Genomic DNA, 72,089 nt, shown 5'->3' on the forward strand with positions numbered 1-72,089 from the left:
TGGAGGAAGATCCTGCTTGTATTTTGCCTCCTGGTATAATCATTTCTTCTATTGATTCTGATTTAGTCTCGGAAATTGCGGCTGATCAAGGTTCAGCTCCCGGGAACCTTCCTGAGGACAAGCTGTTTGTTCCCCTGCAATTCCGGCTAAGGGTACTTAGGGAAAGTCATGACTCCGCACTATCTGGTCATCCAGGCGTCCTGGGTACCAAACACCTCATTGCCAGAAACTATTGGTGGCCTGGGTTGCCTAAAGACGTTAAGGCCTATGTTGCCGCTTGTGAGGTTTGTGCTAGGTCCAAGACTCCCAGGTCCCGACCAGCGGGCTTACTACGTTCTTTGCCCATTCCCCAGAGACCTTGGACCCATATCTCCATGGGTTTTATCACCGATTTGCCTCCATCTCAAGGCAAGTCGGTGGTGTGGGTTGTAGTAGACCGCTTCAGTAAGATGTGCCACTTTGTGCCCCTCAAGAAACTTCCTAATGCCAAGACGTTAGCTACCTTGTTCGTCAAACACATCCTGCGTCTCCATGGGGTCCCTGTCAATATTGTTTCGGACAGAGGGGTACAATTTGTTTCATTGTTTTGGAGAGCCTTCTGTAAAAAGTTGGAGATTGATCTGTCCTTCTCCCCTGCCTTCCATCCTGAAACTAATGGCCAAACGGAGAGGACTAATCAGTCTCTAGAACAATATTTAAGGTGTTTTATCTCTGACTGTCAATATGATTGGGTCTCATTCATTCCCCTCACCGAATTTTCCCTTAATAACCGGGTCAGTAATTCGTCAAGGGTCTCCCCCTTTTTCTGTAATTTTGGGTTTAATCCACGGTTCTCCTCCGCTTCACCTGATAGTTCCAACAATCCCGAGGTAGAGGTCGTTCATCGGGAACTGTGCACAGTCTGGGCCCAGGTTCAGAAGAACCTAGAGGCGTCCCAGAGCGTACAAAAAACTCAGGCTGATAGAAGACGTTCTGCTAACCCCTTGTTTATGGTCGGGGATCTGGTGTGGTTATCGTCTAGGAACTTGCGCCTTAAGGTCCCGTCCAAGAAGTTTGCTCCCCGGTTTATTGTGCCGTATAAGGTCATTGAAGTCCTCAATCCTGTCTCCTTCCGACTGGAGTTGCCCCCATCGTTTCGGATACACGACGTGTTTCATGCCTCCCTCCTTAAACGCTGCTCCCCGTCCTTGGCTCCCTCGAGGAAACCTCCTGTTCCCGTTCTCACCCCTGAGGGGATGGAATTCGAGGTGGCCAAGATTGTGGACAGCAAGATGGTCCAAGGCTCCCTCCAGTACCTGGTCCATTGGAGAGGATACGGGCCTGAGGAGAGGACTTGGGTACCCGCCCGGGATGTTCACGCTGGGGTATTGGTCAGGAGGTTCCACCTTCGTTTCCCCAATAAACCAGGTCCACTTAGAAAGGGTCCGGTGGCCCCTCATAAAGGGGGGGTACTGTAAAGGATCTGCCAGGCACAACTTCTGTGTATACGCCCATAGGTAATCAGTCTGCACCTGAGTCTATGTCTCTGAGACTGACTCCAGCTCCCACCACTCAGGATGGCAGGCTTAGGAGTGGGAGAGCCTATCGCAGCCTGGCCAGACGGAGCTAGCTCCCGCCCTCTGTCTATTTATACCTGCCTTTCCTGTTCCTCCTTTGCTTGTGATTCTGCTCGTGTGGTTTCCTGGCCCAGCTACAGCTTCTACTATTTGATCCTGCTCCTACTGACCCTGGCCTACTGACTACTCTCCTGCTCTGCGTTTGGTACCTCGTTCTCTCCTGGTTTGACTCGGCTCGTTCACCACTCTTGTTGCTCACGGTGTTGCCGTGGGCAACTGCCCCTTTTCCCTTAGCTTTGTGTACCCTTGTCTGTTTGTCTCGTGCACTTACTGAGCGTAGGGACCGCCGCCCAGTCGTACCCCGTCGCCTAGGGCGGGTCGTTGCAAGTAGGCAGGGACAGAGTGGTGGGCAGATTAGGGCTCACTTGTCCGTTTCCCTACCCCCATCATTACACCTACACTGTGTGTCGCCATTTTTTGAGCTAACACACAGTGTAGTAGGTTTTCATACAGTAGTAATCACACACTAAAACACGTACATACACAGACCTAACTTACCTGTTCCTGCCGCCGCCTCACCCTCAGGTCCGTCCGCTCCGTCTGCTCCCTCCGCTCCAAGTGCTTGCTTCAGAACACAAGTCCGGAAGCCGCGACCGGAAGTAGTAATCTTACTGTCCGACCGCGGCTTCCGGCCGAAGACCTTCAATTTGGACTGTGTGGGAGCGGCGCATGCGCTGTTCCCACACAGACGGCGTACAGCTTAATGGATGGAACGGGTCCCGTTCGCATTCACTATGGGGCTGTATGTGCCGTATTCCATGTCTGTATGTGTCGTTAATCGACACATACAGAGATGGAAAAAAAATGGCAGCCCCCATAGACAAGAAAAAGTAAAAAAATAAAAAAAAGTAAAACACAAACACACAAATAAATAAACATTTTTTTTAATAAAACACTAAAAGCAAATTGATATTAAAAATTTTTTTTTGCGAAACTCGTCCTTTGAGGACCAATGATGGGCAGATAAAATAAAGCAGCTGCAGCCTAGCATCACCAGGGTGGGAAGGGCCACGATTTTTGTCCCTTCCCAGCCTCATAATACCAGCCTGCGGCCTAACCGTCGTTTCAGATGGTCAGGCACTGAATCGTACTCGACTCTTTCCGGTATCCCTGGCGGCAGTGGGAATTGGGTTAATAATAGGGGTTAGTGATAGCCTTGTTACTGGCTAATGCGAAGCCCCAGCCTTAGTAATTGAATGCTGTCAATCAGACAGCAGCCATTACTAAGGCCATAATAAAGTATTAAAAAAAACAGCCATAAGAAATTTTTTTTATTGAAATGAAAACTCCCCCATGCAACCCTCTTTCACAATTTTTTTATTTTTTTTTAAAAGTAGATCATTGAAGTAGTCCAATGAATCTACGATGTAGTCCAAACGGTCCAGTGGAACCTACCAAAAAAAAAGTTAGCAGTATAAAATTTAAGAGAACTTACATTTGCCACAATTTGCCCTGATCCTCCTTTTACTGCGTTGTTGATCTATGATACTAAAGTAACACAGTAAGTAGAATTCTTAAAATCTTTTCTATACCTCAAACAGCACTTTAGCAAATAAACAACAAATGTTTTCCTATTTAACCCCTTAATGACCGGGCCATTTTGCACGTTAATGACCAAGGATTATTTTTTGCTTTTTCATGGTTGCATTCCAAGAGTCGTAACTGTTTTTGTATTCCGTCTATATAGCCGTATATGGGCTTGTTTTTTGCGGGACGAGTTGTATTTTGTAATTGTACAATTTTTAGATGCTTATAATATATCGATTAACTTTTATTAACTTTATTTTAGGAGAGAATTGAAAGTAAGCAGCTATTCCAGCATTGATTTTCACGTTACAAATTTACGCCGTTTACTATGCAGCGTAAATAACATGTTCACTTTATTCTATGGGTCGGCACGATTACGGGGATATCAAATATGTAAGGGTTTTATATGTTTTCCTACGTTTGCACAATAAAAAGCCTTTTAGAAATAAATTACTTGTTTTTGCATCGCCGCATTCCAAGAGCTGTAACGTTTTTATTTTTCCGTCAATGTGGCCGTATGATTTTTGCGGGCCAATGTGTAGTTTTCATTAGTACTATTTTGGGGTACATAGGACTTATAGATTAATTTTTATTTATTTTTTTACGGGGGAATGGGAGAAAAGAGAGAATTTTGTCGTTGTTATTTGCGTTTTTTTGGACGCCGTTCATCCGGCGGTTTAATTAATGTGTTCATTTTATTGCTCAAGTCGTTACGATCGCGGGGATACCATATATGTGTATGTGTGATTTGTTTTGACACTTTTACTAAATAAAACCACTTTTTATTTGAGTCGTTTTATTTGATTTTCACTGTAATTATTATTTATTTTTTTTCACCAACTTTATTTAACTGATTGACATTTTTTTTTTGTAGTCCCACCAGGGGACTTCCCTATGCGATCTGCTAATCGCATATATAATGCTTTGGGATACTTAGTATACCAAAGCATTATTGCCTGTCAGTGTAAAACTGACAGGCAATCTGTTAGGTCATGCCTCCGGCATCGCCTAACAGGCAGATGCTGAAGGCAGACCTGGGGGTCTTTGTTAGACCCCCCGCTGCCAAGGAAACCTGACAGCGACCCGCGATTTGTTTGCGGGGGCGCCGATGGGATGACAGAGGGAGCTCCCTCCCTCTGTCAAACACATTAGATGCCGCTGTCACTATTGACAGCAGCATTTAATGGGTTAAACTGCCGGAATCGGAGCACGCTTTGATTTCGGCAGATGCAGCAGGAGCCAGGCTGTGTATAACAGCCGTGCTCCTGCCGCTGATCGCGTGGCTACAGTCTCAGTACCCGCGCCATCACAGGACGGATATATCCGTCCTCTTGCGCGAACTAGCAGCTGCAGAGGACGGATATATCCATCCTTCGGCGTTAAGAGGTTAAAAAAATGTAAATGCTGCGTGTTTGTTGTGTAAAGCTAGTAATGAGAAAACTCTGATGAATGGGGGGGCGTCTTTTTATATTTCGCCTCAGGCAGCAGAGGGGCTTGGTTCGCCCCTGCTCATAGTTCTGGGTGGTCATGCACCAGGCTGATCAATTTCTTCACATCCATCTTGTCTCTTGAATGCTGGGAACTTTGGCACGCCCTGCCGTTGCTTGGCAACGGATCCGTCAAAAACGTACCCATAGGCTTCAATGGCCGTCTAAAGAGTTATTCCCAACTGGTGAGGTGCCCATTGGCCACAGATTCCAGATGGAAACTAGTAGACAGGGGGCAACGGCCTCCTGTTCACTAGTTCCAGCCTGGAATCTGCAGCCAGTGGCAGCCCCACTTCAGTGTGTGAACTACGGCATTAGGAATTTTCTCATTAGAAAGGAAAATAATTTCTTGTTTTGAATCATTTTCATTCAAGCATTGACTTCTCACTTCTGTTCAGAAACAGAACCATTATCAAGTCATTTAAGTTGTATTATAGTCAGTTCCATCATTAATTCTGGCCTATTAGGCATCACGCGGCAGTAACAGGATCCCAGCATCATTATTCTTCATTGTTGTTCATACTTAGATGGCCAGTGGAATTATTAGACCTGACATTCCCCAATATAAAGATAAATGATATTAAGGTGTACCTTTTGTACCATTTGTGACCCGCTTAAAAACCTTTTAGGATATGAATCTCAGTGTAAAAAATTCAAGTATCTAGTCTACAATAAAAAAACAATGAGTGCATTATACTTTTTATTAGCTTCAGTCACTTGCAGGCTGCACACCCATTCATTTCAATATAAAACAGAGTAGACTTTTATTTTTTGCCGTGTCATTACATCTGTATATTATATGTGGAGTTGTCATTATACACCGTCTCTATGATCTGATGACGGGCATATTCCCCAAACTGCCCCACCATGCTGCCCATACACTGACTGTATAGTCTGTCTCGCCAGCTAAGTCCTTGGTCTCCGTCATCTAATGTTGATGGATAACTGGCATCGCTGGACTCCACCGGCCAGTGAGTCCGCGCCTTGTTCACACTCCTCGATGTAGGCCTGAGGCTCGTTCGCAAGTCAGACTGCTAGCTCTGCCCCCTAGATGTTAATATTGATGTTCAGGTCTTGACAGCTGATATTGATGTCCACAACCATTGGATAGTACATGGGGAAGTGATCTACAACCTTGATGTCTCTGTCCTCAGCGGTTCATCCCTGATAAATGCATTTTATTTGTTGGCACTGCCGATGTAAAACCACTTGGTGGCCAGGATGGAGATGGCCCTTTCAGTGGCTTTTCTGATATTACATGAGAAGCCTTCGCAGTGCAGTGTGGCCAGAGCTAGGCTGAGACTATATAAGTCCAGGTCTTACATGATCATGGTTGATGGCATCTTTAAGAAATTCAACATGTCTGACTACAGCCTCCTTGTCCTCTGAGTTGACCAGATAGCTTGGGATCTGGAGGTGCACGGTCTTCATCAATTTTGGGTGGTTATGAGCCAGACAGCTGTAGATGGATTTGAGGTCATTGATGTTTGGAGAGATTTCCGTCCGGAAAAATCCCCGAATGTTGGCTCCTTTGATGTAGGAGAGGCAGCTCTGCAGAGATGAAGTACTGGCTGCTACTATCTCCTGGTTGTCACTATGTAATTTCAGGAGTAAAGTTGGTATACAGCTCCTGACTTTGTCTGTAAAATATCCAAATAGCGGAAGGCGGCAGCTCTCTGTCAGATCCCTTAACAGGTTTATGGCCGCAATCTGGATTTCTCCATCCGGATAGTCTATATGCTCCCGGGATATTTTAATGAATTGTCTACTGAGGACAGAAAGCTTCAGGCGTCTGATAATGGAGGACAGCGCCCTCAGTGCCGCCATGATGATCTTGATGCTGCTGGTTTTTGATAGTCTAAACTCCATGTGGGCAATGATCTTATTCTTGTAGCTCTCCACCAGTCTTGTAGCTCCGGTGGTGGCATTCCCCAGTGCCTCCATGGCGATGCTGCACAAGATGTTATCGTCCTCTTCTATGATCTTCAGCAGATGTTGTATTGCGCACTCTTGGTATTTCTGCTTTATAAGTCTTGGATGCTTCAAAGCCTCATTGAAGAACATAGCTGCTGTCATTTTGGCCTTTGGGTCCGAATTCTTCAGGGCATTGAGCAGAAACTGAAGGAAATCTTTTGTTATTTTCCTGCCAGATACCAGAGATGTCACAAGCATGTTCATCCCAATACGCTTCTTCTCTGTATCTTCCAGTTCCTTATTCTCTGCCGCAACTTGCTCCCTGTACTTTTCTAGGAGCTCGGCGTGAGGAAGGGTCTGTAACTCGTCATTGACTGGCTCGGTCGGCTGGTTCTCCGATGATTCGGGTACAGTAAAGAATTCCAGGGCAACTTTGGTGGAGTCTTGAAGCTCAGCATGGACATCAGGCAACCAGGTGGAAATGTTGGCCTTCATGTTGCTTATGGCCTTCATAAGTTGCACTTTGCAGCTGCCACCCTTCACAATATATTCTTGGATGCTGCGGCATAAACGTCTTATAGCATAGCACAACGTCTCCTTAGATAGTTGGTCAGGAGCATTTTTGACCACTTGGGCCAGCACTGGCAGCATGTCCAAGATGTGTGGCATGATGACTGTAGCACACAGAGATGTCACTTCTGTCAAAGTGTCGACAATGGCAGCATTGAAATCCTCATAAACGATGTTGTATCTCAGTTCCCCGACCACCGCATCAAGATGGAGGATGCTCAGCCAGACAATAACCTTCTTAGTCATGGCGTAGGAATAGTATTGTCCCTTCATGTACTCCACCTTCAAGTGCTCACATAGCACATTGATTATATATTCCTTCAGGTAGTGTGCCGCGTCTCTTCTGTACTGAATGACTCTGATGAAGAAGCGGCACATGGCAGCGTTGTATTGAGATGGTAACAGGCTACTCAGAATGGCTTTCTGAAAAACATCCGTATAAGTGAAGAGATCTTCAGCCACCTTCTCCTGGATGAAATAAGGGACACAGGCTCCTAAGACGTCTTCTTCCACCAAATTCCAGGTGTCCAAAGCATTTCTGAGCTCTTGATTTGTGTCCACACAGAATGTCTGATGTTTTCTATTCATGATCTTCATATCCACAAATCTGCTGAGGCGAGAAATCATTGTGTGGTTACTTGTTTCTAAATCATCTTCCAAAAAGAAAATAGATTCTAGACTTCTCTGTCCTCAATTATCAGCCCCCTCCCCAATAAACATGTGATAACTGCATGAAGAGCGCCCTCCCAAGGCAGAGACAGGACAGTGCGCCCTCTGGTGGTGTAAGAATTTAAAGGTTTCAGAAAATGAAAGCCACATATAAGGTTATATGTAATATTATATAGGATATTTTATTTGGGTAACTCAAAGATGGGTATAGTTGCATTTCTTAATGAAATGCGTCTCATCAGTTTGCAAGATTTATATTGTTTACCCTGATTCTCACACTAAATGACCCCGACGTTCACAGGTATCTCTTACAGGTGCTAACCAGTAGTGTGAACCCAGTCTTACCCATGGACAAACTCAGGATGTCATAAATGCTAAAGGTGGTTGATAAGTGGCACCAGTATTCTATATCCGCATGTTACATGAGGGGGGAAGTTCTTTTTATCAGGAAGGTCACACTATTTGTCTCTAAGAGGGGCAGACAAGGGGGCATAAAAGACCCAAGCATGACATGAGGGCAGCCACTTGGGAGGCCACTTGAGGAGGGACATACTGGAAAGGAGACTTCCTGGAGTGTGGGGAGACCATGGATGGTAACTATAACCTGTCATGTAATTGTTGATGATAAGGAAAAAGTGTCTCTGTAAAGTTTCACTCTTTATACAATATACATTTTCATACACTCAATCTTGTATTTCATTTATTGCGCCTGACCTTAGAATCTAACCCAGTAAGAGGGTGAAAGAGAAACATTCTTACAGTGGCAGCACATGGAACTCGCTGCAATACTTCACAAGAAACATTCTACATGTTCTCCTCTTACCTCTGAATCGTGGATCTGAAGCTTCTGGATAAAGCAAGATTTCTAGAAGTCACAGGACTCAAGAAAAAGTCAAGTGAGAGCGACGTACCAAAAAGCAAGAAACTATTGGTCTATAGCGGCTCAACGGAATGTGACTGATCTGCAGCTTTTATAGAGAAGGTGAATTATGACATCACTGATGACCTCACACTTACCTTACATTCTAACACACATCAAATGTTTTTTGTTTTTTTTCACATATCTTTATTGAATATCAGTAATAAAAACATTACAACATTTCAATATCCAGTGATTATAAATATCATAATGCTCAACAATTTATCTGCACAATTTACATCAGACAACATATATCTCCCCAATCCCATCCCCCTCCCACCCCAAAGATCATTAAGTACCATAAATTTATTACCTTTTTATGATAAAATAATAATTATACCTTCCTATAGAACACCAATCAGTTCCATATCCCCAATATTTCCTCCCACTTTTTTATACAATTTTTCTTGTCTGCTCTTATTTTCTCATATTCTTTAATTGTCTTAACCAACTTCAACCAATCCATAACAATTGGGGATTTACCAGCCATCCAATTTCTTGCAATTATTACTTTTGTGTAAAAGAGAACATTAACCCCTTTGTGCACCGTGACGTGCTATTACATCCGGGTGCGGGTGGTGATGTTTAGAGTGCGCTCCATATGCTGCGTGTGTCGGCTGTGTTTTACAGTGGACACCCGGGACTAACAGTCGGGAGCAGTGATCGTGCTGTTCCTAGCTGTTTAACCCCTCAAATGCTGCTGTCAATCGCGAGCATCTGAGGCATTGAAAAAAGGGGGGCGGCCCCCTCTGACAGTTCATCACCCCCCCAGTTAGATCAGGGGGTGACAATGATTGTAATGGCAGCTCATGGGCCTAATGATGGCGCCCAGAGCTGCCTTCACTTAACTTAAGCCTGTAAAAATGACAATATACTGCAATACGTTAGTATGATCGCTGGTTCAAATCCCCTAGGGAGGCTAATAAAGTGTGTAAAAAAAGTGAAAAAAAGTTTTTAGTAGTGAAAAAAATAAAAGACAAATAGTTAAAAAAAACCTTTTCCCATTTTCCCCCTAAAGTAATGTAAAAAATAAAAGAAGTAAACAAAATTGGTATTGCTGCATGCGTAAAAGTCTGAACTATTACAATATAGCGTTATTTAATGTGCAAGGTGAATACTGTAAAAAATAGAAAACGCCAAAATCGCTGTTTCTTGGTCAACCTAGCTCTAAAAAATTTTGAATGAAAAGTGATCAGAAATTTCTACGTACCAAAAACTGCTACCAATAAAAACTACAGCTCATCCCGCAAAAAATAATCCCTCACACTGCTCAATCAGTCAAAAAAGAAAAAGTTATGACTCTTAGAATGTGGCGACACAAAACATTTTTATTTGAACTAAACGCTTATTATCAATAAAAGTAGTAAAATATTTAAAAAAACGTATATAAAATTGGTATCACCGTAATCGTATTGAGTCACAGAATAAAGATAAGTTGTCGTTTGTACCGCACGGTGAAAGCCGTAAAAACGAAACCCAAAAAACAATTGTGGAAAAAGTTTGTTTTTTATGTCATTTGGCTGCTCTGAATTTTTTACCTCAGATTGTGTTGGTCATCAAGGCTTTTCTTAGAAGGATGGGTTTTGCTGTCGCATTACCACTGTCATGTTGGTATCTCCACACGTTTGATGGCTTCTGCTTTCGGATTATTAAGTATGGTACTGTGCTTTTCCTCAATTAACGTCAGAGGACTTAAAAGCCCCTTTAAAAGAAGCTTGTTATGGCGTGAGGCCAAGGCTTTAAAATGTGACGTTCTATTGGTGTAGGAAACACATTTTCATGTGGAGAAAATTCCTAAATTCTCGAATAAATTTTTCCCACATATTTTCACCTCTTCGTGCCCGGCTAAACGTAAGGGGGTTATGATCGCTATTAAAAACTCGGTAGTTTGCACTTTTAAATCTCTTATTAAAGATCCCCAAGGAAGATTCTTGGGATTGGTGTGTGAAATCAATAACATACTGTATACTATCTTTAATGTGTATTTCCCCAATAAACGCCAACATCATTACTTGAATTCCCTACTCCCGAAAATCAAGGCGTTAACACAAGGTATGCTAGTTGTAGGTGGAGACTTTAATATGACTATTGACCCAGATATAGACTCCACTGCTAGAACTAGACAGTCTTCTCCTTTTGCATGGTCTTTGTTAGAGGGAGGCCTGTATGACGTGTGGAGATGCCAACATGGGGGTGAGAGGGATTATACTTTCTTTCATGTTTCTAGGATCGATTTGTTTCTGGGTAATAATAGGGCACTCCTACAGTCACAATCTTCTGTAATTGGACAGATAACCTGGTCTGATCACGCTCCAATCTCGCTTTCCATAAATGAGAAAATGTCGTATTTTCTTCCTTCACAATGGCGTTTGAATGATTACATACTCCATCACTCTGATCATGCCCCAACCTTGCTAAAAGAATTGAAGCATTATTTTTCAGACAATGTGGGTTCTGTTTCATGTCCTTACATTTTGTGGAATGCGTATAAAGCATTTATGAGAGGGTTATTGATTAAAGCTTGTTCTCAGGCTAAGGCCGGGTTTACACGAGCACACAAAAAAAGTGCAGTTTTGCGTGCGCAAAAGGCACTTAACAGCTCCGTGTGGCATCAGAATATGATGCACGGCTGCGTTAATTTCGCGCAGCCGCCATCATTATGACACTCCGTTTGGATGTTTGTAAACGTGCTTTTCTGTTTTCATTCATCCTTTTCAGTGCTGTTGCGCGTATCACGCTTGTCCCACGGAAGTGCTTCCGTGTGACATGCGTGGTTTTCACGCACCCATTGACTTCAATGGGTGCGTGATGCGCGAACAGCGCACAAATATAGAACAGGTCGTGAGTTTTTCACAGCGGACTCACGCTGCGTAAAAATCACGCACCTATCTGCACGGCACCATAGACTATTATAGGTCTGTGCGACGTGCGTGAAAATCACGAGCGCTGCACGGACGTATAACACGCTCGTGTAAATGAGCCCTTAGAGAAAGAGGGAAAAGGAGATTTTTAATATCACTAATCAGATAGCAGTTATAGATTTAAAAAATAAAGCTACGCCCACACCTGCTTACCCTTCAGAATTGAGGACCTTGCGTTTGACATTACAGTCATTGCTTGCGTCTCAGTACGACATTTATCTCAAACGCATGCAAATGACTACCTATGCACATAATAATAGAGCCGGTGCTTTTTTGGCTAAAAAAATAAAAAACAGTCCTCGCCACGCTCCCGCATTGTGTATCTCTTGGATAAAAAGGGTAATAAAGTTATAGATCCTAGGCCGACAGCCGAACAGTTCCAATCTTATTATAGTGCCCTTTACAATACGGTAGTCACCCCTCCTAAACCAGATAAGGATCCCACGTCCCCAGCTAATATTCGTCCTATTTCTCTGTTAAACTCAGCTATTAAAATATATGCAAAAATCCTCTCGACTAGGTTGTATCATATTATTCCTCAACTGGTTAAATCAGATCAAGTTGGGTTTGTGGCGGGACGTCAGGCCCCTGATGGAACTCGGCAGTTTATGGACTTGGTTCAGTGTGCAGAGACCTCTCGGACGCCTTCTCTGCTTCTTGCTTTGGACGCAGAGAAGGCGTTCGATAGAGTACATTGGGGCTATCTGTCTCAGCTTCTTGAATATTTTGGATTTAAGGGTCGTATAAAATCCTCCATTCTTGCATTATACCCATTTCCCTCTGCTAGAGTTCTCTCTTCGGGGTTTTTGTCTGACCCTTTTATAATAAAGAACGGTACGCGTCAGGGTTGCCCACTCTCTCCCATTGTGTTTGCCTTAGCGATGGAACCCCTCGCAGATCGAATACGACTTAATCCAAAAGTTCAGGGCATTAAAGTACGATCTAAGGCTCATAAAATTGGTCTTTAGGCTGATGATGTGCTCCTGGCAGTCTGTGACCCCTTTAATTCTCTATCCGCCATCCAAGATAACCTTTCTCATAGTTACATAGTTACATAGTTAGTACGGCTAAAAAAAGACACATGTCCATCAAGTTCAACCAAGGGACGGGAAAAGGGTCAGAAAAAAATTTCAACACATAGGAGCTAATACTTTTTTGTTCTAGGAAATTATCTAACCCTTTTTTAAAGCCATCTACTGTCCCTGCTGTGACCAGCTCCTGCGGTAGGCTATTCCATAGATTCACAGTTCTCACGGTAAAGAAGGCTTGTCGTCTCTGCAGGTTTAACCTTTTTTTCTCCAGACGGAGGGAGTGCCCCCTTGTTTTTTGAGGGGGTTTTACATGGAACAGGATTTCACCATATTTTTTGCATGTGCCATTAATATATTTATATAAATTAATCATGTCCCCCCTTAGTCGTCTTTTTTCAAGGCTAAATAGGTTTAATTCTTTCAATCTTTCCTCATAACTTAGATTCTCCATGCCCCTAATTAGCTTCGTTGCTCTTCTTTGTATTTTTTCCAACTCCAGGGCATCCTTTCTATGAACTGGAGCCCAGAACTGAACTGCATATTCTAGATGAGGCCTCACTAATGCTTTGTAAAGTGGCAATATTACATCCCTGTCCCGCGAGTCTATGCCTCTTTTAATACATGACAATATCCTGCTGGCCTTTGAAGCAGCTGATTGACACTGCATGCTGTTATTTAGTTTATGATTTACAAGTACACCCAGATCCTTCTCAACAAGTGAATCCGCCAGTGTAGCTCCCCCTAGGACATATGATGCATGCAGGTTGTTGGTACCCAGATGCATAACTTTACATTTATGTACATTAAACTTCATCTGCCAACTGGATGCCCAAACACTTAGTTTGTTTAAATCCGCTTGCAATTCACGAACATCTTCCATAGACTGAACTATATTACATAGCTTGGTGTCATCTGCAAAAATAGAAATAGTGCTATTAATCCCATCCTCTATATCATTAATAAATAAGTTGAATAATAGTGGTCCCAGCACTGAACCCTGGGGTACACCACTTATAACCGAGGACCATTCAGAGTAGGAATCATTGACCACAACTCTCTGGATACGGTCCTTGAGCCAATTATCAATCCAATTACAAACTATATTTTCTAAACCTATAGTCCTTAATTTACCCATTAGTCGTCTATGGGGGACAGTGTCAAATGCCTTTGCAAAGTCCAAAAACACTAAATCCACAGCGGCCCCTCTGTCTAGGCTTCTGCTCACCTCATAAAAACAGATTAGGTTAGTTTGACAACTTCTGTCCTTAGTAAAACTGTGCTGGCTGTCACTTATAATACTATTTTTTTCACATAATCCTCTATATAGTCCCTCAATAGCCCCTCAAACATTATCCCCACGATAGATGTTAAGCTTACTGGTCTATAATTACCCAGGGAAGACCTAGAGCCCTTTTTGAAAACAGGCACCACATTTGCCCTGCGCCAGTCCCTTGGCACTATTCCAGTCACTAGAGATTCTCTGAATATTATGAAAAGGGGGACAGAAATAACTGAACTAAGCTCCTTAAGAACTCTAGGGTGTATTTCATCTGGTCCCGGGGCCTTGTGCACATTTATTTTGTTTAATTTAGCTTGGACCATATCTACATTCATCCAATTCAGTATATCAACTGATATATTAACAGCACTGGCACCGGCTACATCAGCTGCTCTTTCTTCTGTTGTATATACAGAGCTAAAGAACCCATTTAGTAACTCTGCCTTCTCTTGATCCCCTGTGACCAACTCCCCATTACCATTATCTAGGGGTCCTACATGTTCAGACCTTGGCTTTTTAGCATTTATATACTTGAAGAATTTTTTACTATGTTTTACTATCCTTGGCCACCTGCCTTTCATTTTGTATTTTTGCTAATTTTATTACATTTTTACAGATTTTATTAAGCTCTTTATATTTTACAAAGGCTGCAGATGTACCCTCAGATTTGTATTTTTTAAATGCCCTTTTTTTGTCATGTATTGCCCCTTACACAGAAGGTGTAAGCCATGTGGGATTTAGTTTTAGTCGTTTATACTTGTTACCTATAGGAATACATTTTGCACTATAATTACCCAAAGTAGATTTGAAAATCTCCCATTTATCATTTGTCCCATTATTTGACATTAGTTCTTCCCAGTCTATATCCTGAATTGCAGCCCTCATCCTGGGGAAATTGGCTTTCTTAAAAGTAAATGTTTTTGCCCTCCCAGCCTGCGTTTGTTTTTTACAGTATAGGTAAAATGTAACTATATTGTGATCACTGTTACCAAGGTTTTCACGAACATTGACATTCCCAACAAGATCTGCATTATTAGAAATGACCAGATCCAACAGAGCTTCACCTCTAGTCGGGTCTTCCACAAACTGGCCCATAAAATTTTCCTGCAACAGGTTGAGGAAATGTCTCCCCTTTGCAGTTGAAGCCGAACCATGACACCAATGAATATCCCGGAAATTAAAATCTCCCATTATCACTACAGTACCCGCCTGTGCAGCCCGCTCCATCTGTTTATATAGTTGACCTTCCATCTCCTCAGTTATATTGGGGGGTCTATAGATTACACCAAAAGTAATTTTTTCAGTGTTTACCTCCCTTTCTAGTTCCACCCACAAGGTTTCAACCTCCTCACAGTATTCACCCACTATTGTCTCTTTCACGCTCGCCTTCATATCACTTCTCACATACAGACATACACCACCGCCTTTCCTATTTATCCTGTCTTTCTGAAAAAGTGTAAAACCCTGTAGATTTACAGCCCACTCATGTGAAGAGTCCAGCCATGTTTCAGCAACACCAACTATATCTATATTTTCTTCCAGTACCAAGGCCTCCAGCTCCCACAGAGAAAAAAAAAAAAAATGTCTAACCAACCTGAGTCCATATTTGGACCATCCACTCCAATCAGTTATTTTATTAACCTCTAATATATTAAAGGGGTTGTCCGAGATACCAACATTTTTTCAAAAACTGTGTCATACATTACCCCTTATACAGACAACCTAAATAAAGCATTATTTTTAAAAAAAATTCTACTTCGCACATTTCTGCTTTGAGTTTAGCACAGCTTGTTTACATGCAGTTCAGCTCTGGTTTGTTGATCTTTCCTTGTTATGAAACTTTTTTCCCGTGCACGCTCATTGCAGGCTGCAATGAGCGTGCACGTACCTTCCAAGAGTTCACTTGAGCTGTCCTTGCTCCTCCCGCTGACATCCTTCACTGGACTTGTCTCCTTGCTGACATTCTTGAAGGATGATGAGCAAATGTTCTCCTCCCCCCCCATTATGTTTTTCACATTTATGTTTTCTTTCTCTTTTCAGGTCTATAAACCTCTCCCCTCACCCTCGTCCACCCTCCTCTATCTCATGTCTCTCTCCACTAAGGCCATGTTCACACAGAGTTTCTTTGCAAGAGGAATATCTGCCTCAAAATTCCGTCTTGAAGTTTGCGGCAGATTTACCTCTCCCTGCACGTTGATTTTTGCGTCGTTTTTCCCGGAGTTTTTTGTGCGTGGTTTGCGGCTTTGTTTGCGTATTTGTTTGCCGCTTTGTTCGGGGCGTTTTTCGCTTCGTTTATCTTGGCGTTTTTTGCTTGTTTGTTTGCGTCTTTTTTTGCAATGTTTTTTGCTGTGTTTTCCATTGCGTTTATCGTAGCCTTTTTCACGTCGTTTGTCATTTCTTTTTTTGCGTCGTTGTTTGCGCCTATTTTTGCTGCGTTTTTCGTTGCGTCTTTCGTGGCGTTTTCCCAGTTGATTTTTGCTGCGTTCTTTGCCTCTGTTTGCGGTGTTTCTCGCGTCTTTTTCCGCTATGTTTTTCGCAGCTTTTTTCGTGGCGTTTATCGTAGCCTTTTTTGTGTCGTTTTTCGCGTCTTTTTTTTGCGTTTTTTTTCTGCGTTTTTCATTGCGTCTTTCGTGTAGTTTTCCCTGTCCTTTTTCGTGGCGTTCTTTGCCTCTTTGTTCGCGGCTTTATTTGTGATGTTTTTCGCGGCATTTATCGTAGCCTTTTCGGCGTTTTTTTTTTGCATCTGTTTTTTGCGGCATTGTTTGTGGCTTTTTTTGCTGCATTTTTTGCGTCGTTTTCCGTGGCGTTTTTCGCCCGCGGCAATTGAGCGCCGCAGGCATAAAACAACGCAAAATACGCTTTCTCTGTCTCCCATTGAAGTCAATGGGAGGTCAGAGGCGTAAACGCCCGAAGATGGAGCATGTCGCTTATTTTTCCCGCAAGGCAGTTTTAATGCTCGATTTTAATGCTTGTTACAACAAATTGCAGCATAAATCACGCACCAAACACGCTTGTTTGGTGCATGGTTTTCACGCATGCATCTACTTGAGTGTAGGTGCATGATAACGCGCCAATAGAGGACATGCAGTATGTTTCACGCAGCGGACTCTCGCTGCGTGAAAACGGCCCCATTTAAATAAATGGGTCGCGTGTGCTGTGCGTGGTTTCGACGTGGTGTGAATGGGGCCTTATGCGCGTGTGTCAAGTCTGTGTGCTGTGCTTTGAAAAAACGCACAACACACGCAACCCATTTATTTCAATGGGGCCGTTGACACATGTGTGACTTTTCACGCAGCGAGAGTCCGCTGCGTGAAACATACTGCATGTCCTCTATTGGTGCGTTATCATGCACCTACACTCACATTGAAGTCAATGCATGCGTGAAAACCACGCACCACACACGTGTTTGGTGCGTGATTTACACAGCAATTTCTTGTAAAAAAGAAGAAAAAAATGGGCTGGCTTTGTGAGTGCGTGAATAACACATGACAATCGAAAAGCACACTGATGCATAAGGGCGGATTTACACGAGCGTGTGCGTTTTGCGCACACAAATACGGTGGCGTTTTGCGTGCGCAAAATGCACTTGACCGCTTCGTGTCATGTTCATACGGATGCGCGGCTGTGATTTTCGCGCAGCCGTCATCATTATGACACTCCGTTTGGATGTTTGTAGCACGTGGTGCTTTTCTGTTTACATTCATTATTTTACTGCTGTTGCGCGAATTACGCGCGTCACACGGAAGTGCTTCCATGGGATGCGCCTGATTTTCACGCACCTATTGACTTCAATGGGTGCGTGATGCTCGAAAAACGCAGAAATATAGAACATGTCGCGAGTTTTACGCAGCGGACTCACGATGCGTAAAATTCACAGACTGTCTGCACTGCCCCATAGACTTGCATAGGTCCGTGCGACCCGCGTGAATACCACGCGGGTTGCACGGACGTATAGCACGTTCGTGTTAATCCGCCCTAACGCAAACACACGGATGGGATTGACGCAAGTTTTTCACGCGCGGAAAATACACACGCTAGTGTGCATGAAGCCTTACTAATGGACGCTGTTAGACAGTGGCCATTAATAATGCACTAGTAATACATTTTTAAATAAATGTGAAGGACATAGAAAAAATATTGTAATAAAATAACACACACAACACTGGTTAACGATTTTATTACAAATAAAAAAGGTGTCATTGAAGTCGTCCTTGAACTTGATGTAGTACCAAGGACCCAAACTGTAGAGGGATGCTTAGATACACTGCTCATGTGTGATACTGTTAGACCATGTATCTAAGCCTACCACAAGGTAGCCTTAGTAACATTACCCAAGCAGACAGTGTCACACATGGGCCATGTATCTAAGAATACCACATGTTAGGCTTAGATACAGGACCCCAAAACACTAATCTTAGGGTATGTTCACACGGCAGCGTCCGTAACGGACGAAATTACGGGGCTGTTTTCAGGAGAAAACAGCCCTGTCGTTTCAGCCGTAACGGCATGTGCAGGCACTTGAACGCCGCGTCCATTATGGACGTAACTGTAGCTGGTTTTCCATGTAGTCCATGGAAAACGGCTCCATTTACGTCTGAAGAAGTGACATGACACTTCTTTGGCGCGGGCGTCTATTTACGCGCCGTCTTTTGACAGCGACGCGTAAATATACGCCTCGTGTGAACAGACAAACGTCTGCCCATTGCTTTCAATGGGCAGATGTTTGCCAACGATTTCAAGCCGTAATTTCGGACGTAATTCGGGGGTTAATACGCCCGAATTACATCCGTAAATAGGCCGTGTGAACATACCCTTATACAGGAATAAAAAGAATGTCATCTGGGGTCCTGTATCTAAGTCTACATTGTGTTAGGCTTAGATACAAGCTCCATGTGTGACACTGTTTGTTAGACCCTGTATCTAAGCCTAACAATATAGGCTTAGATACAGGACCCCAGAAGATCTTATCTAGTTCAGGACGGGGCACCGTTTAGCCATTTTTAGCACGTTAGTTAAATGGCTATAACTTTTTTATTTGTTGGGCTAACGACGTTATTTTTGCGACGTTTTTTCCGTAGACAATGGAGGTTTATTTTTTTATCGTTTTTATACACACCTTTTTTGCCATTTTAGAATTTTCATTCATAAAGTTTGAAAATAGTAAAAAAATAAGCTTTTTTACGTTTCAGCTATTTTTTTTGGTAATAACATAGTTTTACCCTAAAATAGACCTTTTATTTGTGATCGTCATTGTCTACCGTAAATTTCTATATATTACATGTCTATATTAGGGTAATTGGGTCAGCGCTAGCGTTACAACAATGATTGACAGGGGGAACGGTATTTTTTGGGGTGGGTATTTTATGTGTATTTATTATTTCATTTTTTTTTGTACTTTACTATTTTTTTATTATTATTGTCTGTCCCTCAAAGGTCAAAAAAGACCTTTGGGGAACATTATATTTTCTTTTACACCATCTTTTCCACTGTAACTGGAGCTGCACAGCAGCCCCAGTTACAGGGGAAATCAGCCCTCTCATAGTGACGATTGTCACTAATAGGGCTGTGCTGGGTCTGATTAGACCCAGCAGCAGTCTGTCACTAACGGTACCCGGTGATCATGTGACCAGTCACATGATCACCGGGAGGAATAGAGACAGCGCCGCTGCTGCTGCTGTCTCTATTCCTATACACAGCGTTCATTGAACGCTGTGTAAGAAGACATCGTAGAAGACAGAAGCAGCGAAAGCTGCTTCTATCTTCTCCTCCGGGTCCCCGGCAGTCACTGACAGCCGGAGACCCGACATTCCCGCAGGTGCCGTCCCTCTTCACTTTTTTCACTGTGAACACGCATAGGCGCGCTCACAGTGAAAAAAAGCTGCAAAGGCTGGGCGGGCACACGCAGAAACGACACGTCTCCAGTGACGTGTCGTGTCCCATCCGAGGTCTCGCTGGGGCGAGACCATGTGATCGGGACACGACACGACAGTGGAGGAGGAAGAAAACGTGACGTCAGAAGACCGGTGATCGGAAGAAAAGAGCTGCCAGAACGGAGAACAGAAGCAAGATTGCACAGGTAAGTATATTAGGGAATATTTAATGTGTGTATTGTGTGTTTAACTTTTAAATAAAAATTTATCTCGGACAACCCCTTTAAACTTGCCAATTAATGTTGTGAAACTCAATGCTCCAATTAAATAAAAAAAAAATCTTAATTTAACCCCAATTTCATGCATCATATATATTGTTGGATACTCCTTACAATTTCTCAATTGCCCGGACTCCATTACCTGAAGTATATTCTGAAGATGGCCCCTACTAGACTTACTAATATTTTGTATAAACGGAGATTGTTTCCCACTCAAAATATTTCTCCACTGTCCTGACAAAAAATATATTCTCAAGTCAGGTACTGCCAGTCCACCCTCTTCTCCTCTATCCATCAAGTATTTTAACTTTACCCTGGGTTCCCTTCCTCTCCAAATTAGCTCCTTCATTAAACTTTTTATGTCTTTTCTCCTATCCATATGGGACTGTTAATCAGTGGATACAACAACTGGGGTAATACTATCATTTTAATTACGGCTATTCGATCTGCCATAGAAGGGGGTAACCTATTCCATATCTTACTTTTTGGGTGAGAATTTTGTAGCGGGTGTCGATCCACGTAGGGTAGTCTCTTCAATCAACCCATCGGGTTGACCATCAGATCATGGGCGCAGGGGATTTAACAGGAGAGTAATGGCTGTTTTTTCATTTCAAAACATTCCATGCAACTAGTTTAATTTCTCGGACAATCCTTTTAAGGAAATATTTATCGGGGCACAATGCACCATTTCTGGGCGCTGTATCCAATGTTTATCTGGACTTCGCTCTGGAAATATAGGACAGTCCACGAGGCAGCACATCATGTCTGGTCAATTCCCCTACTACTCTGTACACTAACATCTTCAAAAGAGAAGAGGAAGGTGCTGATGTGATGTTCAGGTTAGGTATTTGCCGCATTGAAGTTGTATTGTGCTACCCTGTGCAAAGGCAAAACTCCTTTATTGGCATGATGTGTAGATGGTTGGTACTCTATTTGGGTGCGCAGGCTTACTTTGTTGTGTGCTCACTTGGCAAGGTCGGCATTAATGAGTGAAATGTATACAGTACCTTAGGAAAATACAGTGTGAGAAAAAGATGTTAACAGGAGCGCTCCCTAGGGTAATACCTTGAAAAAAAATGTAAACTAGTCTTCTCACCTTGTGAACCTCTTGGTTGATAAGAACATCGACTGGATGCAGTTGTCTCTCTTTTTGTAGATTCTTGTCCTTCTGACACGGAGTACAGTATGTCTCAGGCTGGGGGATTTCTTTGCTGGACTTTGTTGTATGGTGGTGTACGTTCGTCCTGATTATGACCTCTGTTTTTGTAGCAGGAAGATGTCTTTCTTGTTTGGATGTTACTCCATGGGTTACCCAGCCTACTCATTCTTCAATGAATCAGTGACCATGTCCACAATTGATTACACAGGTATAATATAGATTTCATGATAGTTCTTTGGAATTAAAACAAGTTCTTTTTATGTATTTGTCTATCCATTTTTATTAGAAATACAATAAATACATTGAGGTATGTTTTTATTGACATGTGTTGCTATCAGCCACACAGGAAAAAAAATATAAAAGGCCTTGGGAATCTGTAGAGGCAGCTGTTCTACAGGAAAGGGAGTGCAGAGACCCTACCAAACAGGACGAGGGGAGGAAGTCCATTGCCGGGCATCTGAAGAGACTTGCCATTAAACACCCAAAACCATTGTACTTCACCGCAGCCCTGCGAATCATGGACAAGGCTTCATTTTCAAAGACTTCTGGACAGTTGTCTTTTAATTGGATGGATCTTAAAAACCCCTTCTGGACAGTGGGGGATGGGAAGGAGGAGGTGTGGACGGATGACGTTCCGGCATTCTTAGATGGACATTAGTGGTTCATATCTGCTGCCTCTTTAGCTTTCAGGCCTTGATCTGGCACATCCCTTTCCATGGCTGACGTTCTCGACACCAGGGCTTCCTCCTGCTGATGTTGTACGGTACATTCCCTTCAGTTCTGAAACAAGAATAAATAAAATGTCCTAGTGAAGAGTTGCTCTCTTGAAGATATTCCCCGTGACCCACACCAAGACCCTTTGTCTGCCAGGTAGGTAGATAGTGCGTTCTATGTTCAACTAAGATACAAAATTCACAAGTAAATCTGCTCAACTTTAAGATGCGGTTAACAGAAATGTTTAAAAACGGGGACAAATAGGGCGCCAAGCGATGGTAGAATTTTATTTAAATACACGTTTCTGGCACGACTTGTCCCTTTATCTGGTGTTAAACTGACGAAGGGATCAGTCAAGTTTAGTCCTGGACCAGTCCAGTCCAGAAATACAGTCAAAATAAAATGGGCTTTACTTTACTGTCCCCGTGTGAAGTATTTGTGTTACCTTACGCTTACCTATTTTTGAAGGGGAACTCCAAGAAAAATTTGTCATGCAATCAAAGGCGCAGTGCCCACCCAAACTACATCGCAAGATTTAATTTAAAAAATTAGCTTTTATCTATTGGATTACTCCAATATGTAAAGGCCAATATCACTAACAGCTCCTGGCTCAGCCAGCAGAGGTGGGGTCCGGAGCCGAATGGGACCCAGAGCTGCTGAAGGAGGGGGAAGTACATAAAGGGGATTTGTCCGGGGTCTGAATACATTTTAGGGTTTGTTATTAAAGGGGTTTTCCAGGCTTTATAAAAATTGTAATTCAAACTGAAAATTGCACCATTTAGCAAATACCCACCTTCTAATTCTCTGCGGCTCCAGTGCCGGCGGTTCACAATCCCCTGCCGGCCTGTTTACATAGGCTGGACCAGTGATGTCCCGTATCGGCACATGATCGCACTAGTCAATCACTGGCCACAGTGGTCACGTGCCATACTTACTTAGATCACTTCTGCAGGCGATACCCTCCCTCTATACTGTCCTTACTGCAAGGTTTTTATAGTGAGGACAGAATACAGGGAATATCTGGTACACAAAGTGTATTCTCACTAACCCTGCCCCATGACAAGCCATGCCCAATGAACCACGTTCTGTCAAAGGTACGCCCTGTCAAGTCCTGTCTCAATCCATCTGAAACCGAAGTGTCCCTAGAAAGAAATTCCAAATATTGTCAACTATGCTCTATTAGGGTATAGTATGAAGAATCAGTGCAGTAGGGTCTATATACTACTATATACACAAAGCTGCCATGTGCCGAACATTGCAAAACACCCTTTTCATAAAAGAGCGTTAATTCCAGTCCTGCAGTCACCCTGATGACCTTATACTGTGCCAGTACTTGAGGTAGGTGTGCCCCTTTATATATTACTTGCAGCCAGAATTGGCACCGGGATTATCAGCTCATTGACGAATTCTTGAGGTCACATTTGTGTCTTGATGTCACCAGTCTGAACCAATCCTACGCCACTTGATCTTTATAGAATTTTCAGAAAAAAAAATACCCCTAGCAATAAATACTGCATGTAAATAATATTCTCATTACAGTACAACAACAAATAAATGGAAAAAGAGCCATATCCCTATTAGGTCCCGCGGACATCATAGAGGTGGTCCTTGACTTCCAGTCCTGCAGTCACCATGAAGACTTTGTGCTGTCAGTGCAGGCAGAATAAAGCTGACATGGTGACAATGTAATGTTTTATATGTACTACTACTCCCTGTACTGACTGATAGTAGAGAGAATGGACTAAGCTGAAGGATTCCCGACTCTTATCAATTCTTTAAATAGGGAATATGCCCTGAATACTAACCCCAAATTTATATTACATTTATAGTAGGGCAGATTTACTATTCAAATTGAGCCAGAATTATGGCGTACACGTTGTGGGCCATATTTATTAATTGTTTTAGACACATTTTGCGGCGTGCTTTACAAGGGGCGTGGCCTAGAATAAAGGGGCGTGTCTTAAACTAAGCCAACCAAGAGGTGGTATAAGGAAGAGAAAAGTGTCTAACATGTCTAGCAAAATCTATCATACATCGTGCACCACTGTGATAAATTTGGCGCAATTTCTGACTTCCTTGTATCAGTTTACACTGTGTAAAACTCAGATAGTTTTAGGCCCCATGCACACTAACTTATTTTTGCGGCCGCAATTCACCCGCAAATCTGCAGGTGAATTGCGGCCCCATTCATTTCAATGGGCCCATGCACACGACCTTGGTTTCCACGGTCCGTGCATTGCCCAGGAACCTGGACCGCAAAAACAACGGACATGACTTATTACGGTCGTGTTTTGCGGTACAGGCTCATAGAAAACAATGCACGCGGTCATATGCACGGCCTGCGATTTGAGGGTGGCTGTGGGTGACACTCCGCGGACGTACGAGCCGTAAGTCACGGTCAATGCACCTCACTATGGTCGTGTGCATGAGGCCTTAGTAAATCTGCCCCATGGTAATACCAGTGACAGCCCGCTCTTTCCCGGTGGGGTACAGTCCTCCGCACATCTTCATCCACGTCTCATCTTGTCTGTGCCGGATACTTTTCTCCTTATACCTGAGAAGTAACAAAAACAACATCAGAAACTAAAAAAACACAATTCCAAGTATTTCTCCCCATTTCTAAAAATAACATTTCCTGCAGGTGAATAATGGAAAATATAAAGATATAAATATATTCAGGCCTATGTGTCTGTCCAGGGGGTCAGTGAGGGTCCTGCCTGTTATATGTGGGGAGGTCGTGCTGCACAATAACGGAGGGGAAAATGTCTGTACATCAATATATATTTGTCTCTAGGAGCCCCTACAAAGTCTCAGTGAGGGCCCTGTCTGTTATACGTGGGGAGCTTGTATACAGCGTTAGTAACACGCATGTCACTCCAGTATAGATATTTTGGGTGCCGGTTCTTCGACCTCACTGTCCATAGTTTAATTAAACACCTTAAGAAAATGGATCATCACCAAGAAGTTTTATTTAAAGGGGTACTCCCATCTTACAATTTATCTGGGACTCACACCTATGTGGAAAACGGAGGTCTCTCCCTGACCCTGTCCTGCTTTGTTCCCAGATCCCTGTCCCGTCTAATGGCTGCTGATTCCAGGTGGAGAATGACTTGGGAAAGGCCTCGCACGTCCCTCTCTCTATTCTGTTCTATGGAAGTTTCGGAAACAGCTGAGCGCTGTTGAACTATTTGTGTAACTCCCATAGTACAGAACGGAGAGATCTGCGTGCATGCGCATAGGTGGATATCACATAAACGTCTGAGATGGAGAAAACCCTCTAAAGAGATTATTTCATTAAAGGGGTTGTACATAATTAGAAAAATAGAGCTGACGTCTTCCAAAAACAGTGCCACACCTGTCCACAGGTGATGTGCGATGTGTGGACAGCTTAGCCCTATACATTTCAATACAGAAAAGCTGCAATACCACACACAGCCTCTGAACAGAGGTGGCGCAGAGCTTCCATTTGGGTCATAGAGAGGGTCTCCAGCGTGATACCCCCCTCTATGATATCTAAATATCCTTATAGGGCATTTCAGGTGTAACCAGAAATTAAGGTGATACAAAAAAATATTCCATACATGAGATTTCCTTAATGGAGATATTGTAACAATAATTACTGAAAATATGTAATTGACTTTTTCCTCCATTGTAGGAAAAGAACCCGAGAAGCGACGTTTTGGACTACGGAACAGTCGATCCTCCGGATGAAATGCTGTGTGGTTGGAGCGCAGTCCCAGGAGCGCTGGTGTTGATGTGCTGATCCATGTTCTTCTTATCTGGAGCTTGTATACAGAACACGCGATCCTTCTGGTCCGACCTACTAACATATATAAGCACAGCCTAAACACACACGTAATGATATATAATAACATAACATTAACATAACATTACTATGTATCAGCCCTGATACGTCAGTCTCATCATATTTCTGGGGTCCCCGCACACAGGATATACGTTACCTCCTGTGATGATGTCACTTCCCGGTATTTCCTGTATGACATGGCTGCTCTTCCTCTTCCCGTTTCCCTTTCTGATGTATTTCCTCTTCCTGTGTGATAAGACGTGTGCTGTTGCCTCCTGCTGTGTATAACACGAGATGCAACATGTCTTATAAAACATGTAAATAATAATCGCAGAAAGCAAAAAAGATTTTGTTCATTTCCATTCACATCAATGGTTATTTGTTTGCAGCCGTTTTTCTGAGCCATACTTGTCTGTTTTTAGAATCAACTACAGGGAGATTTGAGATGTGGTTTGAGAATTTCTTTCCTATGTAAACCCCACCGATAAGGACAGCTAAGAAGCCTCAGTTATCAGCGAGCGACCCCATCATTAGACTAAGCAGAGTGCCCCCATACAGTGCCAGCAGAGTATTGTCCCTTACACAGTGCCAGTATACTGCCCCCTCATAAACAACACTACCAGCAGAGACCCCTCAATAAACCATATTGCCAGCAAAGTGCCTCCAATAATTAGTGCCAGCAGACTGCCCCCAATAACCACTACAAGCAGAGTTCCCCCTCACAAATAGTCCCAGCAGAGTGCCTTCCTTTATGCAGCTACATCATGTAAGATCTTCCCTAGTTTGGAAGTCTCCAGGACAATCTGGGAGAGAAGACAAGTGTGATGTAACCTGGTTGCAGTGTGTAAATGTAGCCTGAAACATCACGTGTAGCCCCTAAGTCTATGTTCACATGTTACATATTTATTGCAGATTTCCATGGTCAAATTGACACATAAAGTATGAATGTGAATAGGGTTCTAGAAAACGGCATAAACTTGCAGCAGTAACAATCTGCAGTAGATTGTAATGCAAAGGATGCACAGCCAAATATGCTGCAAAAGCCACATGTAATATATGGAGAAATATTAGGCCTAGTTCACACAGAGTTTTTTTGGAGCGTTTTTTTAAGTGGAAAACGCATCGAAAACCGCACCAAAAAACGTCCGAAAACTAATCTTATTGATTTCAATGGGATGCAGAGGCGCTTTTCCCACGAGAAAAAAACACTCACAGGAAAAAGCAGCGTCAAGCCCTTTCTTCAAGCGTTTCCGTCTCTGACCTCCCATTGCCATCAATGGGAGGCAAAGAAAATGGTTTTCGCAGCATTTTTGCCTGCGGTGCTCAATGGCCGTGGTCGAAAAATGCGTAAAAAAAGCGGCAGAAGGAATTTTGAGGCAGATTTTTCCACCTGCAAAAAACTTGGTGTGTAAACAGGGACTTCGTGTCCACATGTGACCTACTCTATCCAATCACAGCTGTAATTCCAGCCAAGGCTGCCTAAGATTATGTTCACACCCCCCACTTCTCCTGCGGTTTGGCCGCTGCAGCCCGATGAGGAGGGATTATAACTAGAAATTGTGGATATAAAGAACATGCAGAGGTTTCTGTGTGACAGTCTAAGGACATGACCAGACGTGGCGGAGTTCTGCATACACTGTCCGCATCAATGCCACACATAATCTGCGTTGCAGATTCTGTCGCGGCTTTGCCTAAAATGGGCATTAAATTGATGCGGACTGGCCGTTGCGTATTGAGGGGGAAAGGGCTTCCCTTCTCTCTATCAGTGCAGGATAGAGAGAAGGGACAGCCCTTTCCCTAGTAAAAGAAAAATAAATTCATACTTACCCGGCCGTTGTCTTGGTGACGCGTCCCTCTTTCGACATCCAGCCCGACCTCCCTGTATGACGCGGCAGTTCATGTGACCGCTGCAGCCTGTGATTGGCCTGTGATTGGCTGCAGCCGTCACTTGGACTGAAACGTAATCCCGGGAGGCCGGACTGGAGGAAGAAGCAGGGAGTTATGGGTAAGTATGAACTTCTATTTTTTTTACAGGCTGATGTATATTGTGATCGGATGTCACTGTCCAGGGTGCTGAAACAGTTACTGCCAATCGTTTAACTCTTTCAGCACCCTGGACAGTGACTATTTACTGACATCGCCTATTAACGCTCCTGTAATTACGGGTGCACACACGTAATCACCCGTAATTACGGGAGCCCCATTGACTTCCTCAGTCTGGCTGTAGACCTAGAGATACATAGGTCCAGCCAGAATGAAGAACTATCATGTTAGTAAAACCAGTACGCTCCGCAGCACACATAACATCTGCGGACTTCATTGCGGAATTTTCACTCTCCATTGAAGTCAATGGAGAAATTCCGCAATGAGTCCGCAACAAGTCCGCTACAAGTCCGCAACAGCCAGTGTATGCTGCGGACACCAAATTCCGCACCACAGCCTATGCTCCGCAGAATTGTCCGCAACGTGTAAACGAACCCAACTAAAAAGCTGTGGAAAGCAATGGAGAAACGTGTACGCTGCGGATATTGCAGAGCAATTCCGCCACGTCTGGTCATGCCCTAAGGCTCTGTTCACATCTGCATTGGGGTCCCGTTCTGACGTTCCCGTCAGAGGTTTCCGTCAGAACAGGACCCTGAGCAGACACAAACTGACACCGACGGAAACCAGGGGTTTCCGTTTCCATCACCATTGATTTCAGTAGTCGACTAAGCTATTGCTTCCGGCAAAACGAAGGGTCCGGAGCACAAAAGAGACAAACGGAAACCACGGGCACCGGCTCCGTCACCATTGAAATCAATGGTGATGGAAACGGAAACCCCTGGTTTTCGTCGGTGTCTGCTCAGGGTCCCGTTCTAACGGAAACCTCCGACGGAACGTCAGAACGGGACCCCAACGCAGATGTGAACAGAGCCTAATATGGATGAGAAAGGGGAGGTGGGACTACTCATTTATTATGCCCTGATACTGAACTGGTATTACTAGTATTATACCCTGTTCTATGAACTCTACCCGCTGGAGTACCCCAAAGATGCTTGTACCACTGATCGAGGTGCTATGTGTTTTGTAGTAAAATTAAATTGGTATTTGATTATTTTTTTTACAGTTAATATTTATTAAAAATTCTGTTTTAAAGTTTTTTGCCTGGCAGTGATAGTTTGATATTTGTCCAAAACCTATTTATTTCCATATTTCATGGATATTATGAGGTGGGACTACTCACCTAACCAGTATGTTCCTGACGGGAGCTGCATGCGTCCATCTCATCAAGTCTCCGATCTCCTGGCAGCTCCACTTTGTACAGATCCTACAATGAAAATCTATGCAAAAAGTTTACACCAAAAAAACAGAAAATTCTACTGCGGAACCAGGATTGTTGTTGTGTGGCAGGGCTGCACCTCGCCCTTCTGCTGCCGGAGGTAAACAGTGAAATAGCGCCCCCACCTGCATCACCATAGAGTGGCCATGTGGGGTAGAGAAAAGATAGCAAAGAAAATATAGAAAACCTTTATGTTTACATGTAGTAGAAATCTATTTAATACAAGTGAATAATATTTATAAAAATCGTAATCACATGCTGCGTTAGGCCTCATTCCCACGACAGGGTTTCCCGGCCGGGTGCCGGCCGTTCATAAATTGGCCGGCACCCGGCTGCATTAGGAATAATAGACCCCTAATGGGGCTATTCACACGACCGATTTTTTGACGGCCGGGGAAACCGGACGTCAAAAAATAGGACATGCTCTATCTTCGGCCGGGTGCCCGGCCGCCCGGCTCCTATAGAAGTCTATGGGGCCGGGTAATACCCGGCCATCACCGGGATGTGTCCCGAGTGATGGCCGGGTTTTCCGGCGCTTGCGCTCTATCTCCTCCTCCTCACAGCGCAGAGTGCATGTGAGGAGGAGGAGTTGATGCCATTCTGACGAATGGCATCGCTGTACACTGTGTTGCAGGGCCGGGGTGTACAGCAGGTGGAAGGGAGCGCTGCGCTGGCTCCCTTCCCCTGCTTGTTTTAAAAGCACCCTGGCCCGGCGACACCTTCGATGGCGCCGCTAGCAGCTGCTGCGGCTGCTACTACTGCAGCGACGCCACTATCGCAGAGCAGGGAGGTATCTCCCCGCTCTGCTATGTGCTAGCCGCACTTTAGCTCCTTGAAGGAGCGGAATCCCCGGGTTTTCGGGGATTCCGCTCCTGGACAGAGTGCTTGATGTCTCTGTCCATATCTGAGCAGTGACATCAGGGGAAACTCCTGAAGCGGAATCCCCGAACACATGGGGATTCCCCTTCAGGAGTTGCCGCTGATGTCACTGTCCAGATCTGCCCGGCCCGGATGCAAAACTTTATGCAAACCGGCCGGGCAGAATGGCCGATTTTACCGGCCGGCACTCAGGCTCGGGCGCGACCCGGTCGTGTGAATCCCGCCTTAGGCCTCATTCACACGACAGGGTCCGAGTGTCGGCCGGGAAAATCGGCCGATTTGGACCCGATTTGCATCCGGTTTTTTCCCTGACCGTTTTTTAATCGGATTAATTTTTTGCACTTTACTTATTTTTTTATTATTATGTTCTGTCCCTCAAAGGTCAAAAAAGACCTTTTTGGAACTTTTAATATTTTTTTTCTTTCTTTTACACCATGTTTTTCCCTGTAACTGGAGCTGCACAGCAGCCCCAGTTACAGGGGAAATCAGCCCTCTCACAGTGACGATTGTCACTAATAGGATTGTGCTAGGTCTAGTAAGACCCAGCAGCAGTCTGTCACTAACGGCACCCGGCGATCATGTGACCAGTCACATGATCACCGGGAGGAATAGAGACAGCACCGCTGCTGTCTCTATTTCTATACACAGCGTTCATTGAGCGTTGTGTAAAAAGACATCGTAGAAGACAGAAGCAGTGAAAGCTGCTTCTATCCTCTCCTCAGGGTCCCCGGCAGTCACGGACAGCCGGAGACCCGACATTCAGCTGCCCGATCGCGCGGGCAGCAAGTTAAAACCCGAGCCGTAAAAAGTCTATGGCTCGGGTTTTAAGGACCCTGACCGCTGGCCGTAAAAACACAGCCAGCGGTCGGGAACCGTAACAAGCAGCGCTCCCTTCCACCTGCTGTACACCCCGACCCTGCCACACAGTATCACCAGCGTAGCCATTCGTCCGAATGGCATCAACTCCTCCTCCTCACATGCACTCTGCACTGTGAGGAGGAGAGAGTGCGCGAGTGACGGTTGACCCGGCCATCACTCGGGACACATTCCGGTGCTGGCCGTGTATTACCCGGCCCCATAGACTTCTATGGGAGCCGGGCGGCCGGGTACCCGGCCGAATATAGGGCATGTCCCATTTTTTGACGGCCGGTTTTCCTGGCCCGTCAAAAAATCGGTCGTGTGAATAGCCCCATTAGGGGTCTATTATTCCTAATGCAGCCGGGTGCCGGCCGATTTATGAACGGCCGGCACCCGGCCGGGAAACCCTGTCGTGTGAATCCCGCCTTAATTCTGCAGTGTATTACTGACATACCTACCTACCTGCACTCATTATATTACACTCATCCATTATATACCTACCTGCACTCATTATATTACACTCATCCATTATATACCTACCTGCACTCACTACATTACACTCATACATTATATACCTACCTGCACTCATTATATTACACTCATACATTATATACCTACCTGCACTCATTATATTACACTCATCCATTATATACCTACCTGCACTCACTATATTACACTCATCCATTATATACCTACCTGCACTCATTATATTACACTCATCCATTGTATACCTACCTGCACTCATTATATTACACTCATATATTATATACCTACCTGCACTCATTATATTACACTCATCCATTATATACCTACCTGCACTCATTATATTACACTCATCCATTATATACTTACCTGCACTCACTATATTACACTCATCCATTATATACCTACCTGCACTCTTTATATTACACTCATCCATTATATACATACCTGCACTCACTATATTACACTCATCCATTATATACCTACCTGCACTCTTTATATTACACTCATCCATTATATACATACCTGCACTCACTATATTACACTCATCCATTATATACCTACCTGAACTCACTATATTACACTCATCCATTATATACTTACATGCTGGCCCTTTAAGAAACGGCCTGGGCCAGCGCGCACTTGGGATCCGGCTGCCGTGAGCAGGAGACATCAGTGGACGTTAGCGACCTCGTGGTGGAGGAGGCTGTCAAGCAAGGTACAGGATCCAGCGACGGAGACCACTGGCAGGAGAGGGACCTGCCGCCAGCGTTACAATAACTTTACCCCAGTCCTCTGCAGTCCAATCAATATACTTAAAACAGGATGTCAGTCTGTCCTTGATGTTTTTCTTGGAGAGAAGTGGCTTCTTTGCAGCTCTTCTTGACACCAGTCCAGCCTCCAAAAGCCTTCACCTCACTGTGCGTGCAGATGCACTGACAGATGTCTGAGGAAGCTCTGCACTGCTGTTGAACCGATCCCATAGCTGAATCCTCTTTAGGAGAAGGTCCTGGTACTTGCTGGAATTTCATGGACACCCTGAAGCCTTCTTCATAGCAAATGAACCTCTCTCCTTGAAGTACTGGATGATCCGATAAATGGTTCATTTTGGGGTAATCTTACAAGCAGCAATGTCTTTGCCTGTAAGGCTCTTTTGATGCAAAGCAATGATAAGCAAGTTAACGACATCTACCGGGATCCGTTATATGTCAATGTGGTGATGTATCTAGACGACATCAAGATTTTCTCACCCGCTTTGACTACACATTGGAAACGTGTTCGACAGGTCTTTCAACGGTTGCTGGAGAATAAGCTCTGTGCAAAGTTGGAGAAGTGGGTCTTCCAGAAATCCTCCCTTCCCTTTCTAGATGATATAGTCTCTGACCAGGGATTGAAGATGGACACCAACAAAACATCTGCTGTGTTGAACTGGCTTTGTTCTCAGGGTCTCCGTGCAATTCAACGCTTTCTGGGATTTGCACATTTCTACCGGCTGTTTATTCCCCACTACTCTTCATTACTGGCGCCTATTTCAGCTCTTACAAAGAAAGGAGTGAATGCCAAAAATGAGACCCAAGAGACCAAATTGGCATTTCTTCAACTCAGTCTGTCTCTGCCGCCCCTATATTGCAGCATCCGGACATCTCCAAGCAATTCTTCTTTGAGGTGGATGCCTTTACTATCGATGCAGGTGCAGACCTGACGCAAAAAGGTCTTACCGGCAAGACTGTCACCTGCGGCTTCTTCTCCTAGTTATTTTCTCCTGCCGAGAAGAATTACTCTTAGAGATCAGGAGCTTCTGGCCATTGAATTGGCATTGGAAGAGTGGAAACATCTGCTAGAAGGGGTCATGCATCCTGTAATTATTTTCAGACCACGAATATTTGGTCTATCTACAGACCGCTCAGCGGTTAAATCCGCGCCAGGCCAGGTGGGCGCTCTTCTTTGCCTGATTTGAAATTCTGTTACATTTCCGTCCTGCCGAAAGGAATACTAAGGCTGACGCTCTGTCTCGGTGAATTGAAATTAACTTGGTTTTTATTTTTCCAAAGTACAATACAAAAGTATACAACATCCCAATGATACAGTCTCACAGTGTTGTATACAGAACACAGAAAAAGCTTGCACCTTTAGATATCAGAAACGTGCCTCGGACGTTGACATACTGACATATTAACAGACAAACAAACATAAAAACAGACATACAAAGAGTGGTGGTGATAAATACAAGCAATTATACATATGAGATGTCAAAAAGGAACAGGATGATGCAGGATACGAAAACCATGTATAAGTTAGCACAGATACATTCACAGAGTGACAGAGTTCTTGCGGAGCAGAAGTTGAACATGGGGTAACTCTGTCCAAGGGGCCCATTGAGACAAACACTTCTGCCTATAACCTTTAGATGTAGCAAAGTGCAATACGTAATAGAAGTGAAGATAAACCCTGTTTAGCACCTCCGAGAGATTCAGAGCCTCAGCTGTTTTCCATCTCTTGGCTATATGGAATCTGGAAGCGATAAGAATATGGCTTATTGGCCACCTATATTCTAAAGGGATCTCATCCATCTGCATATCAGTTAAAGCCAATGCAGGGGAAGGTAAAAGTTCTGCTCCCATTAATTCTGATATGTAGCGGAAGATAAGCTTCCAGAATGGGTAGACTGATTTACATGTCCACCATAGATGAAATAATGTGCCCCTTGCTCCACATTCCCTCCAACACAAAGGAGAAGCCCTGGCTTGCATATGTTGTAACAGGTGTGAGGTACCAACGAAACTGAATTTTCCTAACGGCTTCTATATGATTGACACATTTGGATATCCTATGTGAGTGATGTAAAGCAGCCCTCCAGTCCTCCTCCGAGAACTCCCGACCCATATCCGTCTCCCACTGAGACATGTATTTCAATTTGAGAAATGAGCTGTGGGTGTTTAAGGACAAGTAAGCTGAGGCCAAACCTTTCAGCGATGTAATATCAGAATCTGTCTCGGTGATTTGATGACTCTGATCAAGTGAAACATATTATATCGATCCTTCTCGCATCATTCTGGTGGCTCCGGTCCTACTGAAGGATATCCATCATCGTAAAACCTTTGTTCCCTCAGCCAGAAGAAGGACAGTGCTTTCCTGGGGACATAACCCTAAACTGGCCGGTCACGCAGGAGTGCGTAAAACCAGAGAGCTCATTTCTCATCAATTTTGGTAGCCAGCCATGGTCCAGGATGTTCAGGACTATGTGGCTTCCTGTTCCTTCTGCTCCCAGAACAAAACCTCCAAGTCCAGACCATCTGGTCTTCTTCTACCTCTTCCAGTCCCTGATTCTCTGTGGCAACATATTGCGATGGACATTGTGAGGGATCTACTCCTTTCATCCAAATGCAATACCATCTGGCCGGTGGTAGATCGCTTATTTAAAATGGCACATTTTGGTCTTTTGTCTTGTTTGCCTTCTGCTCCTCATCTTGCCGGTCTCTTTATACAGCATATATTTCGCCTGCATGTTCTTTCCCATCATATTGTTTCAGGCCACGGTGTACAGTTCACCTAAAGATTTTGGAGAGCTCTGTGTGGCCTGCTGGAAGTCAAGTCAGATCTTTCTTCTGAATACCATCCACAGTTCAATGGCCAAGTGGAGAGGGTCAACCAGATCCTAGAGAACTTTCGACACCATTTCAGGCAACGTGTCCGCTAGTATCAATTGTATCAGTTATTACAAAATGTTTCTTCACATTTAAGTGTTTTATCTGCTGCTGGGGCGCAATCGCCACCTCCTCAATTTGCTGCCTTCAGTCCTGGATTGCATCTACAACTCCTCCATCTTACAAAGGCGACTCCAAGCCTTGTAGAGGATTAAATCAATGCACAATCCGTTTTGAGCTAGTAGCGCAGCAATTAGCTTCCGACCACGCTAAGGTAGCCAACATCTTGTCTCTACTGTCTGGTGAGGCGCAGGCCTGGGCTTCACCTCTATGGAAAAGGAAAAACCCATCATCTTTGTTATCCAAGAATTTTTCACGACTTTTAAAAAAGTCATCATCTGCTTCTTCGTCACTACTCCAGTAGGACAATATGCCATCCAGTTTTGCACATTATCCACAGAGTTACAGTGGAACATTGATTCTCTTGTCGCTATGTTTTGGAAAGGTCTGGCAGACCGCATCAAGGATGAACAGGCCCTGTATTAACTACCGAGGTCTTAATGAAATCACGATAAAAAAAAAAACACGTTCATTTCCAAGCTCTTTGACTGACTGCAAGGTGCTAAGATTTTCACCAAGCTAGACTTACGTGGTACTTACAATTTGATTCACATCTGTGAAGGGAATGAGGGAAAAATCATGTTTAACACTAGAGATGGAAACCATGAATATCTAATTGTGCCTTTTGGTCTCAGAAATCCCCCGGCTGTCTTTCAAGAACAAGTTAACGACATTTTGCAAGATCTATTATACGGCTGTGTTTTGTTATATTTGGATGCCATTTTTGTTTTCTCCCTAGACCACTATACTCATCGCAAGCAATAGAGTCTTGTTCTGCACCGACTTACAGAGAATCATCTATATGCCAAGCTTAAAAAATTGCTTTTTGAGTGATCCAGACTGTCTTTTGTAGGATATATCTCTGATCAAGGAATTCAAATAGATCCAGCAGTACTTAAATTGTCTAGTCCCCATGGACTCAAAGCCATACAACGACTTCCTGAAGTTACTAATTATGATCGACAATTAATTCCTAAATTTTCTTACCTGGTGGCACCCATCTCTGCTATCACCAAAATGGGTTTCATTGCCAAAATTCGGACTTCTAAAGCTGTTTCTGCTTTCCTCAGCCTTAAACAGGCATTCTCCTCTGCCTTAGTTCTCCATGGACCGGACTACAGTAAAACCTCCATCTTGGAGAAGCAGGTCTCATCGGTAAGGAGTGCGTGCTGTTCTTTTTCAAAAAAATTATAAAGCAAAAACGCTTTCCTGTGGATTCTTCTCCAATGCCTTGTCCCCTACCCAGAAAAATGATGGCATTGGAGATCAGGAACTCTTGGCCATAAAATTAGCTCTCGAAGAATGGAGACGTTTGCTAGAAGGTGCTCATTATGCCATCACTGTCTACACCGACCACAAAAATGTATTGTATCTGCAAACGGCATATAAACTAAACCCTCATCAAGCAGGTTGGACTTGGCTTACCAAGTTGCTCTGGTTGTACTGTAATCTGGTTCGTAGTTGACTGTTTTTTGAAGATGGCACACTTTATTCCTCTGACCGGCCTTTCTTCTGCTAAACGTCTGTCTAATCTCTTCAGTAAACACATTTTTCGTCTGCGATGACTCCCTAAGCATATCGTGTTCGATAGAGGAGTGAAATTTACTTCAAAGTTCTAAAGGCCACTCTGCAAGTTGTTTGAAGTTAAGTTGGATTTTCTTTCCGCCTACCACCATTAATCTAATGGAGAATTGGAATGGTTCAACCAGGTTTTGGAAAACTTTTTCAGCAATTTTGTGTCCGCACTTCAAGATGACTGGACTAGTCTCCTTCCGTGGGCAGAGTTTGCTTATAATAACTACACCTGGGAATTCACACCTTTTTTCTTGATTTATGGACAGCATCCAAGAATCCCTCTGCCAGTTCCAACACTGTCCAAAGTTCCAGCAGCCAGTTTCACTCAATTCTTGCATAGAGGGCAGGAGGCCAAGGAGTCTATAAGTAAAGGAGTAGGCCGATTGAAGGGAAATGCATACAAGAAGTATAGAGTTCCTCCACAATTCCACCCAGGAGACAAGGTCTAGTTATCCACCAAGTACATTTGTTTGAGGACCCACTGTTTTAAATTGGATCCTTGGTTTTCTACAAGCTCCGACTCCCACAGTCTTTGAAAACTCCCAAATGTTTTCATGTGCCTCTTCCCAAGTCTCTGTTCCGGAATCACTTATCCAAGAAGTTTCCTCGTTCTCCTGCTTCCTCCACTCCTGATAGAGAGTATGAAGTCAACGGGATTCTGGGCACCAAGAGGTCCAGAGGGAAGCTCCGGTACCTGGTCAATTAGAAAATCTTTGGTCTGAGGAGAAATGTTGGGAACCTGAGGAAAATGATCATGCTTCATCTCTCCTCTGGAAATGTTGTCTTCACTTTCCCCACAAGGCTAAAAAGAGGGGGCATAAGGCTCTCTGCGGCTGCCATATACTTACCTCTACATGACGTCCTCTGGCTCCTGGCCACCACCACATACCTCCATCACTACGTGACATACACCTACTAACCCACACTTACTATATTGCACACATCCATTACATACCTACCTTCCTACCTGCACTCACTATATAACACTCATCCATTATATACCTACCGATCTGCACTCACTATATTACACTCATCCAATATATACCTACCTATCTGCACTCACTATATTACACTCATCGATTATATACCTACCTACCCAAACTCACTAATTTACACTCATCTATTATATACTTCTTTGCACTCACTAAATAACACACTTCCATTTTACACAAACCTACCCACACTCACTATATTATACTCATCCATTACCATTTATTTTAGCCTCTTTAGGGCTCTATGTGCTCTGACCCTTTTCTAGGGCATCTGTTTTTAGCCCCACGCAGGCACCATTTCAGTGGTCCTCGGGCACTATTTATATAGTCCTTACTCGGGAACCATTTCTATGGTCTTCATCTAGGTACCATTTATTTTGCCTCTTTAGGGCTCTCTTTGTTTTGGCCCTTTTCTAGGGCATCATCTGTTTTTGGCCACAGGCAGGCACCATTTCAGTGGTCCTCGGGCACTATTTATATGGTCCTTTCTCGGGCACCATTTCTATGGTCCTCATTTGGGTACCATTTATTTTGGCCTCTTTAGGGCTCTATTTGTTTTGACCCTTTTCTAGGGCATCTGTTTTTGGCCACACGCAGGCACCATTTCAGTGGTCCTCGGGCACTATTTATATAGTCCTTTCTCAGGAACCATTTCTATGGTCTTCATCTAGGTACCATTTATTTGGCCTCTTTAGGGCTCTCTTTGTTTTGGCCCTTTTCTAGGGCATCATCTGTTTTTGGCCACACGCAGGCACCATTTCAGTGGTCCTCGGGCACTATTTATATAGTCCTTTCTCGGGCACCATTTCTATGGTCCTCATTTGGGTACCATTTATTTTGGCCTCTTTAGGGCTCTATTTGTTTTGACCCTTTTCTAGGGCATCTGTTTTTGGCCACACGCAGGCACGATTTCAGTGGTTCTCGGGCACTATTTATATGGTCCTTTCTCGGGCACCATTTCTATGGTCCTCATTTGGGTACCATTTATTTTGGCCTCTTTAGGGCTCTATTTGTTTTGACCCTTTTCTAGGGCATCTGTTTTTGGCCACACGCAGGCACCATTTCAGTGGTCCTCGGGCACTATTTATATAGTCCTTACTCAGGAACCATTTCTATGGTCTTCATCTAGGTACCATTTATTTGGCCTCTTTAGGGCTCTCTTTGTTTTGGCCCTTTTCTAGGGCATCATCTGTTTTTGGCCACACGCAGGCACCATTTCAGTGGTCCTCGGGCACTATTTATATGGTCCTTTCTCGGGCACCATTTCTATGGTCCTCATTTGGGTACCATTTATTTTGGCCTCTTTAGGGCTCTATTTGTTTTGACCCTTTTCTAGGGCATCTGTTTTTGGCCACACGCAGGCACCATTTCAGTGGTCCTCGGGCACTATTTATATAGTCCTTACTCGGGAACCATTTCTATGGTCTCCATCTAGGTACCATTTATTTGGCCTCTCTAGGGCTCTCTTTGTTTTGGCCCTTTTCTAGGGCATCATCTGTTTTTGGCCACACGCAGGCACCATTTCAGTGGTCCTCGGCCACTATTTATATAGTTCTTACTCAGGAACCATTTCTATGGTCCTCATTTGGGTACCATTTATTTGGCCTCTTTAGGGCTCTCTTTGTTTTGGCCCTTTTCTAGGGCAACATCTCGTTGTAACCTTTCATCTACAGCGTAATCTCGCGAGATTACGCTGTGCTCTACTGTAACTACCATAGACACATTAACGAAGTGCAGGGATTGTGAATAGACATCCCGTGGAATGTCTATTCACTGTCAAAACTGTCTTCGGTATTGTTAATGTGTTAGTATAAGACAGCACATAGCGATCTAAAAGGATCCCTATGCGCTGCCTAAATGAATGGAGAGGAGTGCATGACGCTGATTGGTCAGCGTCATACACTCCTCTGTACAACGCCCACTTGGTCTGAAGTAAAAACACGCCCACTTGGGCATTAAGACACTCATTAGCATAAATCTAAAATCGCTAATAAAGTGGTGAAAATAGATCGTTTTTTTAAAAATAGAAAGCATTACTGTCACCTACATTACAGCGCCGATCTCCTAATGTATGAGATTGGGCACTTATAATGTGGTGACAGAGCCTCTTTAACCCCCTCCCGCTGTGGCCACTTTTGACCTTCCTGACAGAGCCTCATTTTTCAAAGCTGACATGTTTCAATTATGTGGTAATAACTCCAGAATGCTTTTACCTATCCAAGCGATTCTGAGGTTGTTTTCTCGTGACACATTGGACTTTATGTTACTGGCAAAATTTCCCCGATACATTCAGTATTTAATTGTGAAAAACACCAAAATGTGCATTTTTCTCAATTTGAATGTATCTGCTTGTAAGACAGGCAGTTATAACACACAAAAATGTTGCTAATTAACATCCCCCATATGTCTACTTTAGATTGGCCTCTGTTTTTGAAAATCCTTTTATTTTTCTAGGACGTTACAAGGCTTAGAAACTTAGCAGCAATTTCTCACATTTTCAAGAAAATTTCAAAAGGCTATTTTTACAGGGGCCAGTTCAGCTGTGAAGTGGCTTTGAGGTCCTTATATATTAGAAACCCCCAATAAGTCACCCCATTTTAAAAACTGCACCCCTCAAAGTATTCAAAACAGCATTTAGAAAGTTTCTTAACCCTTTAGACATTTCGCAGGAATTAAGGCAAACTAGAGGTGAAATTTACAAAGTTCATTATTTTTTTCCAGAAATTCAATTTGAATCCATTTTTTTTGTACCACAGAAGGTTTTACCAGAGAAATACAACTTAATATTTATTTCCCAGGTTCTGCAGTTTTAGGAAATATCCCACATGTAGCTCTAGTGTGATAAAGGACTGAAGCACCGGCCTCAGAAGCAAATTAGCACCTAGTGGATTTTGGGCCTCCTTTTTATTAGAATATATTTTAGGCACCATGTCAGCTTTGAAGAGGTCTTGTGGAACTAAAACAGTGGAAACTCCCCAAAAGTGACCCCATTTGGGAAACTACACCCCTCAAGGAATTTATTTAGGGGTTTAGCAAGCATTTTGAGCCGCCAGTTTTTTTGCAAACATTTTTGGAACTAAGCCATGAAAATTAAAATCTACATTTTTTACCACAACATTTGTGGAGCAATTTCTCCCGAGTAAAACAATACCCCACATGTGGTAATAAACGGTTGTTTGGACACACGGCAGGGCTGAGAAGGGAAAGAGCGCCATTTGGCTCTTGGAGCTCAAATTTAGCAGGAATGGTTTGCGGAGGCCATGTCTCAATTGCAAAGCCCCTGAGGGGACAAAACAGTGGAAACCCCCAACAAGTGACCCCATTTTGGAAACTACACCCCATGAGGAAATTATCTAGGGGTATAGTGAGCATTTTGACCCCACAGGTTTTTTGCAGACATTTTTGGAAGTAGGCTGTGTAAATGAAAATCGAATTTTTTTTAAATAAAATGTAGGCTTAGCTATTTTTTTTTCATTTCCACAAGGACAAAGGAGAAAAAGCACCATAAAATTTGTAAAGAAATTTCTCCCGAGTAAAACAGTACCCCACATGTGGTAATAAATGGCTGTTTGGACACACGGCGAGGCTGAGAAGGGAAAGAGCGCCATTTGGCTTTTGGAACTCAAATTTAACAGGAATGGTTTGCGGAGGCCATGTTGCATTTGCAAAGCCCCTGAGGGGACAAAACAGTGGAAACCCCCAACAAGTGACCCCATTTTGGAAACTACACCCCATGAGGAAATTATCTAGGGGTACAGTGAGCAGTTTGACCCTACAGGCGTTTTACAGAACTTATTGGAAGTAGGCCGTAAAAATGAAAATCTACATTTTTTCAAAGAAAATGTAGGTTTAGCTAATTTTTTTTCATTTCCACAAGGACTTAAGGAGAAAAAGCATTTGTAAAGCAATTTCTCCCGAGTAAAACAATACCCCACATGTGGTCATAAACATCTGTTTGGACACACGGTAGGGATCAGAATGGAAGGAGCACCATTTGGATTTTGGAATGGTTTCTGGGCGCCATGTCACATTTGCTGAGCCCCTGTAGTACTAGTAGTCATTTGTGTTGCACATGATTAGAAATTCCCATGTAGCCCCAACCTAAAGCATAAAGTTCCTTCATGGGCAAAGCTGCCAACAAAAATAGGTATTTCCCATGATGCAGTAAAGTGATTTGGAAGGATATGGGGGCTGTAGATGGGATCTGCTCCCAATCGTACACGCATTCTCATATGTCTCACTATAGAGACTCTCTTCATGTAAGGGGCAGACATTACAAGATATCTGCAACCCCGGCATTATTCCCCATGTAGAAGATCATTCCCACAAAAATCCTTCATGTGTCTACAACTGTCCATAAAAGAGAGTCATTCATTCCTAAATATGTCACCAATCTTTCCTGATTACGCCATTTTATGGGTGCAACACGTCCGGCCATGTGTAGCAGTATACATATATACTCTATGTGAATAACGCAGACAATACATTCATATTAAATAGTCACCTACCTCTTGTAACTTACCTGTTCACCACATAGGAGTAGGACTGATGACATCATATGAAGACACGTCATCTCTAAAAAGGGAAGAAAAAACAGTAAATAGATTGTAAATAAAAATAATAATTCTCAGTTAGACCCCGTTTACACAGAGTTTTTTTGCAGGCAGAAAAATCTGCCTCAAAATTCATTCAGGAATGGAAAATCTGCCTGCAAATTCTTGCCGCTATTTTCGTGGCCTTTTTCGCTGCATTTTTCGGGTAAAAAACGGCGGAAAGAAAGAGTATGCCGCTTTTTTGTAACACAAGCGGCTGAAAGCCGCCGCGGAAAAAAACGCCTCCGCCTCCCATTGAAATCAATGGGAGGTGGTTTGGGACTTTTTTTTACACTAAATCTGATACGGTTTCCGCATAAAAAAACTTTGTGTGAACTGGGCCTTACAGATGTGTTAACCCTTAACTTGCATCAAGTTATACAATGTATCATAATACCAATTCAATACAATCTCGTGCCATCTAGCAAAAAAAAGCAACATACACTTGTTTTTAACATGGGAGTCTATGGGCGACATATGGCATCCGTCGGAGTAAATACTTTCTTTTACATCTTCGTTTAACATCTCGCGCCATATATCTCGGCTTAGGCCCCATGCACATGACCGTATTTTCATCTATCCGTAAATACTGTCGGTAAATACGAATCCGTAGTCATCCGTATATATATGGAACGATATCCGCAAATACGGTCTATAGTGCATCCGTATTTGATCCGTATATACGTATACGTAAAAAAAAAGGGAGGCTGCAAATGATGTCACTAACATGTTGCTTAGCAACGCTTCTGTAAATACGGATGGTTTATGCATACACATCCGTAGCCGTCCATATATACGGAAGCGCCCATAGGCTTCTATGGGAGAGTGGCAGGTTCTATCATTTTTTCAGCAAAAATACAGAAAGGTGTCCGTGGCCAATAGAAATGAATGGGTCCGTAATTACGGATGAAAAATACGGTCGTTTGCATGGGGCCGAAGACATAAGTTAAAGAGGCTCTGTCACCAGATTTTGCAATCCCTATCTGCTATTGCAGCAGATCGGCGCTGCAATGTAGATTACAGTAACGTTTTTATTTTTAAAAAACGAGCATTTTTGACCAAGTTATGACCACTTTTGTATTTATGCAAATGAGGCTTTCTAAAGTCCAACTGGGCGTGTTTACAGTAAAAGTACAACTGGGCGTGTATTATGTGTGTTACATCGGGGCGTGTTTACTACTTTTACTAGCTGGGCGTTCTGACGAGAAGTATCATCCACTTCTCTTCACAACACCCAGCTTCTGGCAGTGAAGACACAGCGTGTTCTCGAGAGATCACGCTGTGACGTCACTCACTTCCTGCCCCAGGTCCTGCATCGTGTCGGACGAGCGAGGACACATCGGCACCAGAGGCTACAGTTGATTCTGCAGCAGCATCGGCGTCTGCAGGTAAGTCGATGTAGCTACTTACCTGCAAACGCTGATGCTGCTGCAGAATCAACTGTAGCCTCTGGTGCCGATGTGGCCGACACGATGCAGGACCTGGGGCAGGAAGTGAGTGACGTCACAGCGTGATCTCTCGAGAACACGCTGTGTGTCTGCACTGCCAGAAGCTGGGTGGTAACGAAGAGAAGTGGATGATGCTGATTCGTCAGCATCATACACTCCCATTCCTAACGCCCAGCTAGTAAAAGAAGTAAAAACGCCCAGATGTAACACACAATACACGCCCAGTTGTACTTTTACTGTAAACACGCCCAGTTGTACTTTTGCAAGCCTCATTTGCATAAATACAAAAATGGTCATAACTTGGCCAAAAATGCTCGTTTTAAAAAAAATAAAAACGTTACTGTAATCTACATTGCAGCGCCGATCTGCTGCAATAGCAGATAGGGGTTGCAAAATCTGGTGACAGAGCCTCTTTAAGGAAGGACACTTCTGTATATCTGCCCAGAGAAAACCCAGACAACTGTTATCACCCAAATTGTCCACACTCCTGAATGGCAAGACTGCTTAGTAATGTAACGCTACAGTATGGTCAGGTGACATATCACTTCATAACTAGACAGATTTACTATTTATATAGAGATATGATAAAATCAATGCTACGGGGGCTGAAGGGAGGCAGAAAAGAAGAACGTTTTGCTTCTGAGTTATTTCCTGTTAACCCTTTCCTGTCGCTGCACTGGCTATTTATGTAAAGGAATGGGTATTTAAATATGGCGCCAGCTCAGAAGCAGAGCGGGCGTCATAGCCGCTGGGTCTCTGCTGTGTAACACCGGCTCACACGCGGCAAGATGGTGGGAGCCGGTGTGTTCCTCTAGCAGCTGGCCGCCTTGTGAACGCTCCCAGCCCTGCTATAGGAAGATTGCTATTAGGACCTGCCTGTGGCAGGTCTCAATAACAAAGTACTGATTTCACCATAGACTGCAATACTGTGATATTGCAGTCTATGGCACAAGCGATCCAATGATCGCAGGTACAAATCCCCTAGAGGGGCTAAAAAACAATAAAAATAATTCCCTAGATCACAATATAAAAATAAACATAAACACATTAGGTATCCCTGCGTCCGAAAATACCCAAACTATAATAATATAAAAATATTTATCCAATATGGTGAACACCGTAGCGTGAAAAAAATAAAATGTCTGAATCGCTATTTTTTTGCCACTACAACCACCCGCAAAATTTAATGAAGTGTTTGAAATGCCCGATATTCCCCAAAATGGTATCAGTAAAAACCACATCTTTCCACGTACAAAAAGACGCCTTACACAGCCCTGTACACAGAAATATAAATACGTTATTATGGGGGTCACAATATGGTGCAAATATTTTTTTCAAACTTTGTCGTTTTTTTAAAGGTAATAAAACATAACAAAAACTATATGAATTTGGTATCACCGCGATCGTACTGACCCTCAGAATAAAGGTAACACGTCACTTTCACTGTACAGTGAACACCGTAAAAACGAAATCCATAAGAAAATGCCGGCCTGCTGTTTTTTTCCAATTCCACTCCATTCTAAAAAAAAAATTCCAGCTTCCCAGTACATCACACATAATATTAACCCCTTCCCTCTTTAGCCACTTTTGACCTTCCTGACAGAGCCTCATTTTTCAAATCTGACATGTTTCCCTTTATGTGGTAATAACTTCGGAATGCTTTAACCTATTCAAGCGATTCTGAGATTGTTTTCTCATGACACTTTGGACTTTATGTTACTGGCAAAATTTGCTCGATACATACAGTATTTAAATGTGAAAAACACCAAAATGTAACGAAACATTGCAAAAATTAGCATTTTTCTAAATTTAAATGTATCTGCTTGTAAGACAGGCAGTTATAACACACAATTATTGCTAATTAACATCCCCCATTTGTCTACTTTAGATTGGCCTCGTTTTTTGAACATCCTTTTATTTTTCTAGGACATTATAAGACTTTGAACTTTAGCAGAAATTTCTCACATTTTCAAGAAAATTTCAAAAGGCTATTTTTACAGGGGCCAGTTCAGTTGTGAAGCGGCTTTGAGGTCCTTAGATCTTGGAAACCCCCAAAAAGTCACCCCATTTTAAAAACTTCATCCCTCAAAGTATTCAAAACAGCATTCAGAAAGTTTCTTAACCCTTTAGACGTTTCACAGGAATTAAACCAAACTAGAGGTGAAATTTACAAACTAAATTTTTTGTTGTTGCAGAAATTAATTTTTAATCCATTTTTTTTGTAACACAAAGTTTAACCAGAGAAACGCAACTCAATATTTATTGCCCAGGTTCTGCAGTTTTAGGAAATATCTCAAATGTGGTCCTAGTGTGCTAATGGACTGAAGCACCGGCCTCAGAAGTAAAGGAGCACCTAGAGGATTTTGGGCCTCCTTTTTATTAGAATATATTTTAGGCTTCATGTCAGTTTTGAAGGGCTCTTGTGGTACCAAAACAGTGGAAACCCCCCAAAAGTGACCTCATTTGGGAAACTACACCCCTCAAAGGAATTTATTTAGGGGTATAGTGAGCATTTTGACCGGACAGTTTTTTGCAGAAATTTTTTGGAAGTAGGCTGTGAAAATGAAAATCTACATTCTTTCAACTAAAATGTAGGTTTAGCTAATTTGTTTTTATTTCCAAAAGGACTAAAGGAGAAAAAGCACCGCAACATTTGTAGAGCGATTTCTCCCGAGTAAAAGAATACTCCACATGTGGTCATAAACGTCTGTTTGTACACACGGCAGGGCTTAGAAGGGAAAGAGCGCTATTTGACTTTTGGAGCTCAAATTTAGCAGGAATGGTTTGCGGAGGCCATGTCACATTTGCAGAGCCCCTGAGGGACCAAAACAGTGGAAACCCCCCACAAGTGGCCCCATTTTGGAAACTGCACCCCTTGAGGAAATTATATAGGGGTATAGTGAGCATTTTGACACTGCAGGTTTTTTGCAGAAATTATTGGAAGTAGGCCGTGAAAATGAAAATCTACATTCTTTCAAAGAAAATGTAGGTTTAGCTAATTTTTTCTCATTTCCACAAGTATTAAAGGAGAAAAAGCACCGCAAAATTTGTAAAGCAATTTCTCCCGAGTAAAACAGTACCCCACATGTGGCAATAAACAGCTGTTTGGACACACGGCAGGGCTTAGAAGGGAAAGAGCTCCATTTGGCTTTTGGAGCTCAAATTTAGCAGGAATGGTTTGCGGAGGCCATGTCACATTTGCAGAGCCCCTGAGGGGACAAAACAATGAAAACGCCAAAACAGTGACCCCATCTTGGAAACTACACCCCTTGAAGATCTACGTGTGTGATGATCATTTTGACCCCACATGTGTTTCATAGAATTTATTAGAATTGGGCAGTGAAAATAAAAACAATCCTTTTTCATCAATAAGATGTAGCTTTAGGTCAAAATTTTTAATTTTCTCAACAAATAAAGGAAAAAAAGAACACCCCAATATTTGTAAAGCAATTTCTCCTGAGTACGGCAATACCCCATTTGTGGTCATAAACTGCTGTTTGGGCACATGGCAAGGAGCAGAAGAGAAGGAGCGGCATTTTGCTTTTGGAGCCCAGATTTTGCTGGATCGGTTTCTTGACACCATGTCACTTTTGCAAAGCCCCTAAGGTACCAGTACAGTGGAAACTACCCAAAAGTGACTCCATTTGTGATACTACACCCCTTCAGGAATTAATCTAGGGGTGTAGTGAGCATTTTGACCCCACAGCTGTTTCATAGATTTTATTTGAATTGGGCAGTGAAAATAAAAATTACATTTTTTTTCCCAATAAGACGTAGCTTTAGCTCAAAAAATTTCATTTTCTCAAAAAATAAAGCAGAAAAAGAACCCAAACCTTTGTTAAGCAATTTCTCCCGACTACGGCAATACCCCATATGTGGTTTTAAACTCATTTTTGGGCACACAGCAGGGCTCAGAAGGGAAGGAGCGCAATTTAGCTTTCGGAGTATAGATTTTGCTGGATTGGTTTCTGGTCGCTATGTCGCATTTGCAAAACCCCTGTGGGACTAAAACAGTGGAAACCCCCCAAAAGTGATCCCCATTTTGGAAACTACACCCCTCAATGCATTTACCTAGTGGTGTAGTGAGCATGTTAACTCTGCAGCTGTTTTGCATAAATTAATGTGCACTCCATATTGCAGAGTGAAAATGGGATTTTTTTCCATAGATATGCCAATATGTGGTGCCCAGCTTGTGCCACCATGACAAGACAGCGCTCTAATTATTATGCTGTGTTTCCCGGTTTTAGAATCACCCTACATTGGGCCCTAATCTTTTGCCTGGACATTTGACAGGGCTCGTTGACAGAGTACCATGCGAAATTGAGGACTAATTTGGCGATTTACACAGAATTGGTTCACAATTGCAGAGGCTCAGATGGGAAATAATAAAATAAACCCCCCAGAAGTGACCCCATTTTAGAAACTACACCCCTCGAGGCATTTAGTAAGGGGTGTAGTGAGCATTTTCACCCCACAGGTTTTTTCCATAAATAAATGCGCTGCGTATGGTGCAAAGTAAAAATTCAGTGGCAAGTATGTCGTGCCCAGCTTATGCCACTGTAGACACACATCCCAAAAATTGTTAAAAGGGTTCTCCCGGGTATGGCGGCGCCATATTTGTGGAAGTAAACTGCTGTTTGGGCACACTGTAGGGCTCAGATGGGTGGGAGCGCCATTTGGCTTTTGAAGCGTAGATTTTGCTTGGTAGTAGATTTGTTTGATTATTGCTGGTGTTTCCATTTATAATGTGGGGGTACATGTAAGCTGGGCAGAGTACATCAGGGGCATAGTCAGGTGGCATAATAATGGGGTAAAAAAACAATAAAATGATCCATAGATGTGTTTTACGCTGTGAAGCAATCCTTTCTGCACAGGCCGGTGTCTCACTGATATATGGCGTCCTTTCTTATCCCCCTTTGGTCCACACTCCGCACCTTTGCAGTTTGTGGAATTTTGCTGGGCATTGTTGTCCTGGTATAATATGGGCACCCTCGCTTCCAGCAGATATGTTTGGGCTCCCCCTTCATGGTTCAATAATTTGAGGGCCCTGATAAATCGTATCTTGAAACAGAGGAAATGTTCCCCTCGGGCCGGCACAACTGCATGTTTTTATTTCCTGACTTATTGGAGCCATAACTAATTAGATTTTTTCATAGACGTAGCGGTATGAGGGCTGTTTTTTTGAGGGACAAGCTGTAGTTATTATTGGTACCATTTTGGGGTACATGCGACTTTTTGATCACCTTTTATCCTATTTTTTGAGAGGCAAGGTGACCAAAAAACAGCAATTCTGCCATAGTTTTTTTTAGGGTTTTTTTTATACAGTGTTCACCATGCGTTATCAATTACATGTTAACTTTATTCTGCGGGTCGGTACGATTCCGGCGATACCTAATTTATGGCACTTTTTTATGTTTTACAACTTTTTGCACAATAAAATTGCTTTTGTAAAAAGAATGTATTTTTTCTGTCGCCAAGTTGTGAGAACCAAATATGTATGCTTTATTTATTTTTTTCAATAATAAAGGACTTGATAAGGGAAAAAGGGCGATTGTGTTTTATTTTATTACTTAAAACTTTTATTATATTTTGTACAACTTTTTTTTCACATTTTTTTACACTTTACTTTAGTCCCAATAGGGGACTTGAAGGTCCAACTGTCAGATTTTTTTTTTCTAATACATTGCACTACCTACGTAGTGCAATGTATTAGATCTGTCAGTCATTCACTGACAGCAAGCCGATTAGGCTTCACCTCCGAACGGGGCCTAATCGGCTTCCGTAATGGCAAACAGGAGGCCATTGTTAGGTCTCCTGGTGTCATAGTAGCAGTCGGCAGTTGTGCGATTGCAGGGCACAGCTGCCGATCTGCTAGCAACCACAAAGATCCAGCGATCGGATCTGATCGCTGCATCTGAGGGGTTAATGGCAGGGATCAGCGCTAGCTCCAGTTCCTGCCGTTACATGTGGATGTCAGCTGTAACATAAAGCTGATATCCACCGCTGATGGCGCCGGCTCATCTCCTGAGCCGGCGCCATCTTTCCGGCAGCTACGGAAGCCTTTAAGGCCACGCCTCCGGGCAGGGGCTGGAAGTTTTCCGTGCTAGGCACACCGGGAGGCCACTATTAGGCCTCCGGTTGCCATTGCAGCCACCGACACCCCAGCGATTTCATTGCTGGGGTGTCGATGAGATGCAAATACCTTTAATGTAGCCATCGCTTTTGACGGCTGCATTTAAGGGGTTAATGGCGGGGATCGAAGTTAACTTCGGTCCCGCCGTTACAGCCGGATGTCAGCTGTCAGATACAGCTGACATCCGGGGATGGCACCGACTCAGCACCGACCCCACACACAGTGCTCCTTGATTTGTGGGTTTATATTGCAGTTCTGTGCTAGAAACAAGTGCTGAATTATCAGAGTGTCTGGATTATTAGATGCCGGATTAACCCCTTAAGGACACGGCCAATTTTGGCCTTGAGGACAGAGCAATTTTTTTTACATTTCCCTCTTTGCATCCCGACGCTCATAACGCTTTTATTTTTTGTACGACGTAGTTGTATGAGACTTTGTTTTTTGCGGAACGAGTTGTACTTTATGTACGTACCATTTTTTGGTACAAATACATTATCGTTTAATTTCTATACATTTTTAATTAGACTAAAATGCAAAAAAAAAGCAGTTGTGCAGCAGTTTTAATATTTTTTTTTTTACACCATACACCGATCATGATAAATAATGTTATACATTCGTTGTACAGGTTGTTACGGTCGTGGCGATACCAAATATGTCTATATTATTTCATGATTTGGGACTTATATTTTAAAAAGTTGATTTATTATAAAAAATGTGTGTTTCTGTGTATTTTATTTACTTTTTATTTATTTATTTACCATTATTTTTTTTTTACATTTATTTAACTTTTTTTTTTAATCCCATAAAGGGATTTATCATTTAGATTTTTATTTTGTAACTGCAATGTACTGGCATAGATCTATATGACAGTACATTAGCCTGTTACTGATTGTACACAGGCAGTATGCCCTAACAACAGGAAATATGTTCAGACAGCCCTGGGGTCCTTCAATGGACCCTGGCCTGTCTGGCCATACGAGTTGTGGGCTTTGATCGCGTCACAGTAATTTTCTGTGACGCGATCAATGTGCAGTCCCCTCTCCTTGAACGCCGCGATCAGCTGTCATCGCGGCATTCAAAGGGTTAACAGCAGAGAGAAGATGTTTCTCTCCTCTCCGCTGTCAGAGCGGGGCCGTGGCTGTGTATTACAGCCGTTGCCCCGCTCTCGATCGCGCGCACAGACGCGCGCAGGGACGGCTCTCACACAGGACGAGTATGCTCGTCCTAATGCGCGAAGTGCTCGCCGCTCAGGACGAGCATACTCGTCCTGTGTCGGCAACCAGTTAAAGGAATTACACTCTATGTTTATATTAACACACAAGCTGTAGACATATGAACATTATATACACAACATATATACAGCGTGGCTGCGGGGGGGGGGGGGGGGGCTGCTCTGTGTAATGACGGCCATGTGGTGTAATAGAGTATATGGACAGGGGGTGTATAAAGCAGATAGACCCTATAAGTGAGCAGATGAGAGGGGTAAAGACAAGGAGAATTGTGGGTAAACCAGTGGGCGGACAGGTGTGAAGCTCCACCCCCGCTCTCACCTGTCTTACAGGAAACCTCCGGGCACAGATGAAGACTTCCCAGCGCTCCTGAATCCTCCGCTGCGGTATCTGGGTGACGTCTTTCTGTTCAGGGCTCGGCCGTTTGCTGTACTGACGTCTCCTGCCTCCTAATGCAGAAGCAGGAGGGTCTGTCACACGGGAGGACTTGATGGAGGGGCTGCTCGGTCCTCTGGTCTGGACGCTGCTGCCGTCCCCTCGTCCTCATTTCCATGGAGTGATTGTCACCCCCAGAGTCATGGAACTGCTGAATAGTGACGTCACTGGGAGGTCCTGAAGCTCCGGCGTCTGCAGAAATGGAGGGATCGCAGGTCCTTGTGCAGCTTCACTCAGATCCAGATAAGATAAAACCGCTCTCCTGCAGGAGTGTCCCCATAATCCAGCGCTTTTATTATCTCCCCTGTGGACATGTCCTGGCGTCTTCTTGTTATAGTCACCGGACGTCTGATTTACCCTCTAACACTGAGATGTCGGCTTCTGATCAGAGTTATGGCGCTCTACCTGCCCCCGATATGTCACCTGAATGGCACCGTTCTGGAGATCCCCCGCTGTCCTCTACTAGGCCGCAGCTGAAGCCGGTAATAACCATGACAACAGAGCAGCGTTGCCATGAGCCACCCAGGAGCTCGTATAGGAAATATTACAACTGCCATTACCAGTGAGCGGAGATATTGGAAGAGATTTATTATTAGTGTCATGAGGAACATTGTACATAATAAATGACTTGTGACGTTTCTCTTCTTTACGACACCTCATGACTGACATTTATATGCACCCCAAAAAATTGGACAGCTGCGTGTATGGTAAAATAAAAAAAAGCCCATAGTCCCCTGGAAATTCCCCGCTGCTCCAGCGCCGGTGACCCTGTGGTCTCCCGCCAGTCTCTGTTTTATTTCCTCAAAACCAGGACAACCCCTTCATTTGTGAGAATTGAGAACCTCCAAGAAGAAAGGCCGAAATAAAGCGCTTAAAGAGGCTCTGTCACCACGTTATAAGTGGCCTATATTGTACGTGATGTGATCGGCGCTGTAATGTGGATCACAGCAGTGTTTTTTTATTTAGAAAAACGATCATTTTTGACGGAGTTATGACCTATATTAGCTTTATGCTAATGAGTCTCTCAATGGACAACTGGGCGTGTTTTACTATATGACCAAGTGGCCAATCACATCATGTACAAGATAGACCACTTATAATGTGGTGACAGCGCCTCCTTAAGGTTTGTCTCATGAAGAACAGCCTCTTCTGCAATCAGGGTGTGATCACACGGAGTGTTTCTAGGCGTATTTTGGGGCGTTTACGCATCGAAAAATGCCTGAACAAAATGGAAGAACGCCTGCAAACATCTGCCCATTGATTTCAATGGGAAATACGGCGTTCTGTTCCAACGGGGCGTTCTTTTACGCCTCGTTTTCCAAAATAAGGGTATTCCTTTAACATGGAATATGCTGCGATCACTTTTTGAGTCATACCTGTTACCTCAGCTCTCTCTTCTAGTCCATTTCTATCCATGTTCAGTAGTGGGGGGGGGGGGGGGGGACTCTGCTGCACCACTGCCATACCTGCCCACAGGTTGTGTGTGTTATTGCAGCCCTGCCTCTTTTACTACAATGAAGCTGAGCTGCAATACCAGGCCCGACCCATGGACAAGTGTGGCGCTGTTTTTGGAAGAAAGCAGCCATGTTTTTCTAATCCTGGACAACTTCTTTAACCCTTCCCTGTCAAGATGGGAATCTCATACGTTCCGGCAGGAAGGCACCTTGGTAGACAAGGACGAAATAAATCAGGAACTAACATGAAGTTTAACCCCTTCCCGACATTTGACGTATCCATACGCCAAAGTCGGGAAGGTGAAGTATGGAACAGGCTCACGGAGTGAACCCGCTCCATACGATGCCGGTGTCGGCTGTATATGACACTCGTGCGCGATCCCGCTTGTTTAACTCGTTAAATGCCGCGGTCAATAGCGACCACAGCATTTAAATCGTTAGAAAGAGGGGGGCGACCCCCACTAACAGCTCATCACGCCCCCCGCAATGCAATCGTGGAAAGCGATGGTTGCTATGGCTGCCTGGGGGCCTAATGAAGGCCCCCAGGTCCACCATATTTGTGCGCCTATTAAGCTATGCCGCAATCGAATTGACCCACAGAATAAAGTTAACATGTTGTTTTATTTGCACAGTGAATTCGGTAAAAACGACGCACAAAAAACAATGGAGGAATCGCAGTTTTTTTTAATTTTCTACCCCACAATTATTTTTTTTCCCATTTACAAGTACATTATATGGCACGATAAACTACAACTCGCCCTGCAAAAATCAAGCCCTCATAGGACTATATCGACGGAAAAATAAAGACGTTATGGCTTTTGGAAGGTGGGGAGGAAAAAACGAAAATGAAAATCTGAAAAAGGGCTGCGGCGGGAAAGGGTTAAGGATTTGTCCACATGTAATCTCATCCTCACGATGCGTAAAATTTTGGAGCAGAAATTCACCTGCAGTATGTATTTTTCGTACCGCAGAATGTGAATTCCTGCTGCGGAAAGTGGACTGAATTGCTGCAGTAAAAAATGCAGGAAATTTTGCTGTTTTAGGCCCCACCCGTATTTACGGACCCATTTTCTCTGCACTAATCGGCAGTCCCTTCTCTCTATCAGGATAGAGAGAAGGGGCAGCCCTTTCGGTCAGAGTTTCCGCAGCGTTTGAAAGTACAAAAAAGTTCATACGTACCCCGGCCGTTGTCTTGGTGACGCGTCCCTCTCTTGACATCCAGTCCGACCTCCCTGGATGACGCGGCAGTCCATGTGACCGCTGCAGCCTGTGATTGGACTGGAGGTAGAAGAAGAAAAAGCCTAAGTCTACAATCATTTTGTACATTGAAAGAATCCAAAATCAAAACACAGAACTAGAGTGGCATCTAGTGGAGAAACAACAGAATGCAGGAACTCATATTCATATATATACATATATATATATACATATAAATAAAATACTATTTCTAGAGCAGCCTTTTTTCAGACTGTCCCTAATGCATTCCTCCCAAGTGCCCAATCACAATCCCGCGTAGCCCCTGCCGAGTAGGAGCTCTTGCTACGTGAGAGTGGCCACAGATTCATTGTGATTGGGGCACTGTGCTGGTGCTGTTGTGGGAAAGATATTATTGGAGCGTTGTGGGTGAATACTGGGACTTGGCTATAAGGGTATGTTCACACGTAGTCAACAAAAACGTCTGAAAATCCAGAGCTGTTTTCAAGGGAAAACAGACCCTGCTTTTCAGACGTTTTTTTACCAACTCGCATTTTTCGCGGCGTTTTCACGCCGTTTTCGCGGCGTTTTTTACGTCCGTTTTTGGAGCTGTTTTCATTGAAGTCTATGAGAAAACAGCTCCAAAAACGTCCAAAGAAGTGTCCTGCACTTCTTTTGACGAGGCTGTATTTTTACGCGTCGTCGTTTGACAGCTGTCAAACGACGACGCGTAAATAACAGGTCGTCTGCACAGTACGTCGGCAAACCCATTCAAATGAATGGGCAGATGTTTGCCGACGTATTTGAGAGGTATTTCCAGACGTAAAACGAGGCAAAATACGCCTCGTATACGTCTGAAATTTGGCCGTGTGAACATACCCTAAGGAGTGCAGAGGCAGCAGTCGTATCTGGGTTCCAGTGCCTGAGGCGGCGCAAAGGCCCCTCTATCACATAAGAAGACACCAGTATTATAAATGGCACCTGGTAGGTGGGGGTCCCCGTTACAGATCTCTCAATGGGGGCCATTACACCTGACTAGAACTGTTGTTGCAGCTATCACTGTGACTGTGGTTGGCACTGTTATGGGAGTACTGTGGCTGGCATGATTATTGGAGCACTGGCTGGCATGGTTATGGGAGCACTGGATGGCACTGTTATGGGAGCACTGGCTGGCACTGTTATGGGAGCACTGTGGCTGGCACTGTTATGGGAGCACTGTGGCTGGCACTGTTATGGGAGCACTGTGGCTGGCACTGTTATGGGAGCACTGTGGCTGGCACTGTTATGGGAGCACTGTGGCTGGCACTGTTATGGGAGCACTGTGGCTGGCACTGTTATGGAAGCACTGTGGCTGGCACTGTTATGGGAGCACTGTGGCTGGCACTGTTATGGGAGCACTGTGGCTGGCACTGTTATGGGAGCACTGTGGCTGACACTGTTATGGGAGCACTGTGGCTGGCACTGTTATGGGAGCACTGTGGCTGGCACTGTTATGGGAGCACTGTGGCTGGCACTGTTATGGGAGCACTGTGGCTGGCACTGTTATGGGAGCACTGTGGCTGGCACTGTTATGGGAGCAATGTGGCTGGCACTGTTATGGGAGCACTGTGGCTGGCACTGTTATGGGAGCACTGTGGCTGGCACTGTTATGGGAGCACTGGATGGCACTGTTATGGGAGCACTGGTTGGCACTGTTATGGAAGCACTGGTTGGCACTGTTATGGGAGCACTGGATGACACTGTTATGGGAGCACTGGCTGGCACTGTTATGGGAGCACTGTGGCTGGCACTGTTATGGGAGCACTGAGGCTGGCACTGTTATGGGAGCACTGTGGCTGGCACTGTTATGGGAGCACTGTGGCTGGCACTGTTAAGGGAGCACTGGATGGCACTGTTATGCGAGCACTGGTTGGCACTGTTATGGGAGCACTGGATGGCACTGTTATGGGAGCACTGTGGCTGGCACTGTTATGGGAGCACTGTGGCTGGCACTGTAATGGGAGCACTGTGGCTGGCACTGTTATGGGAGCACTGTGGCTGGCACTGTTATGGGAGCACTGTGGCTGGCACTGTGGCTGGCACTGTTATGGGAGCACTGTGGCTGGCACTGTTAAGGGAGCACTGGATGACACTGTTATAGGAGCACTGTAGCTGGCACTGTTATGGGAGTACTGGTTGGCACTGTTATGGGAGCACTGGTTGGCACTGTTATGGGGGCACTGGTTGGCACTGTTATGGGAGCACTGGATGGCACTGTTATGGGAGCACTGTGGCTGGCACTGTTATGGGAGCACTGTGGCTGGCACTGTTATGGGAGCACTGTGGCTGGCACTGTTATGGGAGCACTGTGGCTGGCACTGTTATGGGAGCACTGTGGCTGGCACTGTTATGGGAGCACTGTGGCTGGCACTGTTATGGGAGCACTGTGGCTGGCACTGTTATGGGAGCACTGTGGCTGGCACTGTTATGGAAGCACTGTGGCTGGCACTGTTATGGGAGCACTGTGGCTGGCACTGTTATGGGAGCACTGTGGCTGGCACTGTTATGGGAGCACTGTGGCTGACACTGTTATGGGAGCACTGTGGCTGGCACTGTTATGGGAGCACTGTGGCTGACACTGTTATGGGAGCACTGTGGCTGGCACTGTTATGGGAGCACTGTGGCTGGCACTGTTATGGGAGCACTGTGGCTGGCACTGTTATGGGAGCACTGTGGCTGGCACTGTTATGGGAGCAATGTGGCTGGCACTGTTATGGGAGCACTGTGGCTGGCACTGTTATGGGAGCACTGTGGCTGGCACTGTTATGGGAGCACTGGATGGCACTGTAATGGGAGCACTGGTTGGCACTGTTATGGGAGCACTGGTTGGCACTGTTATGGGAGCACTGGATGGCACTGTTATGGGAGCACTGGCTGGCACTGTTATGGGAGCACTGTGGCTGGCACTGTTATGGGAGCACTGAGGCTGGCACTGTTATGGGAGCACTGTGGCTGGCACTGTTATGGGAGCACTGTGGCTGGCACTGTTAAGGGAGCACTGGATGGCACTGTTATGCGAGCACTGGTTGGCACTGTTATGGGAGCACTGGATGGCACTGTTATGGGAGCACTGTGGCTGGCACTGTTATGGGAGCACTGTGGCTGGCACTGTAATGGGAGCACTGTGGCTGGCACTGTTATGGGAGCACTGTGGCTGGCACTGTTATGGGAGCACTGTGGCTGGCACTGTGGCTGGCACTGTTATGGGAGCACTGTGGCTGGCACTGTTAAGGGAGCACTGGATGACACTGTTATAGGAGCACTGTAGCTGGCACTGTTATGGGAGTACTGGTTGGCACTGTTATGGGAGCACTGGTTGGCACTGTTATGGGGGCACTGGTTGGCACTGTTATGGGAGCACTGGTTGGCACTGTTATGGGAGCACTGGATGGCACTGTTATGGGAGCACTGGCTGGCACTGTTATGGGAGCACTGTGGCTGGCACTGTTATGGGAGCACTGTGGCTGGCACTGTTATGGGAGCACTGTGGCTGGCACTGTTATGGGAGCACTGTGGCTGGCACTGTTATGGGAGCACTGTGGCTGGCACTGTTATGGGAGCACTGTGGCTGGCACTGTTATGGGAGCACTGTCGCTGGCACTGTTATGGGAGCACTGTGGCTGGCACTGTTAAGGGAGCACTGGATGACACTGTTATAGGAGCACTGTAGCTGGCACTGTTATGGGAGTACTGGTTGGCACTATTATGGGAGCACTGGTTGGCACTGTTATGGGAGCACTGGTTGGCACTGTTATGGGAGCACTGGTTGGCACTGTTATGGGAGCACTGGATGGCACTGTTATGGGAGCACTGGCTGGCACTGTTATGGGAGCACTGTGGCTGGCACTGTTATGGGAGCACTGTGGCTGGCACTGTTATGGGAGCACTGTGGCTGGCACTGTTAAGGGAGCACTGGATGGCACTGTTATGCGAGCACTGTAGCTGGCACTGTTATGGGAGTACTGGTTGGCACTGTTATGGGAGCACTGGTTGGCACTATTATGGGAGCACTGGTTGGCACTGTTATGGGAGCACTGGATGGCACTGTTATGGGAGCACTGGCTGGCACTGTTATGGGAGCACTGTGGCTGGCACTTTTATGGGAGCACTGTGGCTGGCACTGTTATGGGAGCACTGTGGCTGGCAACGTTATGGGAGCACTGTGGCTGGCACCGTTATGGGAGCACTGTGGCTGGCACCGTTATGGGAGCACTGTGGCTGGCACCGTTATGGGAGCACTGTGGCTGGCACCGTTATGGGAGCACTGTGGCTGGCACCGTTATGGGAGCACTGCGGCTGGCACAGTTATGGGAGCACTGTGGCTGGCACCGTTATGGGAGCACTGTGGCTGGCACCGTTATGGGAGCACTGTGGCTGGCACCGTTATGGGAGCACTGTGGCTGGCACCGTTATGGGAGCACTGTGGCTGGCACTGTTATGGGAGCACTGTGACTGGCACTGTTATGGGAGCACTGTGGCTGGCACTGTTATGGGAGCACTGTGGCTGGCACCGTTATGGGAGCACTGTGGCTGGCACCGTTATGGGAGCACTGTGGCTGGCACAGTTATGGGAGCACTGTGGCTGGCACCGTTATGGGAGCACTGTGGCTGGCACCGTTATGGGAGCACTGGATGGCACTGTTATGGGAGCACTGGATGGCACTGTTATGGGAGCACTGGCTGGCACTGTTATGGGAGCACTGTGGCTGGCACTGTTATGGGAGCACTCTGGCTGGCACTGTTATGGGAGCACTGTGGCTGGCACTGTTATGGGAGCACTGTGGCTGGCACTGTTATGGGAGCACTGTGGCTGGCACTGTTATGGGAGCACTGTAGCTGGCACTGTTATGGGAGCACTGTGGCTGGCACTGTTATGGGAGCACTGGATGGCACTGTTATGGGAGCACTGGCTGGCACTGTTATGGGAGCACTGTGGCTGGCACTGTTATGGGAGCACTGTGGCTGGCACTGTTATGGGAGCACTGTGGCTGGCACTGTTATGGGAGCACTGTGGCTGGTACTGTTATGGGAGCACTGTGGCTGGCACTGTTATGGGAGCACTGTGGCTGGCACTGTTATGGGAGCACTGTGGCTGGCACTGTTATGGGAGCACTGGATGGCACTGTTATGGGAGCACTGTAGCTGGTACTGTTATGGGAGCACTCTGGTTGGCACTGTTATGGGAGCACTGGTTGGCACTGTTATGGGAGCACTGGTTGGCACTGTTATGGGAGCACTGGTTGGCACTGTTATGGGAGCACTGGATGGCACTGTTATGGGAGCACTGGCTGGCACTGTTATGGGAGCACTGTGGCTGGCACTGTTATGGGAGCACTGTGGCTGGCACTGTTATGGGAGCACTGTGGCTGGCACTGTTATGGGAGCACTGTGGCTGGCACTGTTATGGGAGCACTGTGGCTGGCACTGTTATGGGAGCACTGTGGCTGGCACTGTTATGGGAGCACTGTGGCTGGCACTGTTATGGGAGCACTGTAGCTGGCACTGTTATGGGAGCACTGTGGCTGGCACTGTTATGGGAGCACTGGATGGCACTGTTATGGGAGCACTGGCTGGCACTGTTATGGGAGCACTGTGGCTGGCACTGTTATGGGAGCACTGTGGCTGGCACTGTTATGGGAGCACTGTGGCTGGCACTGTTATGGGAGCACTGTGGCTGGCACTGTTATGGGAGCACTGTGGCTGGCACTGTTATGGGAGCACTGTGGCTGGCACTGTTATGGGAGCACTGGATGGCACTGTTATGGGAGCACTGTAGCTGGCACTGTTATGGGAGCACTCTGGTTGGCACTGTTATGGGAGCACTGGTTGGCACTGTTATGGGAGCACTGGTTGGCACTGTTATGGGAGCACTGGTTGGCACTGTTATGGGAGCACTGGATGGCACTGTTATGGGAGCACTGGCTGGCACTGTTATGGGAGCACTGTGGCTGGCACTGTTATGGGAGCACTGTGGCTGGCACTGTTATGGGAGCACTGTGGCTGGCACTGTTATGGGAGCACTGTGGCTGGCACTGTTATGGGAGCACTGTGGCTGGCACCGTTATGGGAGCACTGTGGCTGGCACCGTTATGGTAGCACTGTGGCTGGCACCATTATGGGAGCACTGTGGCTGGCACCGTTATGGGAGCACTGTGGCTGGCACCGTTATGGGAGTACTGGTTGGCACTGTTATGGGAGCACTGGTTGGCACTGTTATGGGAGCACTGGTTGGCACTGTTATGGGAGCACTGGCTGGCACTGTTATGGGAGCACTGGATGGCACTGTTATGGGAGCACTGGCAGGCACTGTTATGGGAGCACTGTGGCTGGCACTGTTATAGGAGCACTGTGGCTGGCACTGTTATGGGAGCACTGTGGCTGGCACTGTTATGGGAGCACTGTGGCTGGCACCGTTATGGGAGCACTGTGGCTGGCACCGTTATGGGAGCACTGTGGCTGGCACCGTTATGGGAGCACTGTGGCTGGCACCGTTATGGGAGCACTGTGGCTGGCACCGTTATGGGAGCACTGTGGCTGGCACCGTTATGGGAGTACTGGTTGGCACTGTTATGGGAGCACTGGTTGGCACTGTTATGGGAGCACTGGTTGGCACTGTTATGGGAGCACTGGCTGGCACTGTTATGGGAGCACTGGATGGCACTGTTATGGGAGCACTGGCTGGCACTGTTATGGGAGCACTGTGGCTGGCACTGTTATGGGAGCACTGTGGCTGGCACTGTTATGGGAGCACTGTGGCTGGCACTGTTATGGGAGCACTGTGGCTGGCACTGTTATGGGAGCACTGTGGCTGGCACTGTGATGGGAGCACTGTGGCTGGCACTGTTATGGGAGCACTGTAGCTGGCACTGTTATGGGAGCACTGTGGCTGGCACTGTTATGGGAGCACTGTGGCTGGCACTGTTATGGGAGCACTGTGGCTGGCACCGTTATGGGAGCACTGTGGCTGGCACCGTTATGGGAACACTGTGGCTGGCACCGTTATGGGAGCACTGTGGCTGGAACCGTTATGGGAGCACTGTGGCTGGCACCGTTATGGGAGCACTGTGGCTGGCACCGTTATGGGAGCACTGTGGCTGGCACTGTTATGGGAGCACTGTGGCTGGCACTGTTATGGGAGCACTGTGGCTGGCACCGTTATGGGAGCACTGTGGCTGGCACTGTTATGGGAGCACTGGATGGCACTGTTATGGGAGCACTGGATGGCACTGTTATGAGAGCACTGGTTGGCACGGTTATGGGAGTACTGGTTGGCACGGTTATGGGAGCACTGGTTGGCACTGTTATGGGAGCACTGGTTGGCACTGTTATGGGAGCACTGGATGGCACTGTTATTGGAGCACTGGCTGGCACTGTTATGGGAGCACTGTGGCTGGCACTGTTATGGGAGCACTGTGGCTGGCACTGTTATGGGAGCACTGTGGCTGGCACTGTTATGGGAGCACTGTGGCTGGCACTGTTATGGGAGCACTGTGGCTGGCACTGTTATGGGAGCACTGTGGCTGGCACTGTTATGGGAGCACTGTGGCTGGCACTGTTATGGGAGCACTGTGGCTGGCACTGTTATGGGAGCACTGTGTCTGGCACTGTTATGGGAGCACTGTGGCTGGCACTGTTATGGGAGCACTGTGGCTGGCACTGTTATGGGAGCACTGTGGCTGGCACTGTTAAGGGAGCACAGTAGCTGGCACTGTTATGGGAGCACTGTAGCTGGCACTGTTATGGGAGCACTGTAGCTGGCACTCTTATGGGAGTACTGGTTGGCACTGTTATGGGAGCACTGTGGTTGGCACTGTTATGGGAGCACTGTGGCTGGCACTGTTATGGGAGCACTGTGGCTGGCACTGTTATGGGAGCACTGTGGCTGGCACTGTTATGGGAGCACTGTGGCTGGCACTATTATGGGAGCACTGTGGCTGGCACTGTTAAGGGAGCACTGTAGCTGGCACTGTTATGGGAGCACTGTAGCTGGCACTCTTATGGGAGTACTGGTTGGCACTGTTATGGGAGCACTGTGGCTGGCACTATTATGGGAGCACTGTGGCTGGCACTGTTATGGGAGCACTGTGGCTGGCACTGTTATGGGAGCACTGTGGCTGGCACTGTTATGGGAGCACTGTAGCTGGCACTGTTATGGGAGCACTGGTTGGCACTGTTATGGGAGCACTGGTTGGCACTGTTATGGGGGCACTGTGGCTGGCACTGTTATGGGAGCACTGTGGCTGTCACTGTTATGGGAGCACTGTGGCTGTCACTGTTATGGGATCACTGTGGCTGGCACTGTTATGGGAGCACTGTGGCTGGCACTGTTAAGGGAGCACTGGATGGCACTGTTATGGGAGCACTGTAGCTGGCAATATTATGGGAGCACTGTAGCTGGCACTGTTATGGGAGTACTGGTTGGCACTGTTATGGGAGCACTGTGGTTGGCACTGTTAAGGGAGCACTGGTTGGCACTGTTATGGGAGCACTGGATGGCACTGTTATGGGCGTACTGGCTGGCACTATTATGGGAGCACTGTGGCTGGCACTGTTATGGGAGCACTGTGTCTGGCACTGTTATGGGAGCACTGTGGCTGGCACTGTTAAGGGAGCACTGTAGCTGGCACTGTTATGGGAGCACTGTAGCTGGCACTGTTATGGGAGCACTGTGGTGGGCACTGTTAAGGGAGCACTGGATGGCACTGTTATGGGAGTACTGTGGTTGGCACTGTTAAGGGAACACTGGCTGTCACTGTTATGGGAGCACTTTAGCTGGCACTGTTATGGGAGCACTGTGGCTGGCACTGATATGGGAGCACTGGATGGCACTGTTATGGGAGCACTGTAGCTGGCACTGTTATGGGAGTACTGGTTGGCACTGTTATGGGAGCACTGGTTGGCACTGTTATGGGAGCACTGTAGCTGGCACTGTTATGGGAGTACTGGTTGGCACTGTTATGGGAGCACTGGTTGGCACTGTTATGGGAGCACTGTGCTGGCACTGTTATGGGAGCACTGTGGCTGGCACTGTTATGGGAGCACTGTGGCTGGCACTGTTATGGGAGCACTGTGGCTGGCACCGTTATGGGAGCACTGTGGCTGGCACCGTTATGGGAGCACTGTGGCTGGCACCGTTATGGGAGCACTGTGGCTGGCACAGTTATGGGAGCACTGTGGCTGGCACCGTTATGGGAGCACTGTGGCTGGCACCGTTATGGGAGCACTGTGGCTGGCACCGTTATGGGAGCACTGTGGCTGGCACCGTTATGGGAGCACTGTGGCTGGCACCGTTATGGGAGCACTGTGGCTGGCACCGTTATGGGAGCACTGTGGCTGGCACCGTTATGGGAACACTGTGGCTGGCACCGTTATGGGAGCACTGTGGCTGGCACCGTTATGGGAGCACTGTGGCTGGCACCTTTATGGGAGCACTGTGGCTGGCACCGTTATGGGAGCACTGTGGTTGGCACCGTTATGGGAGCACTGTGGCTGGCACCGTTATGGGAGCACTGTGGCTGGCACCGTTATGGGAGCACTGTGGCTGTCACCGTTATGGGAGCACTGTGGCTGGCACCGTTATGGTAGCACTGTGGCTGGCACCGTTATGGGAGCACTGTGGCTGGCACCGTTATGGGAGCACTGTGGCTGGCACCGTTATGGGAGCACTGTGGCTGGCACAGTTATGGGAGCACTGTGGCTGGCACCGTTATGGGAGCACTGTGGCTGGCACCGTTATGGGAGCACTGTGGCTGGCACCGTTATGGGAGCACTGTGGCTGGCACCGTTATGGGAGCACTGTGGCTGGCACCGTTATGGGAGCACTGTGGCTGGCACCGTTATGGGAGCACTGTGGCTGGCACCGTTATGGGAACACTGTGGCTGGCACCGTTATGGGAGCACTGTGGCTGGCACCGTTATGGGAGCACTGTGGCTGGCACCTTTATGGGAGCACTGTGGCTGGCACCGTTATGGGAGCACTGTGGTTGGCACCGTTATGGGAGCACTGTGGCTGGCACCGTTATGGGAGCACTGTGGCTGGCACCGTTATGGGAGCACTGTGGCTGGCACCGTTATGGGAGCACTGTGGCTGGCACCGTTATGGTAGCACTGTGGCTGGCACCGTTATGGGAGCACTGTGGCTGGCACCGTTATGGGAGCACTGTGGTTGGCACTGTTATGGGAGCACTGGATGGCACTGTTATGGGAGCACTGGTTGGCACTGTTATGGGAGCACTGGTTGGCACTGTTATGGGAGCACTGGTTGGCACTGTTATTGGAGCACTGGATGGCACTGTTATGGGAGTACTGGCTGGCACTGTTATGGGAGCACTGTGGCTGGCACTGTTATGGGAGCACTGTGGCTGTCACTGTTATGGGAGCACTGTGGCTGTCACTGTTATGGGATCACTGTGGCTGGCACTGTTATGGGAGCACTGTGGCTGGCACTGTTAAGGGAGCACTGGATGGCACTGTTATGGGAGCACTGTAGCTGGCAATATTATGGGAGCACTGTAGCTGGCACTGTTATGGGAGTAATGGTTGGCACTGTTATGGGAGCACTGTGGTTGGCACTGTTAAGGGAGCACTGGTTGGCACTGTTATGGGAGCACTGGATGGCACTGTTATGGGCGTACTGGCTGGCACTGTTATGGGAGCACTGTGGCTGGCACTGTTATGGGAGCACTGTGGCTGGCACTGTTATGGGAGCACTGTGGCTGGCACTGTTAAGGGAGCACTGTAGCTGGCACTGTTATGGGAGCACTGTAGCTGGCACTGTTATGGGAGCACTGTGGTGGGCACTGTTAAGGGAGCACTGGATGGCACTGTTATGGGAGTACTGTGGTTGGCACTGTTAAGGGAACACTGGCTGTCACTGTTATGGGAGCACTTTAGCTGGCACTGTTATGGGAGCACTGTGGCTGGCACTGTTATGGGAGCACTGGATGGCACTGTTATGGGAGCACTGTAGCTGGCACTGTTATGGGAGTACTGGTTGGCACTGTTATGGGAGCACTGGTTGGCACTGTTATGGGAGCACTGTAGCTGGCACTGTTATGGGAGTACTGGTTGGCACTGTTATGGGAGCACTGGTTGGCACTGTTATGGGAGCACTGGTTGGCACTGTTATGGGAGCACTGTGGCTGGCACTGTTATGGGAGCACTGTGGCTGGCACTGTTATGGGAGCACTGTGGCTGGCACCGTTATGGGAGCACTGTGGCTGGCACCGTTATGGGAGCACTGTGGCTGGCACCGTTATGGGAGCACTGTGGCTGGCACCGTTATGGGAGCACTGTGGCTGGCACAGTTATGGGAGCACTGTGGCTGGCACCGTTATGGGAGCACTGTGGCTGGCACCGTTATGGGAGCACTGTGGCTGGCACCGTTATGGGAGCACTGTGGCTGGCACCGTTATGGGAGCACTGTGGCTGGCACCGTTATGGGAGCACTGTGGCTGCCACCGTTATGGGAGCACTGTGGCTGGCACCGTTATGGGAGCACTGTGGCTGGCACCGTTATGGGAGCACTGTGGCTGGCACCGTTATGGGAGCACTGTGGCTGGCACCGTTATGGGAGCACTGTGGCTGGAACCGTTATGGGAGCACTGTGGCTGGCACCGTTATGGGAGCACTGTGGCTGGCACCGTTATGGGAGCACTGTGGCTGGCACCGTTATGGGAGCACTGTGGCTGGCACCGTTATGGGAGCACTGTGGCTGGCACTGTTATGGGAGCACTGTGGCTGGCACTGTTATGGGAGCACTGCATGGCACTGTTATGGGAGCACTGGTTGGCACGATTACGGGAGTACTGGTTGGCACGGTTATGGGAGCACTGGTTGGCACTGTTATGGGAGCACTGGTTGGCACTGTTATGGGAGCACTGGATGGCACTGTTATGGGAGCACTGGCTGGCACTGTTATGGGAGCACTGTGGCTGGCACTGTTATGGGAGCACTGTGGCTGGTACTGTTATGGGAGCACTGTGGCTGGCACTGTTATGGGAGCACTGTGGCTGGCACTGTTATGGGAGCACTGTGGCTGGCACTGTTATGGGAGCACTGTGGCTGGCACTGTTATGGGAGCACTGTGGCTGGCACCGTTATGGGAGTACTGGATGGCACTGTTATGGGAGCACTGTAGCTGGCACTGTTATGGGAGTACTGGTTGGCACTGTTATGGGAGCACTGGTTGGCACTGTTATGGGAGCACTGGTTGGCACTGTTATGGGAGCACTGGATGGCACTGTTATTGGAGCACTGGCTGGCACTGTTATGGGAGCACTGTGGCTGGCACTGTTATGGGAGCACTGTGGCTGGCACTGTTATGGGAGCACTGTGGCTGGCACTGTTATGGGAGCACTGTGGCTGGCACTGTTATGGGAGCACTGTGGCTGGCACTGTTATGGGAGCACTGTGGCTGGCACTGTTATGGGAGCACTGTGGCTGGCACTGTTATGGGAGCACTGTGTCTGGCACTGTTATGGGAGCACTGGTTGGCACTGTTATGGGAGCACTGTAGCTGGCACTGTTATGGGAGTACTGGTTGGCACTGTTATGGGAGCACTGGTTGGCACTGTTATGGGAGCACTGGTTGGCACTGTTATGGGAGCACTGTGGCTGGCACTGTTATGGGAGCACTGTGGCTGGCACTGTTATGGGAGCACTGTGGCTGGCACCGTTATGGGAGCACTGTGGCTGGCACCGTTATGGGAGCACTGTGGCTGGCACCGTTATGGGAGCACTGTGGCTGGCACCGTTATGGGAGCACTGTGGCTGGCACAGTTATGGGAGCACTGTGGCTGGCACCGTTATGGGAGCACTGTGGCTGGCACCGTTATGGGAGCACTGTGGCTGGCACCGTTATGGGAGCACTGTGGCTGGCACCGTTATGGGAGCACTGTGGCTGGCACCGTTATGGGAGCACTGTGGCTGGCACCGTTATGGGAGCACTGTGGCTGCCACCGTTATGGGAGCACTGTGGCTGGCACCGTTATGGGAGCACTGTGGCTGGCACCGTTATGGGAGCACTGTGGCTGGCACCGTTATGGGAGCACTGTGGCTGGCACCGTTATGGGAGCACTGTGGCTGGAACCGTTATGGGAGCACTGTGGCTGGCACCGTTATGGGAGCACTGTGGCTGGCACCGTTATGGGAGCACTGTGGCTGGCACCGTTATGGGAGCACTGTGGCTGGCACCGTTATGGGAGCACTGTGGCTGGCACTGTTATGGGAGCACTGTGGCTGGCACTGTTATGGGAGCACTGGATGGCACTGTTATGGGAGCACTGGTTGGCACGATTATGGGAGTACTGGTTGGCACGGTTATGGGAGCACTGGTTGGCACTGTTATGGGAGCACTGGTTGGCACTGTTATGGGAGCACTGGATGGCACTGTTATGGGAGCACTGGCTGGCACTGTTATGGGAGCACTGTGGCTGGCACTGTTATGGGAGCACTGTGGCTGGTACTGTTATGGGAGCACTGTGGCTGGCACTGTTATAGGAGCACTGTGGCTGGCACTGTTATGGGAGCACTGTGGCTGGCACTGTTATGGGAGCACTGTGGCTGGCACTGTTATGGGAGCACTGTGGCTGGCACCGTTATGGGAGTACTGGATGGCACTGTTATGGGAGCACTGTAGCTGGCACTGTTATGGGAGTACTGGTTGGCACTGTTATGGGAGCACTGGTTGGCACTGTTATGGGAGCACTGGTTGGCACTGTTATGGGAGCACTGGATGGCACTGTTATTGGAGCACTGGCTGGCAATGTTATGGGAGCACTGTGGCTGGCACTGTTATGGGAGCACTGTGGCTGGCACTGTTATGGGAGCACTGTGGCTGGCACTGTTATGGGAGCACTGTGGCTGGCACTGTTATGGGAGCACTGTGGCTGGCACTGTTATGGGAGCACTGTGGCTGGCACTGTTATGGGAGCACTGTGGCTGGCACTGTTATGGGAGCACTGTGTCTGGCACTGTTATGGGAGCACTGTGTCTGGCACCGATATGGGAGCTCTGTGGCTGGCACCGTTATGGGAGCACTGTGGCTGGCACCGTTATGGGAGCACTGTGGCTGGCACAGTTATGGGAGCACTGTGGCTGGCACCGTTATGGGAGCACTGTGGCTGGCACCGTTATGGGAGCACTGTGGCTGGCACCGTTATGGGAGCACTGTGGCTGGCACCGTTATGGGAGCACTGTGGCTGGCACCGTTATGGGAGCACTGTGGCTGGCACCGTTATGGGAGCACTGTGGCTGGCACCGTTATGGGAACACTGTGGCTGGCACCGTTATGGGAGCACTGTGGCTGGCACCGTTATGGGAGCACTGTGGCTGGCACCGTTATGGGAGCACTGTGGTTGGCACCGTTATGGGAGCACTGTGGCTGGCACCGTTATGGGAGCACTGTGGCTGGCACTGTTATGGGAGAACTGTGGCTGTCACTGTTATGGGAGCACTGTGGCTGTCACTGTTATGGGAGCACTGTGGCTGGCACTGTTATGGGAGCACTGTGGCTGGCACTGTTAAGGGAGCACTGGTTGGCACTGTTATGGGAGCACTGGATGGCACTGTTATGGGAGCACTGGCTGGCACTGTTATGGGAGCACTGTGGCTGGCACTGTTATGGGAGCACTGAGGCTGGCACTGTTATGGGAGCACTGTGGCTGGCACTGTTATGGGAGCACTGTGGCTGGCACTGTTAAGGGAGCACTGGATGGCACTGTTATGCGAGCACTGGTTGGCACTGTTATGGGAGCACTGGATGGCACTGTTATGGGAGCACTGTGGCTGGCACTGTTATGGGAGCACTGTGGCTGGCACTGTTATGGGAGCACTGTGGCTGGCACTGTTATGGGAGCACTGTGGCTGGCACTGTTATGGGAGCACTGTGACTGGCACTGTTATGGGAGCACTGTGGCTGGCACTGTGGCTGGCACTGTTATGGGAGCACTGTGGCTGGCACTGTTAAGGGAGCACTGGATGACACTGTTATAGGAGCACTGTAGCTGGCACTGTTATGGGAGTACTGGTTGGCACTGTTATGGGAGCACTGGTTGGCACTGTTATGGGGGCACTGGTTGGCACTGTTATGGGAGCACTGGTTGGCACTGTTATGGGAGCACTGGATGGCACTGTTATGGGAGCACTGGCTGGCACTGTTATGGGAGCACTGTGGCTGGCACTGTTATGGGAGCACTGTGGCTGGCACTGTTATGGGAGCACTGTGGCTGGCACTGTTATGGGAGCACTGTGGCTGGCACTGTTATGGGAGCACTGTGGCTGGCACTGTTATGGGAGCACTGTGGCTGGCACTGTTATGGGAGCACTGTCGCTGGAACTGTTATGGGAGCACTGTGGCTGGCACTGTTAAGGGAGCACTGGATGACACTGTTATAGGAGCACTGTAGCTGGCACTGTTATGGGAGTACTGGTTGGCACTATTATGGGAGCACTGGTTGGCACTGTTATGGGAGCACTGGTTGGCACTGTTATGGGAGCACTGGTTGGCACTGTTATGGGAGCACTGGATGGCACTGTTATGGGAGCACTGGCTGGCACTGTTATGGGAGCACTGTGGCTGGCACTGTTATGGGAGCACTGTGGCTGGCACTGTTATGGGAGCACTGCGGCTGGCACTGTTAAGGGAGCACTGGATGGCACTGTTATGCGAGCACTGTAGCTGGCACTGTTATGGGAGTACTGGTTGGCACTGTTATGGGAGCACTGGTTGGCACTATTATGGGAGCACTGGTTGGCACTGTTATGGGAGCACTGGATGGCACTGTTATGGGAGCACTGGCTGGTACTGTTATGGGAGCACTGTGGCTGGCACTGTTATGGGAGCACTGTGGCTGGCACAGTTATGGGAGCACTGTGGCTGGCACCGTTATGGGAGCACTGTGGCTGGCACCGTTATGGGAGCACTGTGGCTGGCACCGTTATGGGAGCACTGTGGCTGGCACCGTTATGGGAGCACTGTGGCTGTCACCGTTATGGGAGCACTGTGGCTGGCACCGTTATGGGAGCACTGTGACTGGCATCGTTATGGGAGCACTGTGGCTGGCACCGTTATGGGAGCACTGTGGCTGGCACCGTTATGGGAGCACTGTGGCTGGCACCGTTATGGGAGCACTGTGGCTGGCACCGTTATGGGAGCACTGTGGCTGGCACTGTTATGGGAGCACTGTGGCTGGCACTGTTATGGGAGCACTGTGGCTGGCACCGTTATGGGAGCACTGTGGCTTGCACTGTTATGGGAGCACTGGATGGCACTGTTATGGGAGCACTGGTTGGCACGGTTATGGGAGTACTGGTTGGCACGGTTATGGGAGCACTGGTTGGCACTGTTATGGGAGCACTGGTTGGCACTGTTATGGGAGCACTGGATGGCACTGTTATGGGAGCACTGGCTGGCACTGTTATGGGAGCACTGTGGCTGGCACTGTTATGGGAGCACTGTGGCTGGCACTGTTATGGGAGCACTGTGGCTGGCACTGTTATGGGAGCACTGTGGCTGGCACTGTTATGGGAGCACTGTGGCTGGCACTGTTATGGGAGCACTGTGGCTGGCACTGTTATGGGAGCACTGTGGCTGGCACTGTTATGGGAGCACTGGATGGCACTGTTATGGGAGCACTGTAGCTGGCACTGTTATGGGAGTACTGGTTGGCACTGTTATGGGAGCACTGGTTGGCACTGTTATGGGAGCACTGGTTGGCACTATATGGGAGCACTGGATGGCACTGTTATGGGAGCACTGGCTGGTACTGTTATGGGAGCACTGTGGCTGGCACCGTTATGGGAGCACTGTGGCTGGCACCGTTATGGGAGCACTGTGGCTGGCACCGTTATGGGAGCACTGTGGCTGGCACCGTTATGGGAGCACTGTGGCTGGCACCGTTATGGGAGCACTGTGGCTGGCACCGTTAAGGGAGTACTGGTTGGCACTGTTATGGGAGCACTGGTTGGCACTGTTATGGGAGCACTGGTTGACACTGTTATGGGAGCACTGGCTGGCACTGTTATGGGAGCACTGGATGGCACTGTTATGGGAGCACTGGCTGGCACTGTTATGGGAGCAGTGTGGCTGGCACTGTTATGGGAGCAGTGTGGCTGGCACGGTTATGGGAGCACTGTGGCTGGCACTGTTATGGGAGCACTGTGGCTGGCACTGTTATGGGAGCACTGTGGCTGGCACTGTTATGGGAGCACTGTGGCTGGCACTGTTATGGGAGCACTGTAGCTGGCACTGTTATGGGAGCACTGTGGCTGGCACTGTTATGGGAGCACTGTGGCTGGCACTGTTATGGGAGCACTGTGGCTGGCACCGTTATGGGAGCACTGTGGCTGGCACCGTTATGGGAGCACTGTGGCTGGCACCGTTATGGGAACACTGTGGCTGGCACCGTTATGGGAGCACTGTGGCTGGAACCGTTATGGGAGCACTGTGGCTGGCACCGTTATGGGAGCACTGTGGCTGGCACCGTTATGGGAGCACTGTGGCTGGCACTGTTATGGGAGCACTGTGGCTGGCACTGTTATGGGAGCACTGTGGCTGGCACTGTTATGGGAGCACTGTGGCTGGCACTGTTATGGGAGCACTGTGGCTGGCACTGTTATGGGAGCACTGTGGCTGGCACTGTTATGGGAGCACTGTGGCTGGCACTGTTATGGGAGCACTGTATGGCACTGTTATGGGGGCACTGTAGCTGGCACTGTTATGGGAGCACTCTGGTTGGCACTGTTATGGGAGCACTGGTTGGCACTGTTATGGGAGCACTGGTTGGCACTGTTATGGGAGCACTGGTTGGCACTGTTATGGGAGCACTGGTTGGCACTGTTATGGGAGCACTGGATGGCACTGTTATGGGAGCACTGGCTGGCACTGTTATGGGAGCACTGTGGCTGGCACTGTTATGGGAGCACTGTGGCTGGCA

General features: G+C 46.7%; 1 protein-coding gene and 1 long non-coding RNA gene across 2 annotated transcripts; both read right to left on the reverse strand.

The window, feature by feature from the left end:
- Nucleotides 1-5,317: 5,317 nt before the first annotated feature.
- LOC142719147 (uncharacterized) lies at nt 5,318-8,707 on the reverse strand. The gene is made up of 2 exons (XM_075848762.1): nt 8,607-8,707; nt 5,318-7,721 (listed from the first exon to the last, which is right to left on the reverse strand). The coding sequence occupies exon 2, from the start codon at nt 7,709-7,711 to the stop codon at nt 5,933-5,935; it is 1,779 nt and encodes a 592-aa protein (XP_075704877.1). The 5' UTR covers nt 7,712-7,721; nt 8,607-8,707; the 3' UTR covers nt 5,318-5,932.
- A 12,805-nt stretch (nt 8,708-21,512) lies between these two features.
- LOC142719149 (uncharacterized) lies at nt 21,513-27,653 on the reverse strand. Its single transcript, XR_012872606.1, has 4 exons — nt 25,917-27,653; nt 25,575-25,777; nt 24,414-24,508; nt 21,513-22,020 (listed from the first exon to the last, which is right to left on the reverse strand). It is a non-coding gene; the product is annotated as an uncharacterized LOC142719149 (long non-coding RNA).
- Nucleotides 27,654-72,089: the final 44,436 nt, after the last annotated feature.

Source organism: Rhinoderma darwinii, unplaced genomic scaffold (genome assembly GCF_050947455.1).
Source record: "Rhinoderma darwinii isolate aRhiDar2 unplaced genomic scaffold, aRhiDar2.hap1 Scaffold_47, whole genome shotgun sequence".
In the NCBI taxonomy this organism is placed as follows: domain Eukaryota; kingdom Metazoa; phylum Chordata; class Amphibia; order Anura; family Rhinodermatidae; genus Rhinoderma; species Rhinoderma darwinii.

Bases quoted from the DNA above. Each gene is read 5' to 3' on its own strand.
- LOC142719147 (XM_075848762.1), bottom strand. From the start codon at position 7,711: ATGAAGATCATGAATAGAAAACATCAGACATTCTGTGTGGACACAAAT.